General features: G+C 37.6%; 3 protein-coding genes across 3 annotated transcripts in view; 2 read left to right on the plus strand and 1 right to left on the minus strand.

Moving 5' to 3' along the window:
* The first annotated feature begins 11,154 nt into the window (after window positions 1–11,154).
* LOC122482666 (olfactory receptor 2D3) lies at window positions 11,155–12,263 on the plus strand. Its single transcript, XM_043578980.1, has one exon. It carries the CDS (start codon window positions 11,170–11,172, stop codon window positions 12,112–12,114), a length of 945 nt encoding a protein of 314 aa, XP_043434915.1. The 5' UTR covers window positions 11,155–11,169; the 3' UTR covers window positions 12,115–12,263.
* A 5,861-nt stretch (window positions 12,264–18,124) lies between these two features.
* On the plus strand, window positions 18,125–55,129 carry ZNF215 (zinc finger protein 215). The gene is made up of 5 exons (XM_043580537.1): window positions 18,125–18,435; window positions 27,630–28,198; window positions 35,680–35,765; window positions 37,156–37,288; window positions 46,601–55,129. Exons 2-5 carry the CDS (start codon window positions 27,799–27,801, stop codon window positions 47,506–47,508), a joined length of 1,527 nt encoding a protein of 508 aa, XP_043436472.1. The 5' UTR covers window positions 18,125–18,435; window positions 27,630–27,798; the 3' UTR covers window positions 47,509–55,129.
* A 6,591-nt stretch (window positions 55,130–61,720) lies between these two features.
* ZNF214 (zinc finger protein 214) overlaps window positions 61,721–72,089 on the minus strand; it is a 15,927-nt gene continuing 5,558 nt past the window's right edge. The window contains exons 3-4 of the mRNA XM_043580538.1: window positions 64,768–64,929; window positions 61,721–63,671 (exon numbers count right to left, since the gene is read on the minus strand). Of these exons, the coding sequence (XP_043436473.1) occupies window positions 61,975–63,671; window positions 64,768–64,894 (1,824 nt within the window). The 5' untranslated portion in view covers window positions 64,895–64,929 and the 3' untranslated portion in view covers window positions 61,721–61,974. The remainder of the gene's footprint in view (window positions 63,672–64,767; window positions 64,930–72,089) is intronic.

The following is a 72,089-nucleotide window of genomic DNA, read 5'->3' on the forward strand; positions in this document are numbered from 1 at the left end:
GTATATTGATTTTGTATCCTTTGACCTCACTGAATTCATTCATCAGTTCTAATATTTTTTGGTGGAGTGTTTAAGGTTTTCTATACTTAGTATTATGTCATCTGCAATTAGTGAAAGTTTTATTTTCCTTACCAATTCGGATGCCTTTTATTTCTTTATCTTGTCTGATTACTGTGTCTAAGACTTTCAGTACTATGTTGAGTAAAAGTGGTGAGGGTGGACATCCTTGTCAAGAGATCTTGGGGGGAAAGTCAGTTTTTCTCCATTGAGTACGATGTTAGCTATGAGTTTTTCATACATGGCCCTTATTATTTTGAGGTAGAGTCCCTCAAAACCTACTTTGTTGAGGGATTTTATCATGAATGGATGTTGTACTTTGTCAAATACCTTTTCTGCATCTACTGAAATGATCATATGGTTTTTATTATTTTTCTTGTTGATGTGATGTGTCACATTGGTTGAGTTGTGATTACTGAACCATCCTTGCATCCCAGGAATAAATGCCATTTGATTGTAGTGAAAGACTTTTTAAATGTATTGTTGGATAAAATTTCTAGTATTTTGAGGATTTGTGCATCTATGTGCATCAGATGTATTGGCCCTATATAGGTTGCTTTCTTTGTAGTGTCTTTATCTGGTTTTGGTATCAGGGTAATGTTGCCTTCATAGAATGAATTTGGAAGCTTTCCTTCCTCCTTTAGTTTTCAGAATAGTTTCAGAAGAATAGGCATTAACTCTTCTTTAAATATTTGGGTAGAATTCATCTGTGAAAGCGTCTGGTCCTGGACTTTTGTTTGTTGGGAGTTTTTTTTTTTTGCTGTTTTTATTTTTTTATTTATTTTTTATTTTTTTATTTTTTATTATATGAAATTTATTGTCAAATTAGTTTCCATACAACACCCAGTGCTCATCCCAAAAGATGCCCTCTTCAATGCCCATTACCTACCCTCCTCTCCCTCCCACCCCCCATCAACCCTCAGTTTGTTCTCAGTTTTTAAGAGTCTCTTATGCTTTGGCTCTCTCTCCCACTCTAAGCTCTTTTTTTTCTTTTTTTTCCTTCCCCTCCCCCATGGGTTTCTGTTAAGTTTCTCAGGATCCATATAAGAGTGAAAACATATGGTATCTGTCTTTCTCTGTATGGCTTATTTCACTTAGCATAACACTCTCCAATTCCATCCATGTTGCTACAAAGGGCCATATTTCCTTCTTTCTCATTGCCACGTAGTACTCCATTGTGTATATAAACCACAATTTCTTTATCCATTCATCAGTTGATGGGGTTGGGAGTATTTTGATTATCGATTCAATTTCATTGCTGATAATCTGTTCAAATTTTCTATTTCTTCCTGATTTAGTTTTGGGAGGTTATATGTTTCTAGGAATTTTTCTGTTTCTTTTAGGTTGTCTAACTTGTTGGCATATAATTTTTCATAACATTCTCCTATTTGTTTGTATTTCTGTGGTGTCATTTGTTATTTCTCCTCTCTCATTTGTTATTTTATTTATTTGAGTCCTTTGTTTTTTCCTTTTGATAAGTCTGGCTAGAGACTTGTCAATTTTATTAATTTTTTCAAAGAACCAGCTCCTGGTTTCATTGATCTGTTCTATTTTTTTTTTTTTTTTTAGTTTCTATATCATTTATTTCTGCTCTGACCTTTATTATTTCACCTCTTCTGCTGGCTTTAAGCTCATTTGTTGTTCATTTGCTAGCTCCTTTAGGTGTAAGATTATGTTGTTAATTTGATATTTTTCTTGCTTTTTGAGGTAGACCTGTATTGCTATAAACTTCCCTCTTAGAAAAGCTTTTACTGCATCCCAAAGATTTCTGACATTTGTGTTTTCATTTTCTTTTGTCTCCATGTATTTTTTTTATTTCCTCTTTGATTTCTTGGTTGACCCATTCATTGTTTAGTAATGTGCTGTTTATCCTCCATGTATTTGTGCTCTTTCTAAATATTTTATTTTGTTTGATTTCTAGTTTCAAAGTATTGTGGTTGGAAAGATGTATAGTATGACTTCAGTGTTTTTTAATTTATTGACTTATTTTGTAGCCTAATAGGTGAGTGACCTATCCTGGAGAATGTTTCATGTGCACTTTAAAATGATGTGTATTCTTCTGTTTTAGGGTAGAATGTTCTGAATATATCTTTTAGATCCATCTGGTCCACTGTGACATTGAAAGCCACTGTTACCTTGTTGATTTTAGGTTTGGATCATCTATCCAATGATCTATCTTTCTTGGTCTCTAGTTAAAGTCTTTGTTTTTAAGTCTATTTTGTCTGATACAAGTACTGCTACTCTGTCTTTCTTTGCACTTTAATTTGCATGATAAATGTTTTTCCATCTATTCACTTTCTTTTTTCTTTTTAATTTTTTAAAAAATGTTTTATTTATTTTTGGGGCACCTTGGTGGCTCATTCAGTTAAGTGTCTGACTCTTGATTTTGTCTCCAGTCACGATCCCAGGGTCTTGGAATCGAACCCCATGTCAGGCCTATGCTGACAGTCAGAGCCTTCTTGAGATTCTCTCTCTCTCTCTCTCTCTCTCTCTCTCTCTCTCTCTGCCCCTCCACTACTTGCTCTCTTTCTCTCTCTCTCTCAAAATAAAGAAATAAACTTAAAAAACAATAAAATGTTTTAAATAAAACATTTTGAAAGAGAGAGAAACAGAGCATGAGCAGGGGAGGGGCAGAGAGAGAGGGAGACACAAAATTCTTAGCAGGCTCCAGACTCCAGGCTCTGAGCTGTCAGCACAGAGCCCAACACGGGGCTTGAAATCACCAACTGTGAGATCATGACCTTAGCTGAAGTTGGATGCTTAACCAACTGAGCCACCTGGGCACCCTGTATCTATTCACTTTCAATCTGCATGTGTCTTTAGGTCTGAAATGAGTCTCTTACAGGCAACATAGAGATGGGTCTTGGTTTTTTATCTACTCTGTCATCCTATGTCTTTTGATTGGAGCATTTAGTCCATTTACATTAAAAGTAATTATTAATAGATATGTATTTATTTAACTTTGTTACTTGTTTTGTGGTTGTTTTTGTAGTTTTTCTCTGATATTTCTTCTCTTGTTCTCTTTCATGGTTTGTTTGCTCTCTTTAGTGATGTACTCAGATTCCTTTCTCTTTATTTTTTGCTTTGTGGTTACAATTTGGTTTGTATATAACATCTTCTGCATAGAGCAGTTTATATTAACTTGATGTTTGCTTAAGTTTGAATTCATTCTTTAGTCCTCTCTCCACCACGTTTTGGGTATATGATGTCACAGTTTACAACCTTTATTTTGTGAATCCCTTGACTGATTTTTACAGACATACTTATTTTTACTGCTTTTGTGCTTCCTGCTTTTTATATTCTCACTTATGGCCTTTCCTTTCCACTCAAGGAGTAGCTTTTAATGTTTCTTGCAGGGGTAGTTTAGTGGTTATGAACTCTTAATTTTTGTTTGTCTGAGAAACTCTATCTCTCCTTCTATTTTGAATGATAACCTTGCTGGATAGAATATTCTTGGCTGCAGATTTTTTCCTTTCAGCACTTTGAATATATTAGCCACTCCCTTCTCACCTGTAAAGTTTCTGCTGAAAAATCTGCTGATAGCTTAATGGGGTTTCCCTGGTATGTAACTGTCTTCTTTTGCTGCTTTAAAATTTTTCTCTTTACTACTACTTTTTGTCATTTTAATTACTATGTGTCTTATTGCAGACCTCTTTTGGTTGATTTTGTTGGGGGAAACTCTGTGCATTCTGGATCTGGATTTCTGTTTCCTTCCCCAGAAATGGGAACTTTTTAGCTATTACTTTTTCAACGTTTATTTATTTTTGGGACAGAGAGAGACAGAGCATGAACGGGGGAGGGGCAGAGAAAGAGGGAGACACAGAATCGGAAACAGGCTCCAGGCTCTGAGCCATCAGCCCAGAGCCTGACGCGGGGCTCGAACTCACAGACCGCAAGATCGTGACCTGGCTGAAGTCGGACGCTTAACCGACTGCGCCACCCAGGCGCCCCTATTACTTTTTCAATTAATGCTCTGCCCCCTTTTCTCTCTTTCCTCCTTCTGTAATCCCTATAATGTAAGTGTTATTAGGCTTCATTCAGTCACTGATTCCCTATGTCTGTTCTCTTTTTTCTCTCATTTTCTCTGTTTGATTACTTTCCATTACTCTGTCTTATGGGTCATTAATTTGTTTCTCTTTTCCTCTAGACTGCTATTTATTCCATTAAGTATATTTTAAATCTCATTTATTGTGTTCTTCATATCTGATTGGTTCTTTTTTATCTGTTTCTTAAGGGTCTCACTGATGTCCTCCACTCCTTTCTCAAGTCCAGTGAGTATCTTTATAATCGTTACTTTAAATTCTCTCTCTGGCCTATTACTTATATCCATTTTGCTGAAGTCTTTTGCTGTGATTTTGTCCTGTTTGTTTGTTTGTTTGTTTATTTGTTTCTTTGGGACGTATTCTGATGTCTCTTCATTTTGTCTAACTCTCTGTGTCTGTTTCTGTGTGTTAGGAAAGTCAACTAGATCCTATAGTGTCCTGCAATGCAGTGTCTCCTGTTCTTCCAGGTGCTTCAGGAAGTGTCTCCTATGTGTGTTGCATATGACCTGCTATTGAGTCCTGGCCACTTTTTCCTTCAGTCCAGTTGTCTGCAGAGGCTATCTTTGTCTGTTGTATGCAGTATTTTGCCCCTAGACAAGTGGGGCACATTTTTAACAAGGTGTGCACTGGTCTACTTGCAAAATGACATCTGCTGCTGCTGCTGCCAGAAATGAAATCCTGCAAAATACGTAGGTCCAGAGATGTGGCATTGGTGGGGTTTGTGTTGGTCTTTTGGGGGAGGGAACCCATAGAGCCAGGACTAAGGCAAGCGTGACTGGGAAGAATGGATCTGCCAAAGTGGGAGTGGGGGTGAGGCTTGGTATAAGCAAGTGAGTAAGTGTCAGCACTGTGCTGGTTCTTGCAGGTGGCCCTTTGTTTATGCTGGGGAGGGCAAAGGAGGGAAATGGTGCCTGCCAGCTCCTTTGTTCCTGGAGGGGTCTCCCTGTGATCCCTGCCTATCTGTGCCATCTGAGATGAGTAAATTACTCTCCCTCCCATCTGCCCCCAGCATTTTTCAAACTACTGCTTCCATGCTGTATCTTCCCTGGCTGTTTGTTGTGCTATCTCTTTAAGGGCAGGACTCCACTTCCTAACACACTCTGGGCTCTCCCAGAGCTGAGTCTTCTGATTTTTTTTAAATATAAGACTTTAAGTCTTGCTGGTTATAAGAACTCACAAGGTTTGGTCCCTCTCACTTTCAGAGCCAAATGTTATAGGGATTCATCTTCCTCGGTGCAGGCTCCCAGATGTGACATCTGTCTTTTGCCCTTCTCCATGCCATTGGCTACCTACCCACTGCAGACTGCCATGGTCTATTTCATTCTCAAAATATGTCTTCACCCTTCCTACCTCCTTCAATTTGGCCCTTTTTCTGTCTTCAGTTGTGGAGTTTGTTCTGGTCTTCAGGTCATTGTCTGGGTTATTTACATTGATGTGAATGTTATCTAGTTGTATCCATGGGATAAGGTGAGCTTAGGGTCCTCTTACTTTGCCATCTTCCCAAGCTCTCAATCTCTCCCTTTTAATAAGAATGTTTTATCCATTTACTTTTCATGTATTATGAATACAATTAGGTTTAAGTCTATTATCTTGTATTTGCTTTCTATTTTTCCCATGTATTCCTTGTTCTTTTCATCTTTTTTTGCCTTCTGTTTAATTGAGTATTTTTGCTATTCCATTTTATATATTCTGTTTGATTTTTTGCTATAACTATTGTTTTATATGTTGGGGTTTATAAAATGCATTTTTAACTTATCATAGCTGATTCCTAAGACCTGTCCTCTGAGAGGTCTCATTGCCAGAAGCAACTCACTGAGCAACTCATTGCCAAGAGTTTTCCATGAAGCCCCTCAATTTTGGAAGGCTGGAATTCCAAAATCTTGCTGCTTTACCTGACCTCTAATAGTTGTTTTTTCAGGCGTTTTCCCTGTCTTATCCTATGCCTGCTTTGCTTATTATGCAGCCAAGACTTGTTAAGATTCCTAAAGTGCCTTTACTGTACAACTACTTCCTTTCTGATGCTCTTTCACAATTTCCAAATGCTTTGGCAGTATCATTTATGGGTCTCTGTCTCCTCAGCTCAGTAAGGCCATCATGCTCTGCTTAGGCTCCAGCTGCATGGACTGTGGTTCTGAAAGTGCCTCTAAGCATAAAGTTAATGTGACCATGGAACTCACCTTATTTGCTTCCTTGCTATACAGGATTATATTCTGAACTGGCTATTATCCAATGTCTGAGTATAGTTGTTCCATATTTTGTTTTATATTTGCTTCTAGCAAGAGAGCTAGTCCTATAGCAGTTACTTTATCAAGACTGAAAGCAGATGCAATAAAGTGACTTTAGTTTAGAGCATCCTCAATTAAGTGCTATATAGATTTACCCATTTTTATATTTTTCCTATATTGGTAATAGATAGCCTATTAAAGAACAAAAACATTAAAAAAGAAAAAAATGGGGCGCTTTGGTGGCTCAGTTGGTTAAGTGTCTGACTCTTGATTTTGGCTCAGTTCATGATCTCACATTTGTGAGATTGAGCCCCATGTTGGGCTCTGCACTGGGCATAGAGCTTTCTTAAGATTCTCTTTTTCCCTCTCTCTCTCCCTTTTCCCCTCAAGAAAATAAAAAATAAATAAACTTTTAAAAATAAATTTTTGAAAGTTCTTTCTTTCTGTGCATTTTGAAAACATATATTAACATTGGTCCCTAAGGCATTAGCAAAACCACTTTTTGTAAGTACCAGTGGAAGATGACTGGCATTATCATTTTTTTTAAATTTTTTTTTTCAACGTTTATTTATTTTTGGGACAGAGAGAGACAGAGCATGAACGGGGGAGGGGCAGAGAGAGAGGGAGACACAGAATCCGAAACAGGCTCCAGGCTCTGAGCCATCAGCCCAGAGCCCGACGCGGGGCTCGAACTCACGGACCGCGAGATCGTGACCTGGCTGAAGTCGGACGCTTAACCGACTGCGCCACCCAGGCGCCCCTGGCATTATCATTATTAATGAAATCAATCATTCTCTGTTGGGAAGAGAAGAAATAGTAGTATTCAATAACAGCTAGACAATAAAGTCAAGGAAAAAAGAAAATAACAAACACTACATTATTGATAGTGATGAGAAAAGTTATTATATTACCTTTGGAATTTCAGAAATAATTGAGGGAGAGGAATAGTTATTCTTTGAATAACTATAGGCACTCTGCTGTACAGTACATTTCTAGGACTTATTCATTTTACATAACTGAAACTTAGTATCCTTTGACTAATACCTAATTTGACTAATAATTACCTCCTTCCCCAAGCCCCTGGCAATGATCACACCACTCTGCTTCTATGAGTTTGACTATTTTACACAAGTGATATCATCTAGCATTTGTCCTTTTTTCATTTGTTTTTTAACTCTTTATCCTTATGTATCTGGCTTACTTCACTTAGGATAATGTCCTCCAGTTTCATCCATGTTGTCACAAATGGCATGATTTCCTTCTTTTTTAAGGCTGAATAATATTCTATTGTATGTATATTCAACATTTTCTTTATCCATTTGTCAGTGGACATTTAAATTGCTTCTGTCTTGACTATTATGAATAATGCTGTAATGAACATGGGAGTTCAGATATTTCTTGATTTCAATTTCTTCTGACATAAACCCAGAAGTGAAATTGCTGGATCATATGATAGTTCTATTTTTAATTTTTTGAGAAACCTCCAAACTGTTTTCCATAGTGGTTGTACAAATTTACACTCCCACCAACAACGTACAAGGATTTTCTTTTCTCCACATCCTTGTCAACACTAGTTAACTTCTGCGGTCTTTTTCCCAACCCTTTTATAATAACCATCCTAATAGGGGTAATGTAATATTTCATTGTGGTTTTGATTTACACTTTCATGATGATTAGTGATGATGTACAACTTTTCATGTACCGGTTGGCCATTTGTATATCTTCTCTGGAGAAATGTTTATTCAGTTTTCTTGTCCATTTTAAAAATTGGATTATTTGCTTTTTTGTCATTGAGTTGTATGAGTTCCTTACATATTTCAGATATTAACCCTTTATCAGATATATGGTTTGCAAATATTTTCTCCCATTTGATAAGTTGCCTTTTCATTTTGTTGATTTTTTCCTTTGCTGTGCAGAAGGTTTTAGTTAGTTTACTTTTGTTTTTAATCTCACTTGTCTATCTTTTGCTTTTATTGCTTGTGCTTTTGGTGTCAAATCCAAGATCATTGCCAAGTCTAATGCCTAGAAAATTTTGTAGAGTTTTTTAGTGTCAGGTCGTAAGTATTTTCAGTTGATTTTTGTATATGATATGAAATAAGGTCCAATTTCATTCTTTTGCATGTGGATATCAAGTTTTCCCAACACCATTTATTGGAAAGACTGTCATTTGCTCATTGTGTATTCTTGGCACCCTTGTCAAAGATCAGTTGACTGTACATGTGTAGGTTTATTTCTACATTCTTTATTTTATTCCATTTGTCTATGTGTCTGTTTTTAACCATTATTATCTGACATAATAAACATATTTTCTTGTGAACATTTTTCTGAAATTTAGAATATTTATTTAGAATGGATTCCTAGAAATGTATTTAGAAATTGGGATAATATTTGGGGGTATTAGATGATATTAGGCCTAGGGAACTCAGGAACTCCTAATATTAATATACTACTAATACTAATACTAATATTCTAGTCCTGGTCATTCTTCCTTAGAGTTCTTTTTTTTTTTTTTAAGAGAGAGAGTGCTAGTGTGGGAGAGAGGCTGAGGGGGAGAGAGAGAGAGAAAGAGAGAAAGAATCTTAAGCAGGCTCCATGCTCAGCACAAACTCCACCCAGGACTTGATCCCATAACCCCAGGATCATGACCTGAACCAAAATCAAGAGTCAGACATTCAACTGACTGAGCCACCCAGGTCCCCCCTCTCCTTAGAGTTCTAGAAAAGAAACAAGAAACATGAAAAATAAGACACTGCTTTTTGTTAATTGCACTAGTCCCTAATGTCACTCAAATTCAGAACTCTGATTAGCCTGGGTTGGGGTACTCAGTCTCCTCTAAAGTCTTTCAAAATCTTCAACCTCTCTTACAACTTGAGGGGGACTTTGTCCATTTTATCAGTTCAGTACCATGAAGAAGTGAGAAAATAGAACATGCATGACCTTTTAAAGCACAATAACCCTAACCAATAGTAAATATGGACCAAGCAACACACTAGAGTATCACAAGTCAGATTATTCCTCACAAGGAAGAAAAGACTAGTAAAAAAAGAATATCTTCCTCCCCCATACTATTGAGAACTGGGTCAAAGTATATGAATATTTAAGTTTTAAAATATATTTGACAAAATTTTTTTCTAGAAAGATTGGACTAATTTTCCTATCCACTTGCATTGTACAAAAATGTCTTTTTTTTCCTGCACCCTCATTATATGGTTAATGAATTCTGCCATTTATTAATTGTTTAATTTGGGGAATGTAGCTGAACTTTTCTGTGCCTCAGTTTTCTCATCTGCAAAGTAAGATTAATAGTGTCTGTCATGTGTTAAATGCCTGTCATGTGTTAAGTTTTCATAAACTACTAGTTACTATTTTGTGATGTGATTGTTTTGTTGAAATCTTAGCTAATTTCCCAAGTGAAAAATATATCCCTCATTGTTGCAGTTGTACTTATTTATTATAATAATATATAATATAGAGTATTTTTCTTAAATTTCCTAGCTTTGTATTTCTTCTTTGTAAGTAGTCTGTTCATGTCTTTGGCCCATTATTTCTTGGACTGAACAATTTTCATAGTGTTTTATATGTAATATTAATGTAATAAGGTATTTTTTAATGCTTATTTATTTTGAGAGAGAGAGCACCTGAACAGGGGAGAGGAAGAGAGAGTGAATTCCAGGCAGGCTCCGCACTGCCTGATGCAGCTCGATCCCACGAACCATGAGATCATGACCTGAGCCAAAATCAAGAGTCTGACGTTTAACTGACTGAACCACCCAGATGTCCCTGTGATAAAGTATTTTAACTTTTGTCTGACATAATGTCTCCTTCAAATATTTTCCTCAGTTTATAGTTTATCTTTTAATCTTATTCATGATATTATTCTCTCACAGAAGTCTTTCAGTTTATGTTGTAAACTTCACATTTTCCTAGACAGCTCTTGTTTCAGTCGGATCCTATCTAGATATCACAAGAATTTTAATTTATTTTTCCTGTTTTTTTAACTGTTTTACTTTTAGTATTTTACTCTTTAATTAAAATAGAACAATCCTTAGTGTATGAAATGCTAAGGCTTTATTTTTAAACCAAGAAAAGTTTGTTGTTTTTTAAGAGGTGAAATTGAGTTTGATGCCTGAAAGCTGTTTCTCATCTTTCAAGCGTATGTTATAATTAAAGATGGAGTATTTTGAACAGTTAGTGGTGCAATTTTATGCATGATAACAGTGCTAACAGTATACACAGTCATTTTGTAACAATATGTGTAGAGCCATTTAGTAAAGTCCACATGAAGTCTAATATCTTCATATCAGAATTAGCCAAGAAGGCTTTAACACTGTCATAGTTATCTATAAATAAGTGGCACTGTGAAGAAGAGTTATGGAAGAAAATGAAGCGGCTTTAAATTACAACCACCTAATAAGAATTACAATATTCTATTTAATATTAATTAGAACAACTTGGATAGCAAAAGGCTAGAAATATCCAATTTGGCTTTATTTATTTATTTATTTATTTATTTTAAAATATTTATTTATTTTTGAGAGAGAGAGAGAGAGAGAGAGACAGTGTGAGCAGGGGAGGGGCAGAGAGAGGGAGACAGAATCTGAAGCAGGCTCAAGGCTCTGAGCTGTCAGCATAGAGCCCAAGGACGCCAGAGCTCCAATTTGTGAACCGCAGGATCATGGCCTGAGCCGAAGTTGGAGGGTTAATTAACCCACTGAGCCACCCAGGCGCCCCTCCAATTTGGTTTTAAACTAAGCCTTAAATGATACTCTTCTATAGGACTTGATGTCACAAACCCAAAGTTTGTTCTTTTTATTTGTACCAACAGGTAAACAGACATAAATCTCATGGGCGAGGAAAACCAAACCTCTGTGGCTGAGTTTATTTTCTTTGGCCTTTCACAGGACTTGAAGACCGAAATCCTGCTATTTACTCTTTTTCTCATCATTTATCTTTTGACTGTATTTGGAAACCTGCTCATCATCATTCTCATCTTCATGGATTCTCGACTTCACACTCCCATGTACTTTTTTCTTAGAAACCTCTCTTTCGCAGATCTCTGTTTCTCTACTAGCATTGTCCCCCAAGTGTTGGTCCACTTCCTTGTAAAGAGGAAAACTATTTCTTTTTTTGGATGTATGACACAGATAATTGTCTTCCTTCTGGTTGGGTGTACAGAGTGCGCACTGCTGGCGGTGATGTCTTATGACCGGTATGTGGCTGTCTGCAAGCCCCTGCACTACTCTACTATCATGACCCACCAGGTGTGTCTCCAGTTGGCCATAGGATCCTGGGCCAGTGGGGCACTAGTGTCTCTGGTGGATACCACCTTTACTTTCCAACTACCCTATCAAGGACAGAACGTTATTAATCACTACTTTTGTGAACCTCCTGCCCTCCTGAAGCTGGCTTCAGCAGATACTTATAGCACAGAAATGGCCATCTTTGCAATGGGCGTCGTCATCCTCTTAGCTCCTGTCTGCCTGATCCTTGTCTCCTACTGGAATATTATCTCCACTGTGATCCAGATGCAGTCTGGGGAGGGGAGGCTCAAGGCTTTCTCTACCTGTGGCTCCCATCTCATTGTTGTCATCCTCTTCTATGGGTCAGGAATATTCACCTACATGCGGCCAAACTCCAAGACCACAAAAGAGCGGGATAAAATGATATCCGTGTTCTATACAGTGGTGACACCAATGTTGAACCCCATAATTTATAGCCTGAGAAACAAGGATGTCAAAGGGGCTCTCAGGAAACTAGCTGGAAGAAAGTCCTTTTTTCAGAGGCAGTGATCTCTGGGTTTGACTTTTAGAACTATGGTAACATCCTTAAAAAAGGTGCAGGCTTTTGGTAGGCAGTTATGAATTAGATCATTTCAAGAAGCATAAAAGTGAAGGACATGTTCTAAAATCCATGAATACTCCATGCTAAACTAGAACACAGAGGAGAAATAAAATGACAAAAAGTTAGGTTTTCTTGATTATGAAACACATCAAGTACTATTTTGGAGTTTGTGTTTGTGGTTAATTCAGCTAATATGGATATGTTTTTAAGCATGGTCACAATTGAATCTAAGAGGTTTAAACTGGATTATTTGAAGTAACATCTAATATGAGTTGCATACATGACCCTAACGTCGAAGACATTTCAGATTTAGATGTCCCAGTCATATAAATCTCCAGGAATAGGCTCTGATAGAAACAACCAATATATTTGGAAGAGTCTTTAATACTGGGATCATTCATGGCTCAGCATTTCAGCTTGTAAAATGGTACCAAAAGCAAAATACTTCCTAGTTCATGATGTTTTCTCTTGAAAGCTCAAAAAAAAAATGAGTTTTTTAATCTCATCATCCCAAATTTCATATTAACATAGACTATCAGAGTAAAAAGGGAATTTCACAGTCATTTATTCCAAACATAGGCCTGAGACTTAAACCAGTTTATAATATTTCTATTGAGTAATTGTCCAGCATTTGCCGAAACAAGAATATATAGCTCCCTACTCTCTTGGATTATTCTCTTTCATTTATACAGCTACCCTTGAACTAGATTGTGCCAACCCTCACATATTTGAAAATCTGCATGTAACTTTTTGACTCCCCCAAAACTTAACTTCTAATAGCCCACTATTGACTGGAAGTCTTACTAATAACATAAACAGTCAATCAACATATATTTTCTATGTTATATTTATTACATACTCTATTCTTACAAAAAGTAAGCTAGAGAAAAGAAAATATTAAGAAGAGCATAAGAGAAAATACCTTTACATCACTGTACTGTATTGAAAAAACTCCATATGTAAGTGGACCCATGCAATTCAAACGTGTGTTGTTCAAGGGTCAGTTATAGATAGTTCTTAGCTATTACAAAGATCTTCCTTATGCTAAGTCAAAATCAATTTTCCTTTATGTTGAACCCACTTTCCTTAGTTTTAGTCCTAGAACAACTTTAATTATACTATACCACAATTCACTGAAGTCAGTTTCTATACTTGCCCAAATTCAATTCTCACAGCCAAACACCCAGTTGTTTCTTTAAATTTCCTTCATGTAATGTGCTTTGGCACCCTCTAACCATTCTGGTCAGCCTCTTTTGAAAGGGCCCTATTTACCCAATGAATATCTCTTCCAAAAGCAAAAGAGAAATTAGAATTTGAGGAATTGGAGTTTACTAATCCTAGGCTGACCCCTTCATAGGCTTAGATGCCTATAACCACATCTGACCGTGTCTCAACTTCTCTACAATGGTCAATTGTGGGGTCTACTTCAGGTTTCATAAACCCTTAGTCCAAACAATCTGGCTGACAGCCCTTTGCATATTTTTCCCCAACTTTTAGCCAATCACATGTCTAGAGGGGATTCCATGATAACCATTCTACAGTTACCATGGATATGAATCAGGAACTACTGACTCTTCAGTAGAAGACCTCCCCAGTGAAGTAATAAAATCTAGTAGCTATATTTCTTATTTCTTTCATTCATGCATCCATGCATTCATTTTAAAATAACTTATTGAGCTCTTATTTTATCATATCCAACTCTGATTGGATCCAATACATCCAGAACAATGACTGACACATAATGTGTTTTAATACACATTTTTGCATTTGTTACTATTCTTTTAAAATTACTGGAGGTGCACTACAATAGACAAACGCCAATCTGAGCATGAGGATCAGAGGAAACTCATTCAAACAGAATGTGGTAGTTGAAGTGATATAGACAAGGACAAAACACTAATATGTGAAGTTGGTGACTTGGCTGCCTGTGATGATCTAAATGAAATCTATTTCAGTAACAGGAGGAAAAGCAAGACAATGTGAACAGAATATATGAACACTAATTTGGAGAAGTCTCACCATGGGGAAGAAGGAAGAAATAGGGGTGGCTGAGAAAGTGGGATTGTGAGATTTTTACTTTATTTTAGATTCCTAAGTCACTTCCCCCTTTTCCTTGAAGACTTTAAGCTCTGGATCACTGTCACTTTCCCAAGACACTACTCCTGTTATAGATCTTAGTTATCTAATTTTCACATAAAATCAAATATTCAAATATCTGCATTCTCAGAATTCCCTGATCTTCATTCCTCCAATGATCTCAGCCATTCGCTCCATGGTCATATCTTTAATATTGCCATTACCAATACTTTCCATTCACCCTCCAAATTCTGAAACCACAGACTCCTGAGCAAAATAAAATGGTTACTGTTTTAAGGCACTAAGTTTTGAGATGGTTTGTTACACAGGAATGGATAACTCAAATGCTGAGAGAATTATGCTCCCATTCATTCCATCAAAATAGATGCCAGTGGGAATTTTTCACATTACTAATAGAAGCTTCTCTCTCTCTCTCTCTCTCTCTCTCTCTCTCTCTCTCAAAACGAACAACAAAACCAACAAAACAAACCAACCAACAAAAAATATGATATATCTCCTGCTATAGTGAGAGGGAATAAATTGTCAGAATGCTTCTAAAGAAAAAAATTTAGTGCATACACCCCAAAATAATAATAAATATAATATATGATTAGGGTTCTTACTTGTAAGTAATAGAGACTGACTATGTGTGATTTAAGCTAAAAGGAAAAATACTGAAACAATGGTAATTCTGGTCCTGCAGCCAGAACTACAGGCCAAAATCCTGTCACAGAATGGGTGTCATGAGAACATCACTGCCGTTTAGCACTAGATGGCGCACTTTACTCTGCCAACACCATCAGCCCAGGCCCTGCAGAGGAAGCTGCTGATTCGCTGAGGCTGGAAACTGGGACGTTGGTGCTTCCTCTGCCACTGACAGAAAAAGAAAAAAGAAGTTATCTGCTGACAAGCACTACATCAGTCAGGTGATCAAGGTTAACAGCAATGGTGATAAGTCACGTTGATATATATATACCCTTGAGATGATGTGATGGAAATAGCGCTTTATCTTTGTGATTGTCCTTCCCTAAACCCATAACTTCAGTCTAATCATGAGAAAAACATCAGACAAATTCTAATACATGAGCTTCCTATAAAATATATGACCAGTAGTCCTCAAAACTGTGAAGGTCATCAAAAACAAGTCTGAGAAACTGTCACAGCCAAGGAAGCCTTAAGGAGACATGACAACTAAATGTAATGTGGCATCCTGGATGAGATCCTGAATCAGAAAAAGGATATAAGGGGAAAGAAAAGAACAACAAAGAAAATCCAAATGAAGTATGAATTTTTGTTAATAAGATATCAATGTTGATTTTCTTAATTGTAACAAAGATACCACAATAATAATGGAAGATAAGTGGGTATATAGGAACTAAGGGTACTTCTCAGTTTTTCTGCAAGTCTAAAACTGATCTGAAAAGTAAAGTCTATTTCTAAAAAAAGAAAAGAAATGGTTTGCTGTCCTTGCTTTTTCATGTCACTAGCTCTTAATTCAGTCTAGACTGAGTGTATCTAATTGATTGAGTCCAAGTTACATGCTATACAATAGCTGCAATTAAGGCAAAGAAAGTGAATTTCAGGTGTATTCAGCTTCTCTGGAGGCAGATAGGCTGTTACTAGCCCATGATTCACAGAAGGCCATAAATATGGAAAAGGTACTCAAATGATCAGAAGCCAAAAATTGACAAATGTCCATTACCCATGGCCTATGAAACCAAATCACCCCCACTAATGTCTTGACAACCTATACATTCCAAACTGACCAGTATAACTCATAATGTACATAACACAACATTATGAGAATATGTAGAATACAGAATGTTGAGTGAAGAACACAGAAGAGTTGAGTGAGCTTAGCATAGGGGATGCTTCTGTTGGGCATTAAGACAGTCCTCATCTGATTGTGTTTAAAAAAATTTTTTAATGTGTATTCATTTTTGAGAGACAGGGCATGAGTGGGGGAGGGACAGAGAGAGAGGGAGACACAGAATCTGAAGCAGGATCCAGGCTTCGAGCTGTCAGCACAGAGCCTGACGAGGGGCCTGAACCCACGAATTGTGAGATCATGACCTCAGCCGAAGTCAGGCGCTTAACCGACTGAGGCACCCAGGCACCCCTGATTGTGTTTACTGATGTGTTCCCTACTGCTAGTACAATGTCTGTACTAGTCATACATTCTCAATAAAAATTTGCTGAATGAATGTGTGGCCTAGGAAAAGTGTTGATTTAAGTTTTCTCTGTATGCTGAATTAGGTTCTAATTCAGAAGACCTAGATTTCATGATGCTAGAAGGAAATGGAGTCTGTAGCAGACAACTGTATGAATCTTAAGGATCAAGTCCCAGTTAGTTTTACCTTCACAATAAAAGTCATATATTGCAAGAACAATCATAAGATTGTTCCATTAAAAAATATCTGGACCTGGGGCACCTGGGTGGCTCAGTCAGTTAAGCAACCAACTCTTGATTTTGGCTCAGGTCATGATCTCACTGTTGGTGGGCTCGAGCCGTGTCAGACTCTGCACTGGCAATGCAGAGCCTGCTTGGGATTCTCTCTCCCTCTCCATCTCTACCCCTCCCCCTCCACACCCCCCCCCACCATCTCTCTCTCTCTCAAAATAAATAAACTTTAAAAAATAAACTAAAAAAAACCTTTAGTGAGGTGACTGCAACCTGAAAATTACCCTATTTAATTAGAGAGCAGTGTCAGTGTTTCTGTGGACCTCTGAAGGTAAGTGGCCAGAAACCTCATATCTATGAAAGGTATGAGAGGAGAAAGGCTGGTCCTTCTCCTTCCTACTTTGTGCTTTTTCCATTTCTCTGCTCTTTAATCAACTATAAATCATATTCGAGCCTATTTACTGGCAACACTTACAAGTTAAAATTTTGATTTTGCCTAGCTAATTTAATGTGACTTTCATAAAGGTCAGCCTCATTGCAAACAATTCATAGCACACACCATACCCCCAATCTTGGAAAATGTCATTCCACAATTCTGTCAAAACTTACTAATGGCTCTCTAAGTATTGAAACATTGAGTGAATAGCAGTGATGCAAATATGAAGTGTTCTGAGCTTGGAGCTTAGCTTTGCCAGATTTTAGTTTCAACCGATTGGGGAATGATAATGTCTACCTTATAGTGTCATGGTGATGAGTGAGATGATATTTATAACTTGCTTATGATAGTAGTGAGTACAGAGGAGGTTGGCAAAAAAAAATATCTAATTCCCCTTTTGTTTTATTTTGGTCAATTCGTGCTCTAGATGTAAAGCTCCTTTTCTGGGAGGCTCTCCCTGATTTACTATTTTGAGTTCTTCCTTTGGGGCTCAATCCTAGGCCCTTTCATTTTAGTATTTTCTCTTTTTTGTTCTTTCTACAATGTCATCCTCACTCATAGTATCAACTATCATCTACCCAGAATTGACACAAATTTTACACCGCTGGCCCCAGACACCTCTAAGGTCTCCAGACTCCTCGATCTGTATGCCTATTTGACATTGCTTCTTGGATGTCACAAAGTATCTCAAACTCAACTCAGCCAAAACTGAACTCATGATCTTCCACGAGACTTTTTACTTGGTTGCAAAACAGAATGAATGAATGAGTGAATCAATAAAATCAGTGAAAATCATGTTATATACAAATTGGTATCCTTTCGAAATTCTGTCACATTTTTTGGTTCCACTCAAGTGGGGTGGGGGGGTGGGGGGCACGGAAAAGGTGAGGAAGATTTTGGACACTTTTCCGGGATGGGATGGGGGAAGCAAAGAATGTTTGAGATGCCATTCTCCCTGCGCCTTACCCTCGCCTCCACCCTACCGGAAGCCCGCATCCATTCGTTGGTGGCCCTGGGGTTGGACGAAAGTCTACTGAGGGGGCGGGGCTGAGGAAGGGGGCGGGACTGGGAGAAGCCCCCAGTCTACTCCGCAGACTGAGGCCGCAGGGGCCGCTGGGGGCTCCTCCCAGGGCCTGTGCGCGTGCGTGCGCCCGATGCTTGCCTTGGCCTTTAGGAGACCCAGAGGGGCGGCGGCATTGGCGTTTAATAGGCGGGTGCAGTCACGGCTTCTTAGTTCCGGCGTGATTACCCACGCCGCCTCTTTCCGACCGCGGGGCCAGAGACCTCCGTGGCTCCTGTCGGAACTGGCGCCTGGGTGTGAGTGAACAGAGTGCTGGCTGGGAGCCGTGCCCGCAGGTATCGCCGGGGTCAGCGGGCGACGAGGACGCGGGTGCGCGGAATTGGGAATCCCGCTGGAGGGCGTCGGCTTGTGCGCAGTTAAGAGGATTCCGGCGCCGCGCCCCGCAGTCTCTGCGGGACCACCTGGAGGGGTCACCAGTGGTGGGGAAGGCGCGGGCTGCGGAAGGAAATCGGTGCGTGGGAGAGCAGGCCTGAGCAGCGTTTAGTGCAGCCCTCTCTTCCACTCTGTAACGGGGGCAATCTGCAGGCACTTGACCTGGGGAAAGTATCTTCATTAGTGGGTTCGGGAATGACTAGTATTGATTCCTCGTGGAAATACCAAGTGTGACTGGATCCATCAGCTGGAAAAGAAAATAGGGAAACCTTCATTGCAACTTGCCTTTTTTCCCAGTCATTCCTTGTTATTCCTCCAAACAGTTAAACTTCAAGGCGTCTTTCAAATTTCAGACGCTTCATTTGCAAACTGCTTTCTGCTGCTCTACCTGCGCTAATCTCCAAGGCTGTTTTCAACTCAAGCTTCTGCTCTACCTATGAGGTTTAAAACAACCCTCTTCACCGACAGATGCTACCTTGCCCACATAATTGGCCCCTGTTCCATTTTTCCTCAATGCTATAAAATCCTTTGAACCTGTGTCACCTGCTTGTTTAACGCCCCAGATTCCTGTCACCTGCGCCTTATTGAACCCTCCCTTCCAGTGGTAGTTGCTCACAGTTAACGCTTCATTCTGACTGCCACCATCGTCCTGAAAGACGTCTGTTAGTACTAGAGCTTAAACTTAAGTTCTTGACTTTGTTTATTCCCGTGTTCATCGCTTACAGACCACTTAAGCTTCTCGCAGTCACAGTCGTACCTTGGACGTTCTGTCACCCAAACTGTTCCCTTTTTGAAATCTTAAATGCAAGCATGTCGTCCTGAACATCTCTGTCCTTCTAGCTCTGTAATTATTGGTACCGAGTAATTTATTAATTTATATACTTAACCTATAAATTCCCAGTATATTTTGTTGCTTTTTCTCACTTTGAGTTGAATGTTTATCTTATTATTGTTTAATTACATATGTAAGTCTTTGACATTGCCTAACAGTGGAGCTTGAACCGTGCTCTATAGATTTTGATGTCCATTATTTTTGTCTTTTGAGGTGTATTTTAGAAACAAAGTTTAAATTTCAAATTAGTTGAGAATGTTTTTTGTGTCAAATTGTAGTTTTCATTCTGATGATAAATGTAGTCTGTTCACTGGTAGATACTTTTTATTTATTGAGTTTTTTTGTAGCCTCATACATAGTAGCTTTTGTAAACATTTTCATAAGTGCTTGAATAGAAACTACATTACATCACACTAAGCACATTTTTCATATCTACTATATTATTACTTAATTTTAGTTTGTTAAGGATTAAGGATTTAGTTTATCTGTTAAGGATATAGCTTATTTGCTAAGGATTTATTTGTTGTGTTCTTGTTGATTTCATCTTTTGTTTTCTGAGGATTTTGCCATAAACATATTCCAGTTACATTATTTGGTACATTTAATAAGTCGTATTTCATTATAAGTTGTACCTTCATTTAAAGTTTCCTTTTTGTCTGCTTTAATACACTTGTGCTTTTTTTTTTTTTTAAGTTTTTAATTATTTATTTTGAGAGAGAGTGAGAGGACACACACGGGAGTGCTCCATGGAGGGGCAGAGAGGGAGAGAGACAGAAAATCCCAAGCAGGCCCCGCACCATGGGTGTGGTCCGATGCAGGGCTTGAACTCACGAACTGTGAGATCATGATCTGAGCTGGAACTGAGTCAGAGGCTTAACCAACTGAGCCATCCAGGTGCCCTGTGGGCTTTTTAATTCATTTTATCCCTGTGTATTGTTTACATTTGCTTGTTAGGTTTTTAATCCCTTTATTTGTAACTTTGCAGTTCTTTTGTTTTCCATGTCTCTTGAGTGTTTATATAGTGAAAATTTTTACCCAGTACATTTACCATTATAGTGGATATCCTTGTTATTCTTTCCACCTTTAATTTTTTAATTTTTGTGCTTCCTTGGTGTTTTGTTTTATTTTTTAACATTTTGCCTGTGAACTGCTCACCTCCCTCACCTTCAGCCCTCACCCCTGCTTTCTCCCTTTATGTTAATTAAAAAAGTATCTGGGCATATAGTTTAGTCTTTTGCTGGGACTCCGTGATACCTCTTAAGCACTTTGAAACTTTCTTTTGTTTTTTAATGAACCTGTGCTTTCCTTAAGCTTTAGAGAAGGTTTGTGTTGGGTCTCAAATATTCTTCCTTCAGTTGATCCACTTTGCCCTGTGTCTGGCAGACATGTAAAGGGGTACTAAGGAGCATATAAATGCTGTCAGTACATCTCTACCAGATGGAGAGTGGAGGGGGTTCTAGGTGGCTCAGTCAGTTAAGCGTTCGACTTCGGCTCAGGTCACGATCTCGGTTTGTGAGTTCAAGCCCCACATCGGGCTCTGTGCTGACAGCTCAGAGCCTGGAGCCTGCTTCCTATTCTGTGTCTCATTCTCTCTCTGCCCCTCCCCCACTTGTGCTCTGTCTCTCAAAAATAAATAAAAATGTAAAAAAAAAAAAATTTACAAGATGGGGAGTGGAGAGAAACATAGTTTTAAGAAACAATGTAGAAAAGGCCACAACTTAGAATGTACTATGAGGTAACCACAGTGGAGGTGGAAACTGCCTATTTGTTTCATAAGCAGTTCCAACAGAGTGTGGGAGTGAGAATCAAATAGAACATAGGAATCAAGTGTAACATCTATTTCAGTCATCTCCCTAACTTCCCATTTCCCTTCCCACTTATATAAAGAGGCAGTTCAGCTTCAGTGCCTTCCTCCCACAAAAAGTTCTTTCCTAAATAAATTGAATAAACCATCTGAGGAGAACTAAGGCTTTTAATGTGGGTGTTGACTTTTCAAAGTAAAACCTTACTTAACTGAATTTGAGAATATAGTACAGAGAGTTCCCATACACCCCATACCCATTTCCCCAACTAGTAACAAATTAATATGGTACATTTGTTACAGTCAGTGAAATATATATATTAACTGAAGTCCATACTTTATTCATACTTCTTTAATTTTTACCCAATGTTCTTCTTCTGATCAGGATCCCATCTGGGATGCCACAGTACATTTAGTTATCATATCTCCTGAGGCTCCTCTTGGCTGGGGTAGTTTCTGAGACTTGTTTTTAATGACCTTTACAGATTTGAGGAGTACTGGTCAGGTATTTTATAGGAAGACCATCTATTAGAATTTGTCTGTTAGAATCCTTCTCATGATTAGACTGGTGTTATGGGTTTAGAGAAGGAAAATCAGAGACAAAGTGCTATTTCTACCACATCATCTCAAAGGTACATACTGTCAACATGACCTGTCATTATTGGTGTTAACTTTGATCACTTGTTGAGGTATATATTTTAGGTTTCTCCATTATAAATTTACTCTTTTTCCTTTTTCCTGTATATACTTTTTTGTGAGAAATTCACTATGCAGAGTCCAAACTCCAGGGATAGAGAGTTCTGTACCTCCTAGAGGGCTGAATATCTACACAAATTATTTGGACTCTTCTGTATGGGAGATTTGTCTATTCTACCCCATTTATTGATTGAGTCAGTCATCTGTATTAATATAGCCTATGGGCATTAATTTTATAGTTAGATTATTTATTACTAATATTGTTCCAGCTTTGGCCATCGGGAGCTCTTTCGCTTGGCTCTGGTGTGCTTCTGATGTGCCCCAGTAAATGTGTTTTTGTTTTTGAGCTTTTGTTTAGTTTCTAGTACTTCAAGATGCTCCATCTCTTCTTGTATATTTTTTTCTCCAGTTTTAAAATCAACCATTTTTCCGTGGAGCCCTGGTTCCTTTTATTGAAATATGGTATTAGAAACTGAGACCTGGGAGCTAAGTGTTATTGTTGGTCCTGGGATGTCCTTGCTTCTAGGCCAACTCAGCTGACAGAGCTAGGAAATATATGCATGCATACTAATCCCTGTATATACAAATATCTATAAATATTTCTGCATGTAACCACCTTTATATTAAGCTACACAGAAGTTCATATTGATATCTCCAACTCTAATTCATTACCACTTGAGCCATTCTAGCTTCTTTCCTTTGATTATCTGAAAACTCCTACTCAAACATTAAGAAAGCTGCTTCTCACAATCTGCAGTGCATGTACTTATTGTTCAATTCCGATATACATGCATAATGTATCAGAATTGTTAATGTATATCTCCATAGGAAAGAACTTTATCAACTAGAGTACAGTGCTATTGTGTATTTTCTTTTGCCTTCAGTCTTACAGATTCCACTCATTTCCAAACTTGTTTTTTTTCTTCAGAAAGTCAGTACGTGTTCTAAAATGTTTTCTTGCCTTGACTTTTTTGAGCATTGTGCATTTTTCCTTCTGCACTCTCTTTTCATAGGCCTCTCTATATTGTTCTTTTGCTCCATATACTAATCTTTATTTGAATGTTGAATAATCTTTCAGGTAGACATTGCCAATAGATGAGGTCAGGAAATACTTTTGTGAACTAACTTTTGGCCAGTCTGTAAGATCTGCTAACAAGCAGACGTACACACGTATATATGAAAGTCTACTGAGTGTTGTGTTTTGTTTTTTTTTTAAGTGGTTATTATATGGTTGCAATAAGACACATGGAGGAGCACCTGAGTGGCTCAGTCGGTTGAGTGTGCAACTTCAGCTCAGGTCATGATCTTGTGGTTCATGAGTTCAAGCCCCACATTGGGCTCGCAGCTGGCAGCTGGCTGCTGTCAGCATGGAGTCCGCTTTGGATCTTCTGTCCTCCTCTCTCTGCTCCTCCTGGGGTTGCATGTGTGCGCACACTCTCTTTCTCTAAATATTTTTTTAAAAAACACAATGGAAAGTATTGAAAATTGATATTTTGCCCATTGCTTCAGGCTTTTTTAAATTTAACCTTTGGCCCCTTATACCCATTTCTCCCACCTACCACCCTTCTCCTCTGGCAACTACCAATTTTGTTTTTTGTTGTTGTTGTTTTTAAGGTTACACACATAAGAGAGATCATACGGTATTTTGTCTGACTTTATTTCACTTAGCATATTGCCCTCAAGGTACATCCATTTGTTTCAAATGATAAGATTTTAATTCTTTTTATGGCTGAATAATATTCCTATATGTATATACACACACATGCACATGCATGCACACAATTTCATTATCCATTGATCTGTTGATGGACACTTAGGTTATTTTCATGTCCTGGCTATTGTAAACAGTACTGCAATGAATATGAGGGTGCATATATCTTTCCCAGTTAGTGTTTTCATTTTTATTGGATAAATATCCAGAAATGGAATTGCTGGATCATACAATAGTTCTATTTTAATTTTTTAAGGAATGTCCATACTGTTTTCCACAGTGGATTCACCGATTGACACTGCCACCAGCAATGTACAAGGGTTTCCTTTTCTTCACATCCTCACTAACACTTGGTATGTCTTCTCTTTTTGGAAATAATCCTTCAAAATGTGTGGGGTGATACTTCAGTGTGCTTTTGATTTGCATTTACCTGATGATTAATGCTGCTGAGCATTTTTCATGTATCTGCTGGCCATCTGTATGTCTTCTTTGGAAAAGTGTTCAAGTGTCTTCTCTGGAAAAATATTCAAATCTTCTGCCTATTTTCAAGTCTAATTTTCATTTGTTATAAAGTTGTATGAATTCCTGATATACTTTGGATATTAATCTCTTACCAGATAAATGATTTGCAATGTCTGCAAATCAGTCAGTGTGATACATCACATTGAGAAAATGAATAATAAAAATCATATGATTTCGGTGGATGCAGAAAAAGCATTTGACAAAATTCAACATCCATTTATGATAAAAACTCTCAACAAAATGGGTATCGAGTGTTTATTATCTTCCAAGAAGTGGATGAGAGTTCTTTTAATCACTGTAATTCAGTCAGATAGATATTATTATATCTATGTTACAATTGAGAAAATTCAGGTTTTGGTTAACTAATTTGCTTAATTTAATACGTGTAGTTACTAGTACAGCTGCTATTTAACCTCCTGTCAGTATGACTCCAAAGTATGTACTCTTTGTCACTATATATTTTCTATAGCAGGGATTTCTTTACCTTGGAATTAGTGACCTTTTAGGCTGGATAATTCTTTGTTATTGAGCACCATCTTACACATTGTAGGATGTTTAGCAGGATCCCTGGGCTTCTCTGACCCGATGCCAGTAAGAGCCCCCAGTTGTGATAACCAAAACTGTCTCCAGAATTGTCAGATTTCCCCTGGTACCAAATTGCCCCTGAAAACCACTGGCTTAGAGGTATATAGTAAAAAATGAACCCTGACATGGAGGAGGGCACTTGTTGGGATGAGCACTGGGTGTTGTATGGAAACCAATTTGACAATAAATTATATTAAAAAAAATGAACCCTGAAAGTTCAATTGCATTCAGACTGGGAGAATTGTAAATCAGGTAGAAAGCTGTATCTGAACTTCCCTGAATGTGATGATTCTCATAATGGGGGAAGTTCTTTGGGGAACCCTGAGTGCTGTGCTCATAGAGTTGTTACAAAAGACTCTGGCTCTTGTGGGAAGGCTTTAAGTCAATGTGCTTTCTGCACAACCTATGTAGATCTCTTGACTTGAGCTATACTCTGTGAGGACTCCCACTGAAGAACAATGCCAGTTACTCGGCTAGCAAGCTGTGTTTTCTGTCCAGAGACCTTCTGAACAACTAGTGCCAAATATGGCCCATGGTAGTCATGTGAGTCTAAATGTTTAGCTGAGCCTATTACTTCCCTGGTGGACATTGCAGACTGGCCGATAATGAGTCCTAACAAGTGAAAACTTCTAATCATTTTAGTCTGGGAATGCACTCTTTTTTTAATTGAAGTAAAATTGGCCTACAATGTTGTATTAGTTTCAGGTGGATAACATATTGATTCCACAATTCCATATAGTACTTAAAATGCTCACTACAATAAGTGTAGTCACTGTTTGTCACCATACATTATTACAATATTATTGCCTATATTCCCTTTGCTGTACTTTTCATCTCCGTGACTTATTTCAAAATGGAAGTTTGTACTTCCTAATCCCCTTTATTTTGCTGATCCCCACCCCCCCCCCCATCACCCACCTCCACTCTGGCAACCACCAGTTCTCTATATTTAAGAGTCTGTTTGATTTGTTTATTTGTTCAGTTGTTTTGGTTTTTAGATTCCACATACAAGTGAAGTCATAAGGAATTCATTTTTGTTTGACTTATTTCACTTAGCATAATACCCTCTAGATCCATCCATGTTGTTGCAAATAGCAAAATCACCTCCTTTTATGGCTAAGTAATATTCCATTTATATATATGTGTATGTGTATATACATATATAGACACATACACACATATGTACACACACACACACACTACATCTTCTTTATCCATTCATCTATGGATGGACGCTTGGGTTGCTTCCATATCTTGGCTATTGTAAATAATTCGGTAAACATAGGAGTGCATATATCCTTTCAAATTAGTGTTTTCATTTTCTTTGGCTAAATACCCAGTAGGGAAATTACTGGATCATATGGTATTTCTATTTTTAATTTTTTGAGGAACCTCCTTACTGTTTTCCACAGTGATTGCACCAATTGACATTCCCACCAGCAGTGCATAAGGTTCCCTTTTCTCTACATTCATACCAACACTTGTTATTTCTTGTTTTTTTGATATTAGCCATTTTCTGACAGGTGTGAAATGATACCCCCTTGTGGTTTTAATTTGCATTTCCTGATGAGCATCTTTTCATGTACCTGTTGGCCATCTGTGTATCTTTTCTGGGAAAATGTCTGTTTAGGTTCTCTGCCTATTTTTTAATTGAATTATTTGTGTGTTTGTGTGTATATGTATATGTTGAATGTATAATTTCTTTATATATTTTGGATATTAACCCTTTATCAGTGATGCCATTTTCAAATATGTTCTCTCATTTAGTAGGTTGCTTTTTTATTTTGTTGATGGTTTCCTTTACTGTACAAAAGCTTTTTTATTTTGTTATAGTCCCAGTAGCTTATTTTTGTTTTTGTTTCTCTTGCCTAAGGAGACATATTCATAAATACATTGCTAACGCTGATGTCCAAAAGATTACCTATGTTTCTTTTGGGAGTTTTATGGCTTCAGGTCTCATATTTAGATCTTTAATCCATGTTGAGTTTATTTTTTTATATGATGTAAGAAAGTTGTCCAGTTTCATTCTTTTGCATGTAGCTGTCCAGTTTTCCAACACCACTTATTGAAAAGACTATCCTTTCCCCATTGTGTATTCTTGCCTGCTTTCTCATGGTGAATTGAACATAGAGGTGTAGATTTTTTCCTTGGCTCTCTATCCATTGATCTGTGTGTCTGTTTTTGTATCATTGGAATGTACTTTTTGATTTACCCCCAACAATGAATGACTCCTATTTATTCTCCTTTTTTTAAAATTAATTAATTTTTTTTTTGAAAGATTGAGAGAGAGCAGGAGTGGGGGAGGGGCAGAGAGAAGGAGACACAGAATCTGAATTAGGCTCCGGGCTTTGAGCTGTCAGCATGGAGCCTGATCTGGGGCTCGAACCCACAAACCATGAGATCATGACCTGAGCCGAAGTCAGACTCTTAACCAACTGAGCCACCCAGGCGCCCCTATTCTCTTATTTTTTAAATAATTGTTTCTTAAGTTCTAGTGGTGTGTTCTGTTCTACTCATTTTATATAACCTTACTGATATTTATTGAGAATTTAGAAAGAGATTTTTTAGGCTTTTCTAGTATAAAGCCTTAATAACCTAAATATCCTTCTGAATATTTGTTTTGCTTAATTTTAAAGCAAAAATGTGTTGTCACCTGATACAGGAGAAACTTAATTGCAATTAAATTGTGAGGTTTTTTTTTTTTTTTAAAGGACTATCTCATTTATCACTTTTTGTGTGATGTCTGTGTTTATGTTCTTTTTGGTGGGTGATTGGGAAGGGACAGTATATTTTCTCGTTATGAGAAAGAAACAAGAATGGAAGTATAATCCATAATATTTATCTTATTGGACAATTTTAAGAATATTACTTGTATTTTATCTTTTGGCAATATGCTAAAACATGTTCGTTAAATATAGGTCATATTGGTATCTTTTTTTCATTTCCTCAGGTACCAGAATGTTGGCTTTGTATCTGAAGCTCCTGGAACTTTTCTCTTATTGAGATAGAACTTGGTTCAAAACATTGCATATATATAGTACACATGTGCTTCACCCAAGAATTATTAGAATCCTCTAGTAAAACAAATTGGAACTATAGTGGGAGTTCTGTCTGGGAAGATGCAGCCTCTGAACAAGTTGATGGCTATGTCAAAACCTCAAAGCCTGACTCTACATGAACAAAGTGAGGCCCTGAAAGCACATGTGTCTTGGCAGCAGGAATCCATCCCAGTCATGGAAACATGTGACTCTGAGGCCTCTCGTCAAAAGTTCAGACATTTCCAGTATTTGGATGTGTCTGGGCCTCATGAAGCCCTGTGCCAACTCTGGAAGCTCTGTCTTCAGTGGCTGAAACCAGAAGTTCATACAAAGCAACAGATCCTAGAGCTGTTGGTGCTGGAACAATTTCTGACAATTCTCCCTGAAGACATTAGGACTTGGGTGAATTTACAACATCCAAAGAACAGCAAGGAAGTGGTGACCCTCATAGAGGATGTGATTGGAATGCTTAAAGATGAAGGTAAGAATGTAAAGAGTTGGTGGTAGAATAGTTGACCCTTACTTGGAATCTAAAAAAAAAGGAAAATTAGCTCATAGATACAGAGAACAGATTGGTGGTTGCCAGAGGTGGGGTATGGGCCAAGTGGGTGGAGGGTCACAAGGTATAAAATATAACTCCCAAGTACAAAATAAATAAGTCATGGGGATATAATGTACAGCATAGTGACTATAGTTGATAATACTGTATTGCATATTTGGAAGTTGTTAAGAGATTAGATCTTAAGAGTTCTCATTATAAGAAAAAAAATTTATATATGGTGACTGATGTTAACCTGACTTCTTATGATCATTTTGCAATATATATAATTGAATCATGATGTTGTATACCTGAAGCTAATACAGTTGACCCTTGAACAACATGGGTTTGAACTGTGTGGGTCCAATTATACATGGATTTTTTTTTAATAAATACAGACAGTATTGTAAATGTATTTTTTCTTATGATTTTTTGAACTTTTTCTCTAGCTTACTTTATTATAAGAATACAGAATGTAATACATTCATAAAATATGCGTTACAGTGCTTATTGTTATGGCTCTGTCAGTGGTAAGCTGTTAGTAGTTAAAATTTGGGAGAATTAAAAGTTATACACAGATTTCCAACTGCTCAGGAGGTTGGTGCCTGTGTTGTTCAAGGGTCAACTGTATGACATTATGTGTCAATTATATCTCAATTAAAAAGAAAAAAAAATGAACCTTAAAAAGAAAAGTAATGGAGTCTTTCCATTTGAAAAGAAATTCCTTTTTTCTGAAGCTAGAGGGTATCAAGGGCCAGATCATGAAGGACTTTATCAGGAGGCATGGATTTTATTCTGTAGGAAATAGAAAGCTTTCTAGCCTGCTTACCTGGCTTTTAGAGAATGAGACCTCACAGATTGGGTAGGGAAATCGATTCGATTTGCCTTTTAAAATATTTTGATATCCAGGCGCCTGGGTGGCTCAGTTGTTTAAGCATCCAGCTCTTGATTTCGGCTCAGGTTATGATCTCACTGTTTGTGGGATCAAGCTCGGCGTCAGGCTTCACATTGAGAGTATAGAGCCTGCTTGGAATTTCCTCTCTCTCTCTCTCTCAAAATAAATAAACTTAAAAATTTTGATATCAGTATTGAGGGAGTGGTTGGCAGACTATGGCCCAAAGGCCAATATTTTTGGAGGTAGTTTTTTGGAACACAGCCACGCCCACTTATTTACATTTTGGCCACAGTTGTTTTCATACTATGACCAGGGTTGATTAGGTATAGCAGAGAAACTATTGCCTGCAAAACCCAAAATATTTACTATCTGGCTCTTTAAACAAGATGTTGATAAACTTTTTCTGTAAAGGACATGAGGGCTCTGAAAACTGGAAAATCTGTTAAGATAGATGAAGTGTTAAAGAATGAGGGAGCATTGAGGGGCACCTGGGTGGCTCAGTTGGTTAAGCGTCTGACTTCAGCTCAGGTCATGACCTCATGGTTCGTGAGTTCGAGCCCCTCATCAGGCTCTGTGCTGACAGCTCGGGGCCTGGATCCTGCTTCAGATTCCGTGTCTCCCTCGCTCTGTGCCCCTCCCTCACTCACGCTCTTTCTCTCTCAAAAATAAATAAACATTAAAAAAAAAAAAAAGAAAAGAATGAGGGAGCATTGGGAAAACAGGAGTTTGAACCTAAAGGAATTATGGGCTGAATATAAGGGGTGAATGAGATAAAATTTGATGTAAATGTCCGTGCTCAGCCTTACATGAATGGAGCATAAGTAGCAGATTTTATGGGAGGGGATTTATACAGTAATTATGTGGCATGTTGAATTTGAGGTCTCTATGGGCCATACACAATGAATAAACTAATACATAGTTAACAGTGTGGCTTTGGTGTTCAGAAAGAGAAGATTTAGAAACTTACAGGTATGAATTGAAGTAGGAGAAATACATTTCCTTGGGGAACATCAATATTTAATAGTCACCATAGATCTAACTACCCATTACAGGAAATACAAAGGAGAGGGGAACATTTTAAATTATACCATGGGAATGCCATTAGTAAAATCTAAACTCCGAGAAACTACAAGGCAATCTAGTTTCTAGAACAAAATAATTTTAAGGGAGAAGTAGGGGTATGGAAGAGGGATTTAGAAATTAAAAGAAATGTAAAAGATGTATAACCAGTCATATGAATGTGTGGACCTTATAAGTCATGAGGTAATTGATTAGATATTTGATAAAGAATTATTGAGTGAGGACAGTGATGATATCATTATTGTTGGTATCCAGTAGTCCTTATTTGAAAAAGAAATAATGGATTAAACAGAAGAAGAAAAGCCAGGTAAGCAGGCTAGAAAACAGTAATCTAGGACATCAGAGAACCAGGAAATATTAGTATCTTGAGCTAAGAAAGGAGAAATCTTCAGGAAGTGAGTGTTAATAATGGTGCAGCAAAAAAGTCCTATTAAGATGAGTTTTGAGGGGCACCTGGGTGGCTCAGTCAGTTGAGCGTCTGACTTCGGCTCAGATCATGATCTCACAGCTCGTGAGTTTGAGCCCCGCGTCAGGCTCTGTGCTGACAGCTCAGAGCCTGGAGCCTACTTCATATTCTGGGTCTCTCTCCTCTGCCCCTCTGCCACTCATGCTGTCTCTCTCTGTCCCTCAAAAATAAAAATAAACATTAAAAAAAATTTTTTAAGTGAGTGTTGAAAGTAATTTACTGAAATTGTTGATTATGAAGTTATTGTTAAGCTTTAGAACAGTTTCAGAGAAGGAGTTGAGGTGGTACTTATTTGTAGTTAGTTTTATTAGTTTTCTACTACTGCCATAACAAATGACCACAAACTTAGTGACTTAAAACAATGCAAATGTATTATCCTACAGGTCTATAGATGAGTAGTCTAATAACATGGGTCTCCCTGGGTTAAAATCAAGGCATTGGTAGGACTGCATTCCTTTCTGGGGCTCATGATTTTCTACCCCCGTCTTGAAAGCTGTCAGTGGAGAGTCATGTCCCTTTTTTTATTTTTAATTTTTTTAAATATTTATTTTTGAGACAGAGTGTGCATAAGCAAGGGAGGGTCAGAGAGAAAGGGAGGCAGAGAATCCAAAGCAGGCTTCACACTGTCAGCACAAAGCCCAACACAGGGCTCAAACACATGAACCGCAAAACCATGACCCGGGCTGAAGTCAGATGCTCAACGGACGGAGCCACTCAGGCTCCCCTGAGCCATGTCCAACTGCCTTCTCTTACCCTCCATTCTGTTGTCACAGTACGTGCACTTGCTTAATTATGCATGTTTGCACTCTCTCCCATTTTCACTGACCATAGCTGGGAAACCTTCTCTTCTCTGTTTTTTAGGATTCATGTGATTAGATTATGATCACCCAAATAATCCAGGATGATTCCTCATCTCAGGGTCCTTAACTTTGATCATATCTGCTGAGTCCCTTTTGCCAGTGTATTCAAGGATTAGGGATGTAGGTATCTCTGGCGTCTGTTATTCTCCCTATCACATGCCCCCCCCACCCCCACCAAAAAAAAAAAAAAAAAAAAAGGAATGGATGGATGAGGTATGAATGTCAAAATGACTATAGGCAATTCTTTCTTTTTAAATCTTTTTTAATGTTCATTTATTTTTGACAGAGAGAGACAGAGCATGAGTATGGAAGGGGCAGAGAGAGACAGAGACACAGAATCCAAAGCAGGCTCAAGGGTTTCAGCACAGAGCCCAGTTTAGGGCTTGAACTCACAAACCACAAGATCGTGACCTGAGCCGGTCAATTGCTCAACCAACTGAGCCACCCAGGTGCCCCTAGAAAATTCTTGAAGTTTAATTGAGAAGGAAAGGAGAGGTTGCTGGGTAATAGAGGACTGAGAAAGGTTTTAGTTTCTGTCTTGGCTCTCTGAAGAAGCCACCCAATTGCCCTTATTTTATTGCCCTTATTTTATCTGACTCAGAACTGTCCCGGGGCTGAGGTGGCCACCTAGGGGTCATTTGTCAAAGCATTTAATGGGAAAGCTGGGGTATGAGATGCTTTGGGGAATAAAGGATTTGAAAAGTTTCTGTGTATCCCTAGAGATTTAGAAGGCTGGGCACATGTTCAGAAACACCTGATATGGCCTTAACTCTCACCTCTGACTGGCCTTCAGGCTTTGCATAAGCAGGAACTAAAGGTGAAGGTAAAGTTGAAAAAAATTATCTGGCTAAGTGGTGGAGGCATGCCTCAACACATGCAGCACATCTGCAAAGACTAGGAAATGGGTTTTTGTTTGGTTTGGTTCCAGGTATTTAAGGAAGTCTATGTGGAATCACTAGCTGACCACTAAGCTAAGGGAACAGACTTAAGTGGGCACACACAACAAAGAATATAGACTTTCCAAATCAGTTCAAAAAAGTAATTAAGTGAGCAAGAACTGCAACAATCAGGCCCCCAAATATATGAAGCAAAAACTGACAGAAAGGAAGGGAGAAAGAGATCAAGAATACTAGTTGGAGACTTTAGCACCCCACTTTCATTAGTGGATACAACAACTAGAAAAAAGACAAAAAAGGAAATAGAAGACTTGAACAATGCTATAAACTAAAGTAGCACTCTACCCAATAGTGGCAGTATTTACATTCTTCTCAAGTCCACATGGAACATTCTCCAAGATAGACCACATGTTAGGCCAAAACAAGTCACAATTAATAGAAACATTTAAATCCTACAAAGTATCTTTTCTGACCACAGTAGGATGGAATTAGAAATCAATAACAGAAGGATATCTGGAAAATTCACAAGTATGTAGAAATTAAAATAAGAAAGATTAAAAAGAGATAAATGAACTAGAGAACAGAAAAACGATAGAACCAATGAAACCATAAGTGGGTCATTTGAAAAGAATAGCAAAATTGACAAAGGCTTAGCTACACAAGAAAAGTATGAAGAATGAGATAACTAAAATCAGGAATAAAAGTAGGCACATCTCCACTGACCTTGCATAAATCAAAAGGATTATAAGAGAATACTATGAACAATTATATACCAAAAAATTAATTTAGATTAAGTAGAAAAATTCCAAAAACACACAAACTGCCAAAACTGATTCAAGAAGAAATAGAAAATCTGAACTCCTCTTTAACAACAGAAAAGATAGAATCAGTAATCAAAAAAATTTCAACAAAACCCAAGGACTAGATGGCTTCACTGGTGAATTCTATCAAAAATTTAAGGAATTAACACCAATCTTTCTCACACTTAAAAAAAATTTTTTTTAATGTTTGTTTATTTTTGAGACAGAGACTGAGTGCAAGTGGGGGTGGGGCAGAGAGAGAGAGAGAGACAGAGAGACAGAGAGAGGGGGAGAGAGAGAATGAATCTGAAGCAGGCTCCAGGCTCTGACCTGTCAGCACAGAACCCGTTTCTCACACTTTTTAAAAAAATAGGGGAGGAAGGAATATTTCCTACCTTATTCTATGATGAGTTTAACTTGATGCCAAAGACAGACAAAGCTATCACAAAACTAGCAAAACAAACCCAGCATCATATTAAGAAGATTATACACCATGACCAAGTGGTATTTATCCCAGGAATATAGGATGGTTCAACATATGAAAATCAACATTATACACCATACAGAATTAAGGGGAAGCAATTGCACTATTAAGTATTTATCCAAAGGATATAAAAATGCTGATTCAAAGGTGCACATGCAGCCCAACGTTTATAGCAGCACAATCAGCAATAGACAAATGGAAAGAGCCCAAATGTCCATGGACTGATGAATGGCTAAAGAAGAGGTGGTATATGTATTGTGTGTATATATTTATATACATATATATTTATACATTACTTCTATAAATACATACATACACACACCTATATACACAATACAGTATTACTCGGCTGTCAAAAAGAATGAAATCTTGCCATTTGCAACGATGTGAATGGAAATAGACTGTATTGTGCTAAGTGAAATAAGTCAGAGAAAGACAAATACCATATAATGTCACTCATGGAATTTAAAAAACAAAACAGATGAACATAAGGGAAGGGAAGGAAAACAAGGTAAAAACAGAGGGAGGTAAACCATAAGAGATCTTCTATAGAGAACAAACCGAGAGCTGCTGGAGGGGCAGTGGGTGGAGGGATGGGCTAAATGGGTGATGGGCATTAAGGAGGGCACTTGTGATGAGCACTGGGTGTTATATGTAACTGATGAATCTTTAAATTCTGAAACAACAACAGCAACAAAAAATAGAATTAAGAGGAAAACTCACAAGATCATCTCGACACAGAAAAAGCATTTGACAAAATCCAATGCCTTTTCATGATAAAAGTATTCAACAGACTCGGAATAGAAGGGAATTCCTTCTACCTGATAAAGGACATCTGTGGAAAACTACAGCAAACATCACACTTAATGGTTAAAGACTTAAAGCTTTGCCCTGGGATAAGGAACAAGACAAGGATGCCCACTCTTGCCAGTTCTTTTCAGCATTATACTGGAGGTACTAGCCAGTGCAACTAAACAAGAAAAAGGAATAAAAGGTATCCTAATTGGAAAAGAAGTAAAACTATCTTTACTATCAGTTGATCTGTTCTTATGCAGTTGACCCTTGAACAGCACAGGTTTGAACTGCACGAGTCTACTTATATGTGACTTTTTTTTTTTTAAGATTTCACAGCTAACGCCATAAGGCATTTATTTACAACTGTCCACACTAGTCTCCACAGGTCAAATGGAAGACAGATAGTTCAGAGGTCACACCTACTATCCTCCAAGTACCCAGAGATGTCTTCAGAGCCTGTCAGCAGCCCTTGGGATCCCCAGGACTGGATTACCTGTCAAATTTTTTCATTAAAAAATAATTTTAGGGGTGCCTGGGTGGCTCAGTCAGTTAAGCAGCTGTTTTTTTATTTTGGCTCAGGTCATGATCTCACAGTTTGTGAAATTAAGCCCTGCATTAGGCTCCACGCTGACAGTGCAGATCCTGCTTGGGATTCTCTTTCTCCCTTACTTTCTGCCCCTCCCTGCTCATTCTCTATCTCTCTTAAAAAAGTAAATAAACTTTAAAAAATAAAATACATTTAAAAAATAAAAAATAGGGGCACCTGGGTGGCTCAGTTGGTTGAACATCTGACTTTGGCTCAGGTCAGGATCTTGCAGTTCATGGGTTCGTGCCCCATGTCGGGCTTTGCGCTGACAGCATAGAGCCTGCTTTGAATTCTACAGTCTCCCTCTCTCTCTGCCCCTCCCCAACTAGCACTCAATCTCAAAACAAACGTTAAAAAATTTTTTTAAATAAAAAAATAAAAAATATAACACCTGAGCTCTTACCTTTAGAGATTGTGATTGCTTATAGTGCCTGATGTCATTATTTTTCCAAAGTTTTAAAAACGATTTTTATGAATAGCATGTTAAAACTACTACTGTAAATCAATAAATGTTTCTCCGGGGGAAATCTGTCTCCATAATGTTTTCCTTCATCTTCCTCAGAGACACCCTGCAAGGATTCTGTCCCGCTCCAGAAGGGGAGCATCAAGAAGAAAATGGAAGCCGACTCACTGACTAGCAATTCCCAGGTGAATTAGAATTCTGCTCTCTACTGAAATGACCTGCATTTTCTTTTTGGTTTTTGAACTTTTGCCAAACATAGGTCCATCTAAGGACATAAGACTATTACTTCTTCCATAGGACATTGGATCTATTTTATTTCCGTTGGTGATACACTCTTCGGAAAATATTGAATCTTTGTATTTTTCTGTGCATGTGTTCCCTCAGGATTGTAGATGATAATTTAAACCAGAGAAATAGAGCCTACCCATAGAATGTTTAGAATTGAAACTGAAGGGAGCCAAGGGCAGAATGCTGAGTAATGTCATTTAATAGGCAGGAGCAGAAGAAACCTCAAACGATGCTGAAATGAAAGAACCAGAGTGGTAGAGAAAAACCAAGAAGATATGATGTCAGTGAAAGCCAAGGATGAGAAAATTTCAAGGATAAATCCTTTAAAATTTCGGGAAAATTCAGCTTGAGTAGTGCCCGTTCACTTACCATCACGGAGGTACCAGGCGTGGGAATAGAAACCAGGTTGCGGAGGGTTGAGGAAAGAAGGTGAGGAAGTAGGCAAAACTAACCTAGATAATTTACTCACAAGGTCCTCTGATATCTTAGAGACATCTGGCTTTGAGGTAGAGGAAGGGAAAAGATTTGTGTATCTCATTGTGATTAAATGTGCCCATCATGACAAGGTTGAGAATGCTGGAGAGGGAAATGCAGCAGTTGATGGTGTGAAGGCCCTTGTAACAAATATTGACACAGTGCCTAACATGCCACTTGTCCAAGGGCTGGTTATGTGATGGTAAACGAAAGGAGATCCCTGCCTTTGCGGAAATGACAGTAGAGGTAGACAGGCAAACACAAGCAAATAAGATAATTGCAGATAGTAATAATTACAAAGAAAAGAAAGAAGCATAATGCAGTAGACACTGACTAGGAGGGTGGCTACTTTGGGTAATCAGGAAAGGGCTGGGCTGGGAGACCTGAATGGTAAGGAGTTAGCAGGCTTTATTTCTTGAGAGGAAATGCCCTAACTTTTCTGCTAGCAGAGCCTCCGTCTTCATTACAATTCCTGTCAATCTATCTGAAACTCTTTCTTTCTCTTCTGAATTCCTTTTATGTCAAGTATTTTTACTCTTTAATAATTTTTTGTTCCATAGTTATTCCAACTGTCTTTTTCTCCTCAACCAAAATGAAAGTTAATTTCAGGTTAAAACTGCTCTTGATTTTCCTTTTGCAAGTACCAAGTTGATAGGCCTCTAATATAACCTGTTTGTCAAAACTTAGAACCCCAAACATTTTCATCAATTTCTTACATATTCTAGGCACCTACACTATTCTTTCCAAATTCATTTCTTCTCTAGTAATATTTTTGGGGCTGACCTTTGATTAAAAAGAAACTTAATATTTTAGGAACCAATATCATTCAAAGATGTGATTGTGGAATTCAGCAAGGAAGAGTGGGGACAACTGGACCCTGCTGTAAAGAACCTGTACAGGGACGTGATGCTGGAGAACTATAGGAACCTGAATTCATTGCATCAAGGTGACTTCTATGTGTTTACCTATGCTGCCCATCAGTAGTTTCTTTATCTGCTGCTAAAAAGCTATAGGACTACTACAGTAGGTAGGGACACTTGGGTTTGGGTTCAGGTTTCCTAATGTCCAATGGGCACAATAGGAGATTTTCCTGCTGTATCTGAGGGAGAGTCTTTTCTAATATAGAGCTAGAAATACACAAGTCTGTGGTGACCCCGGGCCTTATCTTTCAGCAGCTCTTAGACTACTACATAGGGATGGAATTCTCTTCCCTATAAAAATGTCTGAAGTGTCATGTTTGTTTGTTTGTTTGTTGTTTTTTCATGTTCCCCATGAAAAGAACATGTATTTTCCAAAAACAGTTGAGCTCTCTGAGTTGGAAAGGACAGAAGATGGATAATAGAGCAAGAAATCCCAAGCACATCTTTTTTTGGTGAGAACCAGGCAGATATGAGGCATTTGTAAGAATCTTCTGTTTGTTAAACACACAATGAGGTTAACAGCCTTTGAGTTAAGAGTTGGGGAGGTGATGATAAAACAGCAGAAGCTTTGAAGGAAAAAAGTTATCATTGCTTTTCATTCACAGATTCGATTTCTTAAGTGGGTAATTGGAGGAATGTTGCAGGTGAGGAACGCAGACACTTAAAGCTCTGTGGCCTGGAGCAACCCATCTGCCAGTTTCCTCATCTGTAACACTGAGTTAATAACAGTATTTATCTCCACGTTCCTGTGAGGACTACATGAGTTGATATGTGTGGCACACTTAGAGCAGTGCCTGGAGCATGGGAAGTGCTAGGTAAACAAACATTAGACAACCTAACATTAAGTAGTATTCTTTCAAAGAAAACAAAAAGCTCTGCTTTATGCAAGAGTGACTTTAGTAATCTTCCAGTTTTCCTTCTTTTACTATAGAACTTCTTGTGCCCTTTCTACCTTCATCATAATCTCTTTATTCTTATTAACATTTTATTTGTGGGAGATTATCAATTATTGTGTGCTTATGATAAATTTTAGTATATATAGAAAAGTATGAAGACTAGAACTCACCCATGACCTCATTACCCCAAGCTATGCAATATTAACATTTTTTTTTTATTTATTAGGCTTTTTTCTTTGCAATGATGTGTCTCTGTGGTTTATGAAGATTTCTTTTTTTCCAAAATGGGATCATCAGGAATGTGTTGTTTTCTATTCTGTTCTTCTCACCTAATATGATACCAAGGGCAATTACGTGTTATCACTAATCTGTGGAAATGGGGCTTCACATGTAATGGTCCATCATATACAAGTATCATAATATATTTAACCATTCCCCCCAGCCAATGGACATTCAGGTTGTTGCCCAGTTTTCAGGCGTGTCTGATAAGTTCCATAGGATATGCCTTATTAGAAGAGAAACTTCAGCATCAAAGGACATGAATATATTTAAAGGTCTTGTTACTTTGTGCCATATTGTCTACAGAAAGGTTATACCAATCATACTCACTAATTGTCTATTAGCACCCTAGCACGCTATTGTTTACCTGAAATCTATATTAATTTGATACGCAGATTACTCAATTTCGTCCTTTCCAAGGTAAATTCCCTTGCCCATCCCCCTGCCATTTTCCTTTGGACCCCATTTCTCCCTGTCTTCTTTCACTTATATTTTCACCATTTCTGCCTCTCATTAGCTTTTTTTTTTAATTTATTTTTATGTTTGTTTTTTTAATTTAAAAAATTTTTATTTTAGAGAGCACACAGGAGTTGGGGAGAGAAAGAATCTTAGGCAGGCTCCATGCTCAGCACAGGGGTAACGTGGATATCTTGGGATATCTCAAGACCTTGGGATTATGACCTGAGGTGAAATCAAGAGTCACATGCTCACTGACTGAGCCACCCAGGCACCCCTCTCCATTTAGCTTTTTAACATTTTTAGGTCATTACTGATTTAAAAAAATTGTTCTTTCAACCTCTCTATCACTCACCTCTTTATAGCCAAACTTCTCAAGATATTTTATACTTTTCTCATTTCCTCACCTTTTAGTCCTTGGTCCATTTCACTTGTCTCTTATTCCAAATATCCATCTGAAACAGTTCTTACTGAGGTCATAGATGACTTTCTTGTAGCTAAATCCAGTGGATATGTTTTCGTTCTTTGTTTCACTGACTTCTCCAAAGCAAGTGACAGTATTATCTGCTCTTCTTTCTTAAAACACTCGTAGGTTCTTGGAATACTTCTGATTTTCCTCCTCTCTGGTTATTCTCTCTCTGCCTATTGCAGATTAATCTTTCTCTAGCTCTCTAATAAATTGCAACGTTTCTCAAGATTTGGTCTCATTTTGTCTTGTTTTCTTACTCTGTATTTTCTTCCTGAGGTTATCACATCCACAACTGCACCTTCACTTACCACACATGTATAGGTGACTTACAAATTTGTATCCCCAGCCCAGGCTTCTTTTCTGAAGGACATGACATTTCTCTTGGCTGTCGTAAAGATAACTTCAGTTCCATAAAACCAAAGTCATAACTTTTCCTTTCCAATCTTTTTCTATTCCCTGAGTAAACAGCACTGCCATTCATCCTGTTACACAAGTATAGAGTATTATCCTCGACACAACTTCTCCTTCCTTCACCTCTCTAGTACTTGGGGTGTGTGTGTGTGTGTGTGTGTGTGTGTGTGTGTGTGTGTGTGTGTGTTTATCTTTCTAAATGTCCCTTGAATGTCTCCACTTCTCTCCATACGTAGTGCCACTACTCTAGTCCATGTAGTCCATCATCATCTCTCATCTCATTCTCCTGTTCTTTGCCTAGTTGACTCCTAGTCTTCTCTCAGATCTCAGATAGTTTCACATTTCCTACTAGTTAGTTTTTTCTGTTATATACTCCCATAGCACCATAATCTTCTCTTTTTATCATTTGTCACAATTATATTTTACTTGTATCTGTATAGGTCATTGTCTCCCACATTAGGCTTTATGTTCCTTGAGGGTAGGGACCATGTCCCTTTTTGCCCTACCTTTATATCAAGCTTTTGCACATATATAGGACCAAAGGGGGAAAAAAATGGATAGATAGATGTATATTGGATTATGAAAAAGCTGAAAATTATTTTATTTGTTTTGGTCACTTGTGATTCAGCAAATGGTTTTATGTCTATTATCTATTAAGAATTTAGAGGTTTTTAAGAATATATAATAAAATTTATGTAAATTCTCACTATTGATCATAGTTACGACAAATGAGATCTTGCAGGTTTTTTATTATTTTATTTATGGTGTCTGCCATACATATTTTTAAAATTTATGTTATCACATATCTTTCCCCCAGTGCTTTATATCTGTTAGTTTTATGCATAAGAATTTTTCCATCCCCAAATTAGAAACATATTTCCTGATTTTATTCTGACTTCATCTATTTCATCATTTAAATATAATACTTCAGTCAATCTGGAATTTGCCTCTGTAAATGTCATTTATTTTCCAAAACCGTTAATGGATTATAGTGATTTAAAGGTGGCTATGGAATCTTTGTCGCTCTCTTCATCAAGATGTAGACTTTGTACACCTGAAACTAATGTAACATTGTGTGTCACCTATACTTCAGTTAAACCAAAAAAAAAAAAAAAAAGAAAATGCAGACTGTTTCTCTTCCCTTTGAATCTCAGCTAGCACTGAGCTATTTAATCAATAAAATGCTGCAGAAGTGACATTGCGAGTTATGGGTCTAGCCTGTAATAGGACTCCACTTCTTTCTCTTGGAAGTTAGCAGCCACTGCTTCAACCTGTTGAATGTTGACCTGAAATATGTAACTAATGAACAAAAAGACCAAAAAATGAGAAATTTAATTAGTAGAAAAGAGGGAAAAAAGGCTATTATTTGTAAATGGTAACTTTCTACCTAGAAATCCAAGAAACTCATTGTCAAAACTACTATATCTGTTAAGACTTTTATAAGGTAGCTAGATGTAAAATAAAAATATTGGTAATTTTCCTATGTGTTAGAACTAAGTGATTTGAAAATAACAAAATACATGAAAGTTATTTTAAAAATGGGAATAATAGAGTTATATGAAAAATGAGTTATAGAAATATGAAGCAAACATCACAAACTTGCTTGAGAAATACATTTAGGAATTTTGCCATTCAGTAAATGCTACTGGAACAGTTAACTGTTTCAGTTACCTATTGTTTCTAAAAACTTACCTCCAAACTTACTGACTTTAAACAGCAATCCTTTTATTAATCCTCACAGTTTTGTGAGTTGACTTAGGAGTTCTCAGGATCTATACGATATTGGCTGAAGATACAGTGTTCTGCTGGGATGGAATGATCAAAATGGCTCATCACATGGCTGGAAGTTGAGGCTGGTTGTCACAGAGAACTTAGCTGGCCCCATGGACCAGAGTACCTACATGTGGCCTCTTCTTGAGGCATGGGCTTCTCATAGCATGCCAGCCAGGTTCTGAGAGGGAGTATCCTGAGAGGAATTGGAAATTGTCAGTCTCCTAAAGGCCAGGCCCAGAAGTGGCATAGTATCACTTTTACCACATTCTGTAGGCTAAGCAGTCACAGAAGGAGCCCATTTTCAAGGGGAAGAAAAATTAACTCCATTGCTCTATAGGAGAGTGTAAAAGAATGTGCATCCATTTTTTTTTTTTTGAGGTATAGTTAAAATATGGTGTTATGTTGTAGGTGCATAACATAATGATTCATTCATTCTTTCCATTACTCATCGCTCATCATGATAATATACTCTTAATCCCCTTAACTGTTTCACCCATTCCCTCACACACCTCCCTTCTGGTAACCATCAGTTCATTATATTTAAGACTCTTTTTTTTGTTGTTGTTTGTTTGTTTTTCTTTTTTCCTTTGTTTCTTAAATCCCACATATAAGTGAAATCATAAAGGCATTTGCCTTTCTTTGACTTATTTTACTTACCAGGATACCTGTTAGATCCATTCATGTTGTTGCAAATGGCAAGATTTCATTCTTTTTTATAACTGAGTGGTATTCAATTGTATATACATACCACATCTTTTTTATCCATTCCTCTATGAATGGACCTTTTGGTTGCCTCTATATCTTGGCTATTATCAATAATCCTGTAGTAAACATAGGGTGCATACATCTTTCTGAATTAGTGCTTTCATTTTCTTAAGCTAAATAACCAGTAGTGGAATTATTGGATCATATGGTATTTCTATTTTTAATTTTTTGAGGAACCTCCATCCTGTTTTCCACAGTGGCTACACCAGCTTGTATTCCCCCCAAATGTGCTCCTTTTTCTCCACATCCTTGCCAACACTGTTATTTTCTGTGTTTCTGATTTTAACCATTCTGCCTGGTGCGAGCTGATGTCTCATTGTGGTTTTGATTTACATTTCTCTGATGATGAGTGACATTGAACATCATTTCATGTGTCTGTTGGCCATCTAATGACTGCTTTGGAAAAATGTCTATTCAGGTTCTCTGTGCATTGTTTTATTGGATTATTTGTTTTTTTAGTGTTGAGTTGTACAAGTTCTTCCATATATATTTGGATACTAACCCTTTATTGAATATACTATTTGAAAATATCTTCTCCCATTCAGTAGGCTATCCTTTAGTTTTGTTGATGGTTTCCCTTACTGTGCAAAAGATTCTTTGGTATTGTCTCAAGAGTTTAATTTTGCTTTTGTTTTCCTTGCCAAAGGAGACCTACCTAGAAAAATGTTGCTACGGCCAATGTAAGAGAAATTACTGCCTATATTTTATTGTAGGAATTTTATGGTTTCAGGACTCACATTTAGGTCATTAATCCCTTTTTAAATTTATTTTTGAGAGAGAGGGAGAAAGAGAGAGACAGAGACAGAGTGCAAGTGGGGGAGGGGCAGAGAGAGAGGGAGACACAGAATCTGAAGCAGGCTCTAGGCTCCAAGCTGTCAGCACAGAGCCTGATGCAGGGCTCGAACTCATGAACTGTGAGATCATGACCTGAAGTCAGACGCTTAACTGACTGAGCCACCCAGGCGCCCCTTTAATCCGTTTTTTAGTTTATTTTTGTGTAGAGTAAGAAAATGGTCCAGTTTCATTCTTTTGCATGTAGCTGTCCAGTTTTCCCAGCACCATTTGTTGAAGAGACTGTCTTTTTCCTGTTGGATATTCTTGCCTTCTTTGTCGTAGATTAATCAATCATAAAATCATGGATTTATTTCTGGCTCTCTATTCTGTTCCATTGATCTATATGTCTATTTTTTATGCCAGTACCATTCTGTATTTATTACTACAGCTTTGTGTAGTATATCTTGAAATCTGAGATTATGATACTCCAGTTTTGTTCTTCTGTTTCAAGATTGATTTGGCTATTCAGGGTCTTTCATGGTTCCATACAAATTTTACGATTCTCTTTTTTTTTTTTTTATGAAATTTATTGTCAAATTAGTTTCCATACAACACCCAGTGCTCATCCCCAAAAATGCCCTCTTTAATGCCCATCACCTACCCGCCTCTCCCTCCCACCCCAAATCAACCCTCAGTTCTCAGTTTTTAAGAGTCTCTTATGCTTTGGCTCTCTCTCCCATTCTAAGCTCTTTTTTTTTCTTTTTTTTCCTTCCCCTCCCCCATGGGTTTCTGTTAAGTTTCTCAGGATCCACATAAGAGTGAAAACATATGGTATCTGTTCTAGTGTTGTGAAAAATGCTATTGATATTTTGATAGGGATTGCATTACATCTATAAATTGTTTTGTATAATATGGGCATTTTTAACAATATTGGTTCTCCCAGTTCATGAGCATGGAATTTTTGTGTCAACTTCAATTTCTTTCATCAGTGTTTAATAGGTTTCAGAGTACAGGTTTTTCACCCTTTTGGTTAAATTTATTCCTACATATTTTATTTTTAGTGCAGTTGTAAATGGGATTGTTTCCTTAATTTCTCTACTACTTTGTTTTAAGGTATAGAAATGCAGCAGATTTCTGTATATTAATTTTGCATCCAGCAACTGCACTAAATTTATCAGTTCTGGTAGTTTTTTGATAGAATCTTTAGGGTTTTTTTTTTTTTAATTTTTTTTTTTTTAACGTTTATTCATTTCTGAGACAGAGAGAGACAGAGCATGAACGGGGGAGGGTCACAGAGAGAGGGAGACACAGAATCCGAAACAGGCTCCAGGCTCTGAGCTGTCAGCACAGAGCCCGACGCGGGGCTTGAACCCACGGACCGTGGGATCATGACCTGAGCCGAAGTCGGATGCTTAACCGACCGAGCCACCCAGGCGCCCCAGTCTTTAGGGTTTTTTATGTACAGTATCATGTCATCTGCAAATAGAGTTTTACTTCTTATTTACTAGTATGAATGCCTCTTATTTCTCTTTCTTGTCTGATTGCTGCAGCTAGGACTTCCAGTACTATTTTGAATGAAAGTGGTGAGAGTGGACATCCTTGTCTTGTTCCTGACCTTAGGGGAAAGCTTCTAAGTTTTCGCCCTTTGAGGATGATGTTAGCTGTGAGTTTTTTATGAATGTGCAGCCATTTTGATCTATAATCTGTCCTCTGGCCACAAATTATTTTTTTCCCCATTATTAAATATATTTATTCTCTCCTAAGACCTCATTATGGCATCAAGCTTGAAGTCCAGGATCTCACCATCTAAATTAGGTCCAGGTTTGGAAGAGATTCCTCTCTCACTGAAGACCTATAGGTTATCTGCCCACACACCCAGTTTACGCTGGTGAGGCAGAAACAGCGAAACTACAGTTGATACCCTCGTTATATTCCTAGGCTCCACCCCAGGAGATTCTGACTTAATGGTCTAGTTTCCACTGTATTACACAGACAGATAATTTCTGCTAGAAATTAGACTAAACCAGGCAGAATTAATAGGTATTTGACAAAGTTGGATATATCAGTGGAGCTGCTTTGAGGTAAACATCATTTCATAAAAAAATAGTACCTCAGGGCAGATTAGATATGAGAGCTAAAGAGCAATGGTTATTCAAGATCTCTTCGTGGACTCTAGTGTAAATATTAGAAGGACAGTGACTCACTAAACAAGTGAGGACATTGAGGGAAGTTCTTTCCACATGAAAGATGAAATTCTCAGGCTCATTTGTTAAGTTGGAAGAGAGCAGTAGGATAGTTGAGTGGCATTGTCTTGGAGATGGATAAAAACAGGGGTCGATAATATATGTGAGACTACCAAGTGGAAGATGTGTTTTGGCTACCAATGAAGTATGGAAGTAAATGCATTAGATAAACCTGAAGTTATATGTGAGAGGATAAAGGGAAGTCAGTGAAATTTAGTTTTTAAAAAGTTGCTAGAATGTAAGTATTTATACAGAAGCTAAGTGAGAAAGCAATTTTGAGAAGGGAAGTGGGACATTATTAAATGAAACAAACTGAAGACAGGTGAAAACAAGAGAATTAAATCTTAACTAGAACAGGTGAAGTTTTGCATTCTAGGAAATACCTAGAGAAATATCATAGCGCTATTAGAATCAGGAGTGATTTTGAGCCCAGAAAAAGGGTGGTTTCTCTGCTACCTTTGATTATAGTTTGTTTTTTTTTTCCTGCCTTTGTTAAATATGGGGAATAACTGCAGCTTGTATGGAAATAGAGACACTGATTGCAAGTTTGTTTTAGCTGGTTAAGGTGTGGAGCCTGTAAAGGTAGATGTGTTTTTTTTTTTAATTTTTTTTTAACGTTTTTTATTTATTTTTGGGACAGAGAGAGACAGAGCATGAACGGGGGAGGGGCAGAGAGAGAGGGAGACACAGAATCGGAAACAGGCTCCAGGCTCCGAGCCATCAGCCCAGAGCCTGACGCGGGGCTCGAATTCACCGACCGCGAGATCGTGGCCTGGCTGAAGTCAGACGCTTAACTGACTGCGCCACCCAGGCGCCCCAATGTAGATGTGTTTTTAAAGATATGATTAAATTGGTGTTTCAGAAGGGTGTATTTATTATTGATGAACAGCATGGGTTAAAAGAGACAAAGACAAGATGCTAGAGAAAGGAAGACTGTGTAATCCACACAGACTAGTTATGAACCAGTAACAATGCGAACTATGAAATGCCACCCTATCCCAGTTCATATGCTGATATTTTACCCAAGCTCTATGTATTCTCATTAATATACTTGAATAGCTCTTCTCATATTTTATGATCTTCTAACCTCCTTTTTAATACTTTTGTCCCTTTTATTTCTTCTATATTTCTCCTTTTCTAATGTCACCTCACATTTCCATTCTGTATTTAAGACCCATAAAATCTGCATATTTCCTTATGTGGTTTAGCATCCCTTTCCTAATTAAACAATTTCCCTTCTGCTAGCTCATAGAATTTTTAATTTCTTTTTAGACAGAGAGGTAATTTCAGAAAACCAAGATTCAGTTACAAAGGAGAGAATTTCTGGAGAATCATCATCTCATGGAGAAATTATGAGAAGACTGACCAAAAGTGGACCCCCTTCTTCAGATGCTTGGATGAGTGATGATTGGCTATACAGGAACCAGGAACACTGGGACATAAATTTGCCAGAAGAAGCTTTTGTTCACAAGACAGTCTACACTGAGGAGGGAAACTTTGAAGGTAGTGAGAATAAGAAAAGCTTAGATGTTGAGTCAGTTAATTCAATTTTTGATATACAACAGGGAATTCCTATGAAAAAGGGGTTCTCAAAATGTGATAAGTTTAAAACTAACTTCAAATTTAATTTAGATTCAGTAGGTAAGCAACATTTAGAATATAATAAATGTGGAAATGCCTTGAGCCTGAGTATAGACATTCAGCACCCAGAAAGTCATAACTTAGTGAATTCCTATGAATGCTATCAATGTGGGAAAGCCTTCAGCCGGAGTTCATCCGTCATTCGACATCAGATCATTCACACAGGAGAGAAACCCTATAAATGTAGTGAGTGTGGGAGATTCTTCAACAGACGTACAAATCTTACTAAGCATCAAAAAATTCATACTGAAGCAAAGGTCTGTGAAGGCAATAAATGTGGAAAAGCTTTCAGTGAGAGTAAAAATAGTAATAAAAATTCAAGACTTTATTCTGGAGATAATCCCTACGAATGTGTTAACTGTGGAAAATCCTTCAGCCGGAGCTCCTCCCTTATTCGACATCAAATGATTCATACAGGAGAGAAACCATTCAAATGTAAAGAATGTGAGAAGACCTTCAATAGGAGTTCAAACCTTAAAAAACACCAAAAACTTCATACACAAGAGAAGGAAGAAACCCAGGATTACCTACATCAATGAATTTATACTGGAGGGAATCCTGTGAATGTAGTAAATGCAATAAAACGTTTGTCAGGGATTATTCTTTAATTGATATGACAGAACTATATTAGAGGGAAATATTTTATTGGGCATATATCTGTCTGAGCTTTTCCAGTCTCCCAAAGGAAGCCACAAGGGTATGGAGTTTATATATATCACCATAAAGTCTTTGCCTATCATGATTTTGATATCATGGCCATCATCATTTCTATTTCATAAATGGGACCTATGGCTTCCATATATTCACCTAATTTATTGAAGTAGGGAGGAGCCAAGCAATACCCTTAGAGTTGATATTTAATAAAACTCAAACTTTCAGTCCTTATGAGAAGGTCATGAGAAACCACGAGCTCACAAGAATATAGGAAGACTACTGACAAAGAACTGAACTCTGAATTAATGACAGAGACCACAGTGACAGCAAATTACTCCATCCTTGATAATATCCTTGGCTGTCCTGGTGCTGAGTGGGACCTAGAATTGGTGGAGGGTTATCAACTGCAATGGGAAGTAGAGTAACAAATCTACATGTAGTCTTCAAGTCTGCATTTTTAAAAGTACTCTTTGGGATACAGCCTAGAGAGACATCCATAGTCTTGGGTCTATCATTTATTCCAAACATTAAGAGGTCAGTAAAGTGTGTTAATGCTCTGTGTTAAATAATACTCTGGATACTAGAACTTCCTCTTTCTTCTGTAAGCTACTTCAGAATCCCAAACAGTGTTCAGCCAGGAGGCTTATCTTAATCTGCCTCAACATGTTCATATTGGAGACATTCCCAGTGAATGAATGGTGGCTTGTAAAACTCCTATCTTATTCAAAAACAGAAAAGGTATACTGGAGTGTGAACACTTATGATGAGTTAAGGTGGAAATTATTCTGTGTTCATTTGTTTTATGGTTTCAGGTCTTCAATCCATTTTTTATTTGTGTATGTGTATGGTTTAAGATAGTGGTCCATTTTCTTTTTTGCATGTGGCTGTCCAGTTTTCCTAATACTGGTTATTGAAGAGACTGTCCTTTCCCCATTGTATATTCTTGGTTCCTTTGTGGTAAATTAATTGACCATACATATGTGTGGGTTTATTTCTGGACACGCTGTTCTCTTCCATTGATCTGTGTGTCTGTGTTTATGCCAGTACCATACTGTTTTGGTTACTATAGCTTCATAATATAGTTTGAAATTAGGAAGTGTGATGCCTCCAGCTTTGTTCTTTCTCAAGTTTGCCTTGACTATTAAGGATCTTTTGTAGTTCCATACAAATTTTAGGATTTTTTTCTTTTTCTGTGAAAAATGCCATTGGAATTTTGAGAGGGGTTGCATTGAATCTTTATATTCTTTGGGTAATTTTAACAATATTAATTTTAACAACAATTCAGTCAATGAGCATGGAAGATCTTTGTGCCTTCTTCAGTTTCTTTAATCAATGAATGATAGTTTTGAGCGTATAGATCTTTCATCTCCTTGGTTAAACTTATCCACAGGTATTTTATCCTTTTCATGAAGTTGTAAATGGGATTTTGTTTTATTTATTTGTTTATTTTGAGAGAGAGTATGTGTACGGAGAGGGGCAGAGAGAGAATCCCAAGCAGACTTCATGCTCATCGGGGAACCTGACATGGGACTTGAACCCAAGAACCATGAGATCATGACCTGATCTGAAATCAGGAGTCAGATGCTTAACCCACTCAACCACCCAGTGACCTTGAAATGAGATTTTTGTCTTAATTTCTTTTTCTGATAGTTTATTATTAGTGTATAGAAGGCAACTGATTTTTTTTTAAGTGTAAATGTGTAAACTGTCCTCAGGGAAAAATACTGAGCTATATTAGATTGTAAGGATAGGACTAACAGCTCATGTTGTGCCATAGACTTGTATCACTGCTGTGAGAGAAATCTGTGCCGTGTGCCCAGGGAATTCATAGAAGACAAACATAGGACTCTTCTTTCAGCTTTTACAGTGAACACATTTCTGGAACCATGTACCTCACCATGTGTGTGGTCTGAAGTAGTCATCCAGCTCTTTACTGGGCATTGATGCTTACCAGAAATCCTTCTGCTTCCCCCAACTGCAGTCCTTTCCATTTCCCACCCTATTTTAGACCCTTCCTGCTCTCCTCACCTTCTTAAATCAGCACGCCCAGCTCCCCTACGATCAGCTTGCTTCCATTGAAGAAGTTGGGTACCATCAGACAAAACCATCTCCACATCCTGCCATCAAGCCTTCAGAATGCAGTTCTCCGTAACCATGGAAGAACTGTCCTTCCATACCATGTCCTCTAAATCCTGCCTTTTTCACTTTCTTAGAATAATCACTCCCACAATCACCTCTCCTTTTAGGTCTTTAAATTCAGCTTCTGTATTTGGCATCTTCTCATCAGTATTTAAAAATGCTTAAATCGGCGTGCCTGGGTGGCTCAGTCAGTTGAGTGTGCAGCTTTGGCTCAGGTCATGATCTCTTAGCCCATGAGTTCGAGCCCCACGTCGAGCTGACCGCTCAGAACCTGGAGCCTGCTTCAGATTCTATGTCTCCCTCTCTCTTTGCCCCTCCCCCACTCACATTCTGTCTCTCTCTCAAAAATAAACATTAAAAAAAAAAAGATATACAAATGCTTAAATCACCTCTACCTTGAAAAATTAGAAAAGGAACATAGCAAAACAAAATCCTCTCTGCTCCACTACCCATAGCAATTACAGTTCTCTTTCGTCTCCATGCCAGCCACACTTCTAGGAAGTTTTGTCCATACTGGTTCACTGCCCACTGACTCCTCAACAACCTGCAATCTGGTCATAGTCCTCTTACCTTTAATGAAAGAGTGCTAACAAAGTAATCAACTGCTTCTTTTTTGGAACCGAGCATACTTTTCAGCCTTTATCTTCCCTCACTTTCATCTCCGTATGGTGTTTAACTCTATTAATGGCTCCATTTTTCTTGAGGTACTTCCTTCCCTTGGTTTTTATGTCATTACAGTATCCTGATTTTCCTTTCACATCTTTGACAGTAGTTCCTCCTTGGTATCTGACAATCTGTCCATGTGGTGTTGCTCTTCAGGGTTCTTGTCTTCAATTATTATCTCTTCATGGGAGATCTCAAGCCAAAATATCTTCCCCAGGTTCTAGACCTATAAGACATCTCCATAGGGATGGCCCATAGGCCATTCAGCCTCAGGGCAGAGAATGGACCAGTTGTCCAGACTCAAAAACCTGCCCTCTCTCCCTGGGCCCATACTCCATAACCCATGAATTACTAAGGCATTCTGCTAGGTGTTATCCAATATATTTATTCACTCCACTTTCACTGCTACAGAATTTTAGCTGGACACACAGCCACCTAACTTTTTATATATTTATTTATGAACAGAAGTGATGTGTGTCACTTCCAGGTCTTGCGTTCAAACAGCTAGGCATCATTCTATTCTGAATCCTTTCCCTCTCCCTGCTGGCTGGAAACAAGGAAAACCGTAGTAACTGCACTGGACTACCAGTGGAAACCAGTGTTGACAATGGAATCCTGGGCCACCCATATCCCTCCAGATTGTTAGAAATAAACTTCAGTCATATATAAGCTACTGGTTTTGTTTTGTTAGTTTCTTTTGCACCACAGGTTGCCCTGTACCTTAGTGAATATACTCACTAAATCTTTTAGACTCTTCCTTGTACCTATCTGCATACACACACACACACACACACACACACACACACACACACACACACACACACTGGTACTATACTTCTATTTCTGGTTACTGTCCTCTCCCTTACATTACTTCAACTGTGCTTCTGCCTTGAAAATTTGTAAAATGCAGGCAGAGGAGCTTTCTGAAATACAAATTTTGATTATTGCACATAAATGCTTAAACCTTTCAAAGACTCCCCATGAACTTTTAGGTGAAATCTAAACTCTGAAATGACTTATCTTGCCTTTCACGTTCTAATATTCTTGCACGGCACCCTTTGCACTCCATGTGTCAGTCATGCAATAGCTTTCAGCCTCCCATCTACTGCATATGTTTAGCTCTAGTATTTTCCATATGATATTTCCTATTCATGGAGACCTCTTTATCCAGCTATTTTTCACTCCTTCAGGTTCAACTAAAGAGGTTTCTTCCTCTAGAAAGCCACCTCTGACAAGACTGAGAAGACTTGAAAATCTATGTGCTAAATTCAACATACTTACACGTCTATAGCATTACAGTAATCCTCTCACAATTATTTTAGACTGTAACCCTTACTACTTAGTGTGGTTTGGAGGGAGGCAAGTATTCCATAAAAAGTATTATACTTGCCAGCAACAAATAGTAGTACTGAGTAAGTAGGAAATAGAACTGACCACTTATTTTTTACATCTCATTGTAAAATGATGAAGACACTTTTAAATGAATACTAAGGATCCCACTATAACATCAGTACTTTTTTCAAGTTTCTGTATTTCTTTTAATAAAAAAAATACTTCTATTGTTCACCCTGAACTATGATTGAATTTGATTAGAGGCCTTTACTGGGCTCTATTTGCTATCATCTTCATAGATGTGAGCTTTGAATTTAGTAATTTACCAGTACTAGTTCTGCTCTATCAATATTCACCAAGTACTTGATATCCAAGTTGTTTTCTCTTGCTCTCATTACTTCATTTTGATGTTGTAATGGCTGAAACTTAAAAGAAAGATCCACAATTGCCATAGACATTATGTGCCACCCTAGCAAGTAAGGAAAATCATAAGAGATTACAGAATTTTCCTTTATATCTTCATTGAGGCAAAATGGTAACATCTCAGCGGGTTTGACTTCTGAATGAAAATGTGTAAGAGGGGGAGCAGAGGGAGGAAAATGTAGGGACAGCCCCATTTGTAGTCTTGAGAGATCACTTCTCTAGGAGAGACACTATAAAGTGGTCTGAACTCCCACCCCTTTGAGGGGATAGATGGATTCCAAACCTGTCCATCATTCCCAGAATTTGTTCTGAGCTCACGTTGGAAGTTCTGACTGAGACCTAATGTGTAGTAAGTGTGTCTACAATTCACAGCTTCAGCCTATCAACAAAAACAAGAAATCAAGCCTAAACCTCTGAGGCTTGCCCTGGAAGCACCTCCAGTGTGAGAGGGCAAGGCAGGCTGGGAGGCTCCAAGGGCCAGCCCACTATAGAAACAGTACTGGACTCTATCCCTAAGGCACTCTTAAATGAAGATAGCCTTGAGGTTTTATCCCAGCTGGAAGTCACTGCTCCTGTGGGGCCTTGGCGGGGCCGGGAGACCAGAAGTGTAGACTCATCCATCCTCTTGCTTGAGCGCGGTGGGATTCTGCCCGCTAGGTCGTTTTTCCTCTGCATCCAAGTCGGCTTTGTGGTCCTGGAAACCACAAGCTTTCCTCAGAAAATTGGGTAACCCTTCTGACTTTTGGGCTTCTCTTCTCTTACACTTGTAATTAGAAGTGTACCATGACCTCTAGTCCGCAGTGCCATGAAAACCGTTGTCATTTGATGTCTGAAGACTTTGTGAGGTTTCCAGCTGGACCTCTCCACTTGGGGTGGACATTTTAGAGCCAGGAATTCCCTTGACTATAGTGTGCACTTAATAGGACCTTCTTGGAATGATATCAAACTGTTAAGATTTCACAGAATGAGTGTGCTGTGAAAGTTATACTTTATTATATGGTATGCACTATTCTAGAGATAAAAGTTCATTAGGTGGCTTTAAGACTCTTACTTCGATCTCTGTAATTTACAGCTAAGGATACTTAAACTCAGAGAAAACAAATGATTATCTGAATGCCATGCCATCAATAAAAGACCCTAGGTTAAACACAGAGTCCTTCAGGTCTTTCAGCCACTGTGCTTTTTTCAAAAAAAAATGTTAAAGTTCTAATTCATTTGGAATTTAATGTTTAGTGGAAGACACCTGTACACTTGACTCATAGTGGTCTGTATTCTAAGTTCTAGAACATGCAAAGATGAACAAAAACACATTACCATTTGGAGTGGATTGCATATTTTTTCAGCCATGTGCATAGCCTAGTACGATATTCAGTAGGTATTAAGATTTAATTAATTTGGTAGGCATTTCTAGCAGATCTGCCTGACTCTGATAGTTGGCCTGATAATAGTCTGCATGACTCCCAGTTCACACTGATACAATGATTATAAATTTGGCATTAGGTAGAAATATATCTTGTCTTCATAGTAACTGATGTGAGCTCAGGCAACCTAGCTCTTAACCACCAGGCTGTACTAATTCCTAAGAGTCCATATTTTGCTCACTCCGCTTGAAACACTTACCCAACTCCCGTCCCCTAACTCCTCCTCCCCAGGTTATTTCAATTTATTCAATCTAAGATTAGAATCACACCCTAACTCCTCCCCAAGGTTGGGTTTGACTAGTCCCATGGCACAATTTGAGCTTTATATTATCCAGATGAAAAAAACCCTATATCTTGAGGAGTAGCTCAAACTCCAACATGAAATCATTTATCTAGACAGAATAATTTCACTCTTCTAAAACACTGTGCTCAACTACAAGTTTTTACAACCAATTCCTCCTGTCTGTAAACTATTTTGGCCTGCTTTTTACGTATTAAAATGCTATCTAAACCCCAATTTTGAAACTACTTTCTGACATATTCATCATATTCAAATTATATCCAAAATTTATATCTCTCACTTCTGTTAACACTGGGTTAACACTTCTCTCTTTAGACATTACTGCAATACCTCCTTGGAATCCTTGCTTTGGCTCCAGTCCCTCCCTTCAGTCAATTCTTAGAACCTTCAGAGTGACCCTGTTAAAATGTAAAGTTAAATCATGTCCTGTAAAACCCTCCAGTGGCTTTTCACACTATCTTTAGCCTTATTTTTTTAATGAGTATGTTTTCCAGATTTACTCTGGTGAGCACACTAAGGGAAAAATGAAAACAATTAACAAAGAAAATTGGCTTGGGGCGCCTGGGTGGCTCAGTTAGTTAAGCATCAGACTCGGTTTCAGCTCAGGTCATGATCTCACTGTGATTTAGAGCCACACATCTGGGCTCTGCACTGCCAGCGTGAAGCCTGTTTGGGATTCTCTCTCTCTCCTTCTCCCTCTCCCTCTGCCCTCCCCCTCTCATGTGCTCGCGCATGCTCTCTCTCTGAAAATAAATTTTAAAAACATAAAAGGGGGTGCCTGGGTGGTTCAGTCAGTGAAGTGTTGGACTCAGTTTTGGCTTGAGTCGTGATCTCAAAGTTTTGTGGGTTTGAGCCCTGCCTCGGGCTCTGTGTGAGTGACACAGAGCCTGCCTGGGATTCTCTCTCTCTCTGCCCCTTCCCCGCTCGTGGGGTCTCTCTTTCTCAAAATAAATAAAACTTATATAAAATAAAAAACTGCTTCCTACTGTCAAAACTCATTGACTAAATGGTCTTGTGACCTCCGTTCTTACTCATTCTCTTCTTACTCTAACAACATAGCCAATCTCCACACTGTTGTTAAAGTCATCTTTTTAAAATGATAGTGTTGCACCTTTGTTTAAGATTCTGTAATGTTTCTGGGGTGCCTAGGTTGCTCAGTTGAGCATTGGTTTTGGCTTAGGTCATGATCTCATGGTCATGGGATCAAGCCCTGCATGAGTGTGAAGCCTGCTTGGGATCTTCTCTCTCCCTCTCTCTCTGCCCCTCCTCTGTTCACTTTCTCTCGAAATAAATAAACATTTTTTTTAAAAAAAGATTCTTTAGTGTCTCTTCATGACCAACAGAAATTTTTTTAGCTTGACACAGGAAGTCCTTCATGATCTGGCCATTCTCTAACCTCTCCTTTCACTTTTACACTTTATACACCAATAGGCTACTTGTAGCTGACTGTCTACATCATGTAATTTAATTATTTCATTTCTTTGCACAAATTATACTTCTGTGACCTATATTTTAATCCAATAATTGAATATAGAAAATTATTATAAAAATTGACAAAAATAATCAAAAACTTCATACATGATGACATTTATGGCAGTTAAATTCATGATATAAAAATGAAAAGTCCAGGGGCACCTAGCTGGTTCAGTTGGTGGAGCACGTGGCTCTTGATCTTGGGGTTGTGGGTTTGAGCCCCACACTGGGTGTAGAGATTACTTAAAAATGGAATCTTTAAAAAAAAATTCCAAATCCCTGATAATATAATTGAGCATTATGATACAGTAATACAATGGAATATCATGCAACCATTAACATTTTAAATGTTATATGTAAAGATGCCATTTTTATTTATGAAGACACCAATAAAAATATTTTAAAAATACAGAAAAGTATGAAGAACATAAAGATAGCCACAATCCATCCTATCCACTATAACATTTTGGTATATATCCAATTTTTCCCCATGGGAATATGTGTATAAACATAGATAAGATAGATAGATAGAATCTTACCCCATATATAGTTCTTTTTTTTTTTTTTTTTTTTTTTTTTTTGGGACAGAGAGAGACAGAGCATGAACGGGGGAGGGGCAGAGAGAGAGGGAGACACAGAATCGGAAACAGTCTCCAGGCTCTGAGCCATCAGCCTAGAGCCCGATGCGGGGCTCCAACTCACGGACCGCGAGATCCTGACCTGGCTGAAGTCGGACGCTTAACCGACTGTGCCACCCAGGCGCTCCTATAGTTCTATATCTTATACTTTCAATTAACACCATAAGTATATCATCATTACAAGATTCTTGGAAAATATAAGTTTTACTGGCTGCATAACATTACACATATAGATGCATCATAATTTATTCAACTTTTCCCCTATTTTGGGGGGGGAGGGCAACAAAAAATACTGCAATAAATATCTTGAACAATAAATATCTTTGTGTTCTAATGTAATTCAGAATGCTTGGCTCAGACCCACCACTTTCTGGGGAAACCTTTTGGAACATCAGCCCTTCAAGGCCATGTTTTATGCCTTATTATCCATCCCTGGGCATGTCTGAAGGGACCAGAGTGAACATCTGACAACAAAGCTAGCCAATCCAAAGCCTTTCCAGTAGCCTATGGTTGAGCCTGCCACAAAGGCTTGTGTAGAGGTAGTAATGAAAAGTGAGCCAGTCATCTTCTCCCACTCAGAAATCTGAATGGGGAGACCCAGAAGGAAGTTTACAAGTTAGTGGTTGGCAATGGAATTAAAAAATACATATTCATGTATGTGGTGGCAATTATAGACCTGCAAAGAGTAGGTCAGTGCGTAGACAGTAGAGAGGCTACCCAAAGAGAAACACGGTTTTGAAACAGTGGCTTTGCTAATGGCCACTAATTCTAGAGCAAATTCCCATATGAAAGCTTATGTCCTTGGATTTTTTTCTGTGAGATTTTAAAACATGTTTGTTCTATAGCTCTATTTTTTGAATTAGATAAATGAAGTGGGTCTCTTCTTTGGAAATAGAAATGCTTTAATAATGTGTAATCTATTTCCAAAAAATATATGCCTAGACATGAAATCACTGAAGGAAAGGATATCAACAATTTTAAGGCTTATGATTAGCCAAATAGCTTTTCCAAAGTCTATCAATTTACCTTCGTCATAAGTAGTAAGTATCCATCACTCTGTACTCTCACTGAAAATAGCTATTATAATTGTTAATAAAAGTGGCATTTCATTGCTTTAATCTGATGTCCTTTGCCAATCTTTAGTAGGTAGGTATCCATCTTCCTTATTAGTTTATAAAAGTTCTTAACTGTCTTAATCATGAAAAATATTTTTCCTACTTTCTGATTTCAGTGTTTTTCACCTACAGTTTAAAAAACTTTTGTGGCCAAATTCCTAGGTATATTTTCTAATTCTCAGAAAATACGTATGTGTTGTGCATGTTTTCAACCATAAAAAAAAAACCCACTTTGGTGAATTTTAAACATTTTCTTTTAAAGCAGTACAATCCTCTTTAAAAAGAAATGCTAATCTTGAATATGAATCAGATAAAGATGGGGTTGAATTTGTAGTTCGGTTCTGATAAACCAGCTTTCATGAAACCACATGGAGGTTCGTGGAATCCAGCCTGAAAATTTGTGCTTTAATATATATTAGATTAATATATATACGATGTAGGTCATGAGATAAAAGCCTAATTTTATTTTTCACCAAAGAGTTAAATAATTTTCTCAGCGCCCTTTACTGAATAATCCTTCTCCTATTCATAGATCTTTATAATATATACGTAAAGTATATATGCATATATACTAAATATGTTACATATACATATGTAATCCATATACTTCTCTGTTTCTAAGTGATTTACTGACAGCACTCTGAACATTTTTTTTCAAGTGTACAATAAAATTCTCCATTATTTTAACTTCAATATATTTTAGGGCAATCTCATTAATCTTAAGTTATCTTTGCTCTTCAATGTCTGTTTTTCTTAAAAGACTAGATTTTTTTAAATTTCAAATCTCATTGGGATTTTGGTGAAATTTGCAATAAAGCTATAGATTAATTTAAGAACATTTCCTCTTAAAAATCATAAGACTTCTCTATTTTTTTATTTTCTTCATTGTTTTCATTGCATTATTTGTTCTTTTTTAGAAAGAAATTTTAGTGTTACTACAAGCCATATTTTTTCCACCCATTATATTTTCTGATTATAGCAAGAGCTCAGGAAACTATTGGTTTTTGTATTTTTACTCGCTTTATGGATTTAGTTATTTTTATTAATTTAAAAAAACATATGTAGGCACTCCCTTATATTTGCCTGATAAACCTTTGCCTATTTTATATCAATAAAATTAACCAGTAAATCAATATTGAACAATCAATAATGGGTACTTACTGATCAATATAATTTTGCTTTAATTTTTTTCTGTCTTTTGCCAATGGGGATTGAATACTGTTTTTATTTTCTCCCCTGTTTTGAAAGGTATATGTGCTTTAGTTCTGTTAGTTGCAATTCCTAACTTTGTAAAAAATATATATATTTTACACTCATTTCTCCAGTTGTTAAGAAGATGTAGGGTCCCTGCTATTTAAGATCAGAAATGTAGCACACTTTCTTTTGCTATTCTTACCCCCACAGGGTTGTGGATTTCCAAATAAAAACACAGGATGCCTCATTAAATTTGAATTTCATAAGCAAATAATTTCTTAGTGCAAGTCCTGTGCAATATTTGGGATATATTAAAAAATTCATTGTATATCTGAAATCTAAACTGGGTGTTCTGTATTTTATCTGACAACCCAACTCTCCCAATGAGGCATTTATATATAAACTGTTAAAGATTTTCTTGCACAGCTATTTAAAATCTTTGACATTTTGTAAACGAATTAACAATTCTGACTTAACTGCATACTTAACTGATTTTAGTACTCATTACCAGTTTTATGTCATAATCTCCACATCCTTGACCTCTCTTTAAGAAACGAACATGTATGATGTTTTCTGTTTTCTTATTTAATTTGTTACCTGCACAATTTGGACAATAAAGACAATTTGGTTGATTTAAAAAATAGGTGATAACAAGTTTTTTTTTAATCTCACAATTCTGAAGGTGTCATTCCAGTCTTTTGACATTTACTGGTAAAGAGTTCTTTATCCATTCTCTCTTTTCACTGGCTTTGTAGATGACCAGAATTTTTCTTTCTGCATGATTGCAATTCTTTTTTCCCTAAGCTGTTTCTAAGCATGCTTTTTATATTGGTTTTGCCTAAAATCTAGTGAGTATATATACTTTTAGCTCAGGTAAAATGTCTTCATTTCTGTGATCAATGATTATGTTCCATGTTCTTTTATCTTTCTTAGAAACACCTTTATTGTGATTGGGATCAGTTTCTTTGTCTTTCAACATCACTCCTCATCAGGGAAATACAAATCAAAACCTCACTGAGATATCACCTCACTCCAGTCAGAGTGGCTAAAATGAGCAAATCAGGAGAGTATAAATGCTGGAGAGGATGTGGAGAAATGGGAACCCTCTTGCACTGTTGGTGGGAATGCAAACTGGTGCAGCCGCTCTGGAAAACAGTGTGCAGGTTCCTCAAAAAATTAAAAATAGATCTACTCTATGACCCAGCAATAGCACTGCTAGGAATTTACCCAAGGGATACAGGAGTGCTGATGCAGAGGGGCACTTGTACCCCAATGTTTATAGCAGCACTTTCAACAATAGCCAAATTATGGAAAGAGCCTAAATGTCCATCAACTGATAAATGGATAAAGAAGTTGTGGTTTATATATACAATGGAATGCTACTTGGCAATGAGAAAGAATGAAATATAGCCTTTTGTAGTGACGTGGATGGAACTGGAGAGTGTTATGCTAAGTGAAATAAGTCATACAGAGAAAGACAGATACCATATGTTTTCATTCTTATGTGGATACTGAGAAACTTAACAGAAGACCATGGGGGAGGGGAAGGGAAAAAAAAAAAGTTAGGGAGGGAGCCAAACCATAAGGAATCTTAAAAACAGAATTAACTGAGGGTTGATGAAGGGTGGGAGGGAGGGGAAAGTGGGTGATGGGCATTGAGGAGGGCACCTGTTGGGATGAGCACCGGGTGTTGTATGGAAACCAGTTTGACAATAAATTTCATATTAAAAAAAAAAACACCTTTAATTCCTACATTGAATCTCCATTCTTTGCACTTCATATCTGTCTTTTCTCATTATTCCCATCTCACTATCCTTTTTGTATACATTGAAAATCATCTCAAATTTAGTCATTATTTAGGGGCATCTGGGTGGCTCAGTTGGTTAAGCATCCAACTTCTGCTCAGGTCTGATCTCATGGTCCGTGAGTCTAAAACCCATGTCGGGCTCTGTACTGATAGCTCAGAGCCTGCTTTGGATTCTGTGTCTCCCTCTCTCTCTGCCCCTCCCCCACTTGCACTCTGTCAAAAATAAAAATATTAAGAAAAAATTTTAATTTATTCATTATTTGATATTCTGCAGTGCTAATTCAAATTGCTCCTTACTGCCTTTCACTTTGATCCATTTTATATTTCCCTGTAGTCCTTCGTTTTCTTTTTATTTTAGAGGCTCTTCTCTACTTAGGGATTTCTGCTCTAGTTTTACTGATTACAGGTTTTCTCTCATGCTACTCAGGACACCAATTGTTTTGACAATTTCTCCAGGAGACTGCAAGAGCTGATTTTCAGGGCTATCGATTTTTAACTCTTCACAATGGTTTTATTTCTTTGGTACTGTAATCGCTGTTATTTCCCTGAACAGGTCCCCTTAATTTAGTTTCTCTTGGGCAGTGATATCTAAACATGTTTATATTATGAGTAGTTAGGACTTGTGTATTCCTACTGACTACTCCATTTTATAATGGCCAAATTCTCTCCTCTTACATCATTAGCTTATTCAATTTTGCACATAGCTCTGAGTTCAGTTCTGCTTCCAGCAGCGATTTCTCTATTACCACTTTGTTCTACTGAGATTAAATCAGAGTCTACTGCTTAAATCTCTAATTCTGAACAGATCTGAACAGATCTAGCATTCACTTTTTAAAATTTTTTTTATTTCTGAGACAGAGACAGAGCATGAGTGGGGGAGGGGCAGAGAGAGGGAGACACGGAATCAGAAGCAGGCTCCAGGCTCCAAGCTGTCAGCACAGAGCCAGATGTGGGGCTCGAACTCACAGACCACGAGATCATAACCTGAGCCGAAGCTGGACGCTCAACCGACTGAGCCACCCAGGTGCCCCATCTAGCATTCACTTCTATCAGCTTTTATCAACATCTTTCACCCCTTATTTAGACACATTAAATTTTGCATTTCTTGTTACGTGGTGTCTGAATCTATGAATAAATGTGGAAACCTGGGGAGAGGGGTACCTGGGAAGGGGGACGTGTGAAAGTGCACCTCAAATGCAGCACAGCACCCCTGTAACAAAAGAATGGTTCCTGGCTTTTCTGAGTGACAGAGATAACATCTCTACGACATCCTATCTCAGATAAAGGGTCATGCAATGTTTTCTTACCTTATGTCATAAGCAACTGAATTGTACTGGCCCTGTAGTTAATGCTTCCACATTTGAGCAATAGGTTATCTACCAGTTAAGTTTCAAGTTTTGTGTTTTTTTCCTGTGGTTTCCTAGGGACTTTACAGGGAGTCAAGATGCTGTTTCATAGCTAGCTAGCCAATTTCCATTCAAACCAAAGTGTAAGTAAATGTTTTGAAGTCAGTGAAAATACAAAGTTAAATATACAGTATGATTTCATGCACATAAAAATGTATAAAAAAAGACTAGAACAGGATGAAGAGTTTTCTTGAATCTTTCATATATTTTATAATGGCTATGTATAATATTAATAGAAAAAGTAAATACACTTTAATTTTAAATACATAGGCATCCTCCTAAGGATTTCTTCTTGAAGCAAATGCTTCTTAGTGGGAGTTAGGGAAAACTATAAACGTTGCTTGGGATTACTTGGGTTATTTATAGAATTTTCTTCCCAGCAGCATTTATTGGGCTTAAAGTTAAGCTTTGATTAAAGCGGTTAACTAAATGAACATAATTATAAGCTTTCCTGTCCGTGATTATTGTGAAGATGTGAATTCGGATCAAATCCCTTATAATACTCATGGCATTTATAAGGTTTCTCTCCTGTGTGGACTCTTTGATGAATTCGAAGAGCTGAGCTATGACCAAAACCCTTGCCGCACTTAGCACATTGATAAGGCTTCTCTCCTGTGTGGACCCTCTGATGGATGTGAAGATTAGAGCTGTGACTAAAGCCCTTTCCACAATCATCACATTTATAGGGCTTTTCTCCTGTGTGGACTCTCTGATGAATGAGAAGATGTGAACGCTGACTGAATCCCTTACCACACTGTTCGCATTTATAGGGTTTCTCTCCAGTGTGTACTCTTTGATGAGTGTGAAGCTTTGAACTCTTGCTGAAGCCCTTCCCACATTCATGACAAGTATAGGGTTTCTCCCCTGTATGGACCCTCTGATGGATGCGAAGATCAGAGCTGTGACTAAAGTCTTTCCCACAGTCATCACATTTGTAAGGCTTCTCTCCTGTATGTACTCTCTGATGAATCTGGAGATTTGAGCGCTGGGTAAAGCCCTTACCACAGTCATCACATTTATAGGACTTCTCTCCTGTGTGGACTAACTGATGAATTCGAAGATTTGAGCTCTGACTGAAGCCCTTACCACACTCATCACACTTATATGGTTTCTCTCCTGTATGGACTCTCTGATGAACGTGAAGCACTGAACTCCGACTAAAACTCTTACCACACTGATCACACTTAAAAGGCTTCTCTCCTATGTGAAGTCTCTGGTGAATGTGAAGTAATGAATTTCTACTGAGGTCCTTACCACACTCAAATTTATAGAGTTTCTCTTCTTTATGGACTCTTTGATGATTGTGAAGGCTAGAGATCTGACTGAAGCTCTTACCACACATGTGGCATATATAAGAAACCTCCCCTGTGCAGACTCTCTGATGAAAGTGAACACCTAAGCTCTGACTGAAGTTACCATCAACTTCATCACATCCATACAGCTTCTTACCTATGTGAATTCTTGGATGTCTATATAGGTCTGATCTCTGAGAGAAGCATGCTGTGCTGATGGAGCACTGATAGAACTTTTCTCCAAGTTGATTTCTCTTGTGGAGAACACACTGCGAGTTCCAATAATAAATTTCTTTGCATTTATTACATCCACAGTATTTCTCTTCCATAGAGTCTTTCAGTAAGTCATGTTGATATATCTCCCCAATGTACTCTGGACGGGCTTCCCCTGTTGAGACACAAGAATGCTGAACTATGAGCTTCTGTTCTTTTTCCATAGAGAGATTTTTCTTAGATATGCCAAGATGGCATCTGCTTCCTTGAAAACCATGTGACTCATTCATGTAGATCTCTCTAGCATAGTCTTGAGGGGTGTGTTTTGTTTCTAAGGACTGCCAGGGTATAAACTTTGTATATTTTAAGTTCCTGGGACTTCTGCCTTCAAAAGTCAGCTCATAGTTCCCATACCCTGGTACTTGCGTGGAGAGTATCAACCATTCTTGATGGTGGGAAAGGTCTTGTTGCTTGAGGTCTTTGGAATCTATTCCTTGGATGGTTTCCACATAGCTTCTATTCTTACATATCTGAGTGCTGGCACTCCTCCAGCCTTGCCAGCAGGGATGATTTTCATGTTCTAAATATCTGAATCTTTCTTCTTGGGGTTTGTAACTCTCTTTCCAGTTTCCTAGAAGAATAAGCAGATTATCCAGTGGTGAGATGAAGGTGGTGTTAAAAAATTTCCAAGTATCTCACTGACCTCCAGAAATATATGTGTACCTAGAAAGAAGGATTAGGACTTAGGATTTAGGCCTGAAATTCATGTGTTTGTTTATTCAAATGTGAATCCCTTCATTCACTTATTCATTCAATCCATAGATGTATCCTAAGCATCTACTACTACCACGTACTGTTAGAAATCAAAAAATAAGGCTGACTGCTTCATGGAAATCATCTTAAAAACAGATTTAATTAGATTACTCTATTTGGGCATTGTTATGAGAAATAAAATATTTCTATTTTTCTGTTCTAGCATAGTATGATAGATTGTGTGAAAAAATGGCTGTATTAATTCTGTACCTCTGCGTGTTCCCCTTCCATGCTGACTTTAGCTGGGCTATACATTTTGCTTTCTTTACTGGGACAATAGCAAAAGTGATACAAGCAGACTTGAAAGTGCTTGTACACTGGGGCTTGTCCTCTCTCTTGCTGGTTTTGAAAATTCTGTGACCACCAATATGTAAACAAGCCTGGGCTAGCCTGCTTGAAGAAGGATGTATGGTCAACACATCTCCATTATCCCTACTAATATCGACCCACTGCCAGACATGTGAGTCAGACTGTCCAGCCTCATTTTAGACCATCCAGCCCCAGTCAAATCACTCTATGATAGAAGTTCCATCTAACCAATGAGAATCATGGAAAATAATAAGGTTTGTTTTAAGTCACTAGTTTGAGGTAGTTTGTTATATAGCAAAAGCTAACTTGTACAAATAGTATGAAGAGAGAACAAATTTAGAACCACACAGAATGAATTATGTGTGGAGATCTGTATTTTAAGTGAATTCCAGAAAATAAGAATAATCACAAATACCTATCAATACATAGCCTGGGTGTCTTAGAAGATGTCTTGCTCTATCTTCTATCTGTCATCTGATTTAAGACCCATTTCTGAGGATACTTCTCCTATCTCGATACAATACCTAGACAAAGAACCAAAATACTCAACAAAACTGGTCCCAGAAGAAACTAACTCTATTACCTAAGAGCTGGGATAACTTTACCTACTGACATGACATTTGTGTAGTTCTCCCACATGACCTCTCTGTAGAGCTTTTTTTGAGAAGAATCCAGGAATTTCCACTCCTCCCAAGTGAAAATAACAGTCACATCTTCAAATGTTACTGCCATCTGGTCAAAGATCAGATTTTCCAGGAAGAAGAGATCTAAATGAGAAGATGGACAAAGCAAAAGCCATTCAGCACGTAATGTAAGTAACAAAGCAAATAAAAAAATAAAGAACTTTAATAATGAAGAAAAACAAGAAAGGTAAGAGGAGACATAACAATAGCGGATGGCTAAATAATGTATCCAGTCACTGAAGCCAGATACCCGGCTTTCCATCTTAAGAAACATTTATATAGCATCTGTCTGCTAACCACTGGGCTAAGTACTTCACATATTATTTTAAGTAGTCCTCACAGTGACCCTCTCGTAGATACAATTATCATCCCTATTTTAAAAATTAGTAAATAATAGTTGAAAAACTTAAGTCAATTCCCCCCAACCCTTTTTATTCTGGAAATGTTCATCTTCCTGCTCCAATCTGGGCTGGCTATTCTTTTTAGTGCTCCATTTTCAAGATTATATGATTCTTCCTCTTTTGAGAATTACTCCATTAATTAGGAGGCACAGGCCCAAATTAGTTCAATCAAGTTTATGAATGGTAAGTCCACGGCCACTGAAAAAAGCAAAGGTGAGACACAGACAAGGTTTTCAAGATACACTTTTGGTTTAAAGGAGAGTCTCCAAGCATGGTTACACTGCATGTTTGAAGTCCTTGTCATCATTCACGTGGCTGGGTATTGAATTCTAGAGCAAAAAGAATTTGTCTCAGAATCGTTTCACTGTTCATAAGCCTTCATTGTTGTTTCTAAGACTTTTTGTTTGTTTAATTCCTTTGCAACCAACTTTTTCTTTCTTTTCTGGAAATACTTTAGGATCCTCTTTTTTGACTGACCCTCTGCTTCCAATGTTAAAGATGTATCCTCAGCTTCCCTGAAGTTCACAGGGCTCATCAAATTCTTCTTATGCTTATTCCCCTGTGGAGCATTCCAGGATGGAATGTCTTTAGCCCTATGCAGCTCTTCCCACTGTTGCTCCTGTTGCCTTCCAAGTTACTGTTGAAATTTCTCATTTGCTAATGGCTCTTTACTTCATCATTTTTTTTTAGTTTTTTATCATCATGCAGTTTTAGAAAGAAGAGATAAATGTATGTATTCAGACTGCCTAAAAATACTTCTCTTAGTGGAAAGAACAGCTCATAAGTTGGTTATGTGACACATTTCTTTGATGACATATTCTCAATTCGAAAATTCAATTAAAAATGTTTAGTAAATACTACAATAAAGAAAATACATACTTTTAATGGAGGAAAACTAGAATATCATGACCATCAAGTCATTATAATCATAGCAGTTAAATACCAAAGGTTATGTGAAAAGGGCCGTTATCTCATTTACTATGACAACAATCCTAGAAGGTATAATTATCAACACTAAAGGAATAAGGAAACCAACATTTAAATGTCTTTTTTCTGATGTTTATTTATTTTTGAGGGGGGGGGGGAGGGCAGAGAGAGAGAGGGAGACTGAGGATTCAAAGCAGGCTCTGTCCTGAGATTGGAGGGCCCTAACACTGGGCTCGAACTCATGGATCATCATGACCTAAACCAAAGTCAGATGCTTAGCCAGCCAACTGAGCCACCCAGGTGCCCCAGAAACCAACATTTAGCAAGATTAAGTAACTTGTATAAGGCCATTCAGCTGCAAAATAGTGGTTTTTAAACCCAGGCCTACTGTAAAAGAAGTAAAACACAACTTGGTGAAGGGTTGTAAATCAAGATTTCCATGTACATCCTTATTGTGTTAACAAAAGGACAGAAGGAAGAGGTATTGAAATATTCAAGGATTTCAAAGTATACCACCCAGGTACTGTTTTCCAAAAAACCTACATGAAAATCCATGTGTCAACAATAAAATATTAACCACAAATAAGAACTCAAGAATGAGAAAATTCAATGCTGTTCATTTTTAAATGTTTATAACATAAATGTTAAAAGAGAAGTAACTTAACTTAAAAACAGATAGTTTTTACTGTGTCCTTTCTGACCTTTATTCATTCATACACACAAACATACATACACACCCCACTGAAATTTTCTCTTAACAAAGACATGACAATTCTGGTTTGCATTTCTCATGTAATATATAATGTACAACTTCACATTTCAGTACATATATACGTCCACCTTATTTGTGGTAGTTTTAAAATATGTCCACAAATTATATGATTCCCTTCCCTCCAAGAAGTGTTCCCGACACCTTGAAAGTGGACTGGACTTAGGGACTCACTTCTGACGAATATTACATAAAAAAACAGAAGGGGAAGAAGACATGGTATGCAACTTTCAAGACTAGCTCTTAAGGGCACTGCAGCTTCCTCCTTACCCTTTTTCTTAGATCACTCTCTCTTGAAGAAGCTACCTTCTATGTGGTGAAAATACTTAGGAGCCTTGAACAGGACATGTGGCGAGGAATTGAGGCTTCTGTCCTCAGTGTGAAATGAGGCATTCTGCCAACAGCCACATGAATGAAACATCTTAGAAGATCCTCCGGCCCCAGTGAAACCTTCTGATAACTGCAGTCCTGCTGACAGCTTGACTGCAGCCCCGTGCGAGACCCTGGGTTGGGACCACACAGCTATGCTGCTCCCAGATTCCTGACCCTTAGAAACTGAGTGACATGAAAAAATGTGTGTTATTTTAAACTGCAATAAATAAATAACATACTATTGTTCTACCAAGCATTCTGTTAGCGGTTAATTACTATTACAGTCAAATTGTTTTAGAAAAGAGAAAGTGAAAATTGCTAGCTCATTATGTGGCTAGTGTAATCTTCACTCCAGGAGCAGATAAAGACAATATCAAAAAGTAAAATTACAATCCCATTTGTAAATTTTATAAATCTATAAAAATCCTAAATAAAGTATTAACTAATTGAATTCAGGAATATATTAAAAATATGAATCATGATTACACATGGTTTATTACAGGAAGGAAGGACAGTTCAACATGATAGAGAAAAATCTATCAACATAATTCACTATATTAATAGACTATAGAAGAAAACCATAATTAGCTGATGCAGAAAAATCATGTGATAAAGTTCATAATGTTCAACACCTATATATGATCTTTAAAAACTTTCAACGGGGCGGGGGGGGGGGGGTACGCACCTGGGTAGCTCAGTCGGTTGGTTGAGCTTTCGACTTCGGCTCAGGTCATGATCTCATAGTCTGTGAGTTTAAGCCCCGCATCGGGCTCTGTGCCGACAGCTCAGAGCCTGGAGCCTGCTTCAGATTCTGAGTCTCTCTCTCTGCCCCTCCCAACTCACGCTCTGTCTATCTCAAAGATAAATATTAAAAAAAAAAAAAAAATTAAAAACTTTCAGCAAGGGCGCCAGGGTGGCTCAGTTGGTTAAGCCTCTGACTCTTTATTTCAGCTCAGGTCATGATCTCATGGTTTGTGAGTTCAAGCCCCATATTGGGCTCTGCACTGTCAGAGCTTGGGATTCTCTCTCTGTCTCTTGTTCTGCCCCCCTCCCCTGCTCATGCTGTCTATCTCTGTCTCTGTCTCTCAAAATAGGCAAATAAACTTTTAAAAAAATTTAATAAAAATAAAGTAAAATAAACACTTTTAGCAAAGTAGAAATAAACTCCCTAAATTCGTAAAGGTTACATATTAGGAACCTTCATCAAAATCAGAACTTGAATGTAGAATCTTTGTATGTGTTCCTTTTATTATGGTAAACAAGAATGACTACCATTACTGTTGCTTTCAACATAGTACCAAAGGTCTGACAAATACTATAAGAAAATGAAACAAGAGGCATAAGAATTAGAAGTAAAAACAAAAAGTAATTATTTGCATATGTTATTGCAATCTATGTAGAAAAATGAACAGTATTCAAATAAACCACAAACTAAATAGAGAGCTCAGCAAAATTACCAGATACAATAAAATGACAGCATAATTGTATCAGCAATCAACTACTAGAAAATAGAGGGTATAGGGGTACCTGGGTGGCTCAGTAGGTTAAGCATCCGACTTCAGTTCAGGTCATGATCTAGCAGTTTGTGAGTTTGAGCCCACATTGGGCTCTGTGCTGACAGCTTGGAGCCTAGAGCCTGCTTTGGATTCTGTGTCTCCCTCTCTCACTGCCCCTCCCCCGCTCGTGCTTGCTGGTTCTCTCAAAAATAAATAAACGTTAACAAAAATAGTATCCACAAAAAAGCAAAACAAAAACAAAAAACCACTATCTTAACCAAGAACATAAAGAAATCTTTGAAGAAAATTTTTAAATTCCAATAAACAGAAAGAAGATGATCTAAATAAAGAAGAAGCATACTTCCATGTTCTTGGATGGGTTGAATTAAATTCAATATACCCCCAAATTTCCAGCTGGATTTTTTAAGGAACACAATATACTTTTTCCCCTAAAATTTACAGGGAAGGAAAAGAAGTCTATAAAGACTTAAGTAAACCAAGCAGGAAGACTTGCCCTACCAGATAGTGACATACCACGAAACTACAACATTAAATCAAAACTGAAAAAAGACCAGTAGAACAGCATGGAAGACTCAGAGACTGTGTTTGTTTATATATGAAAACACATTAACAATAAAGATGGCATTAAACATAAAAGGAAAGAATGGATTATTTACTATATGGTGTTGTGAAAACTGATTAACTATATGAGAAAACATAAACATGGATTCCAACTTAGTATCATATACAATGTGAACACTAGATAGATTAAAAAAGGGAAATCAATAAAGAAAATGGTGGAACTGAAAAACATTTACTATTATGAAGTGAATCCAAGAGCCAGTTCTTTGGAAGAAAAATATTAACAATAAAATAGATAAATTACCAGATAGCTAGCCAAAGGGGGAAAAAAGGAGTGAGCATAAATAGAAAAAAGTTAGAACTGACATTGGGGAAGTGGGAACAGATACAAATTTAACTGAATGTGGGACGCCTGGGTGGCTCAGTCGGTTAAGTGTCCGACTCTCAGTTTCAGCTCAGGTCATGATCTCACAGTTTCGTGGGTTTGAGCCTTGCATCAGACTCTGTGCCGGCAGCGCACAGCCTGCTTGGGATTCTCTCTCTCCCTCTCTCTCTGCCCCTCCCCCACTCATGCTGTCTCTGTCTCTCTCAAAATAAATAAACTTGAAAACTTAAAATTAACTGAATGTTAGGTGGGCACTTTCTACAGCTCTTTTAAAAATTAATCTTAATAGAAACAGGAAGTATATTTTTTTCCTAGAAAACCATTCAACAAGTCCTAAAGAAAAAACACCTGAACAGATCAGCTATATGAAAGAAATTGCTCAAGTTACCAAAGAACTATAGCCTTCAAAAATAACTGACCCAAATGTTTTCTAACATAAATTCTCTCAAATTTTCAAGGAACAGAATATTCAAAGTTATTAAATTATTCCAAATCATATAGAAAAACTATCAAAACTTTTAAGACATTGAGGAAAACATTGAGACAGTAAAAGTCAGAAAACTATAGATCTATACTGTGTTACTAATGAATACTGATATAAACTTCAAGGATAAAGTAAAATATAAGGCTAATAAAATCCAGCAACACCTATATTTATAACATACTGCCATACTACCACTATTATCTTATTTTTTTACAGTTTCTCTGGAATTCAGGAATGGCTTGGCTGGGCAGTTCTAGTTCAGATCCCTCAGGAGATTGTTGAGTTGTCGACAGGAGCAGCAATTACTTTTTTTTTAGAGGCTTGCTTGATTCGGCTGGAGGATTCATTTTCAGGGTGGCTCACTCACAAGGCTGGCAGGCTGGTTGTGACTGTTGATGGAAGATCTTAGTTTCTTTGCATTTGTTCACATGGCCTAGGCTACCTCTCAATGTAGAGGCAAGCAAAAGCTGTGTCCTTTCTATGACTTAGCTTTGGAAGTCACATAGCATCACTTCTGCAATACTCTACTGATTGAGGTAATCATAAACCCCAGCCAGATTTGAGAAGAGGGGACACAGATCCTACTTTTTGGTGGTAAGAGTGTAAGTCACATTGTAAGATGAGCATGAAGAGTCCAATATGTTACAGGTGTGGTCATCTTTAGAAAATGCAGACGCAATCTGCTACAATATCAAAGCAAATTGTAGCATGACAGAATGGTGCTTTATTTTAAAAGGTAAACAAAGGAAGGCCCAAATGAAGAAAATATTAACTATAAACTGTCATAACAATGTTAAATAAGAAAAGCCATATATTTTAATCAGTGCCAAAAAGGTACTTCTTAAAATTCGGTATGGATCCTTCATTTAAAACTACAAACAAATCAAGTTAGCAAAATAAAAATAAAGACATGCAAATATATCTCAAATCCAAAAGTAAAACATTAAAGGCATACCCAATAAGACTGGAAACTTGACAAAGATACTGCAAATTCACTATATTTAAACCACTGATGAAACCAGTTCCCAAAGCAAGTAGAGGGTATGGTATATGGGAAACCAAAGAAAATCAATTGAAAATTATTAATAATTATAAGGGAAGTCAATTCTAATACTAGGTTTGTACCCTAGAAAACAAACACATGTATGCCAGAAGATACATACAACAAGTTTTTCAGTATATCAAAAAGACTGGAAGCAAAACAAAAGGCCCAACAACAGTAGGATGGATAAATAAGTTGTTGGTCATACTGTGAAAGCATACACAACAGTTAAAAAAAACTTTAGGTACATGAATCAACATGGATACACTGTAAAAATCTAACATTATACTAAAGAAGCTATTCACAGAATAGTTATATAGAGTCCATTTATATAAAACTAAAAAAAATAGGTAAGGAATAATAAACATAACATTTAAGATAGCAGTTGCCTCTCTAGGAAAAGGAGGGAATGAAATTGTGGGGTTAGCAGGGTGGCTTTTAAAAGTATTTGCTGGTCTAGGGGCCCCTGGGTGGCTCAGTCGGTTAAGCACATCTAACTTCGGCTCAGGTCATGATCTCGCGGTTTGTGTGTTTGAGCCCCACATCGGGTTCTGTGCTGACAGCTCAGAGCCTGGAGACTGTTTCAGATTCTGTGTCTCCCTCTCTCTGCCCCTTCCCCACTTGCACTCTGTTTCTCTGACTCAAAAACAAACAAACATTAAAAAAAATTAAAAGTATTTTCTGGTCTAGATGGTGGGCATTCATGTTATTATATTTTAATTTATACATATATGTTTTAGTATGTTCTTTTGCATGTATGAATGCATCACAATAAAAGTTCAAATT

The sequence above is a fragment of the Prionailurus bengalensis genome, chromosome D1, assembly GCF_016509475.1.
Source record: "Prionailurus bengalensis isolate Pbe53 chromosome D1, Fcat_Pben_1.1_paternal_pri, whole genome shotgun sequence".
Classification (NCBI taxonomy): Eukaryota; Metazoa; Chordata; class Mammalia; order Carnivora; family Felidae; genus Prionailurus; species Prionailurus bengalensis.

Bases quoted from the DNA above. Each gene is read 5' to 3' on its own strand.
- LOC122482666 (XM_043578980.1), top strand. From the start codon at position 11,170: ATGGGCGAGGAAAACCAAACCTCTGTGGCTGAGTTTATTTTCTTTGGC.
- ZNF215 (XM_043580537.1), top strand. From the start codon at position 27,799: ATGCAGCCTCTGAACAAGTTGATGGCTATGTCAAAACCTCAAAGCCTG. The intron at 28,199-35,679 runs GTAAGAATGTAA...CATCTTCCTCAG, and splicing joins TGGAATGCTTAAAGATGAAG to AGACACCCTGCAAGGATTCT. The intron at 35,766-37,155 runs GTGAATTAGAAT...TTAATATTTTAG, and splicing joins CACTGACTAGCAATTCCCAG to GAACCAATATCATTCAAAGA.